Source organism: Lolium perenne, chromosome 4 (assembly GCF_019359855.2).
Source record: "Lolium perenne isolate Kyuss_39 chromosome 4, Kyuss_2.0, whole genome shotgun sequence".
Lineage (NCBI taxonomy): Eukaryota > Viridiplantae > Streptophyta > Magnoliopsida > Poales > Poaceae > Lolium > Lolium perenne.
The window spans coordinates 368,843,574-368,915,662 of NC_067247.2; the positions used below are offsets into that span (position 1 = coordinate 368,843,574).

At 43.3% G+C, this 72,089-nt stretch overlaps 2 protein-coding genes across 2 annotated transcripts; one reads left to right on the forward strand and one right to left on the reverse strand.

Moving 5' to 3' along the window:
• The first annotated feature begins 37,767 nt into the window (after positions 1-37,767).
• On the forward strand, positions 37,768-44,743 carry LOC127326872 (uncharacterized). Its single transcript, XM_051353651.2, has 2 exons — positions 37,768-40,531; positions 44,457-44,743. The coding sequence occupies exons 1-2, from the start codon at positions 37,768-37,770 to the stop codon at positions 44,498-44,500; spliced, it is 2,808 nt and encodes a 935-aa protein (XP_051209611.1). The 3' UTR covers positions 44,501-44,743.
• Positions 44,744-45,550: 807 nt separating this feature from the next.
• Positions 45,551-47,456, reverse strand: LOC127326896 (noroxomaritidine synthase-like). Its single transcript, XM_051353670.2, has one exon. The coding sequence runs from the start codon at positions 47,351-47,353 to the stop codon at positions 45,746-45,748; it is 1,608 nt and encodes a 535-aa protein (XP_051209630.1). The 5' UTR covers positions 47,354-47,456; the 3' UTR covers positions 45,551-45,745.
• Positions 47,457-72,089: the final 24,633 nt, after the last annotated feature.

The window sequence follows — 72,089 nt, forward strand, 5'->3', positions numbered from 1 at the left end:
CGAAACCTGGATAAAGTTTTGCAGAGATGTGAAGAAACTAACCTTGTTCTTAATTGGGAGAAATGCCACTTTATGGTTAATGAAGGAATTGTATTGGGACATAAAATTTCTGAGAGAGGTATTGAAGTTGATAGAGCTAAAGTTGAAGCAATTGAGAAGATGCCCTATCCGAGGGATGTTAAAGGTATTCGTAGTGTTCTTGGTCATGCTGGGTTTTATAGGAGATTTATTAAAGATTTCTCCAAGATTTCAAAGCCTCTTACTAATCTTCTTCAAAAAGACGTACCTTTTGTTTTTGATGATGATTGTAAGGAAGCTTTTGAAACTCTAAAGAAAGCCTTAACAACTGCTCCTGTAGTTGAACCTCCTGATTGGAATTTGCCTTTTGAAATTATGTGTGATGTTAGTGATTTTGCTGTAGGCGCTGTTCTTGGACAGCGAGTAGATAAAAAACTGAATGTTATTCATTATGCTAGTAAAACTCTTGATGCTGCTCAAAGAAATTATGCTACAACTGAAAAAGAATTATTAGCTGTAGTCTTTGCTTGTGTAAATTTAGATCTTATATTGTTGATTCAAAAGTTACGATTCATACTGATCATGCTGCAATTAGATACCTTATGACAAAGAAAGATGCTAAGCCGAGGCTTATTAGATGGGTACTTCTTTTGCAAGAATTTGATTTACATATTGTAGATAGGAAAGGTGCTGATAATCCTGTTGCTGATAATTTGTCTAGATTGGAAAATATTGCTTATGATCCTGTTCCTGTTAATGATAGTTTTCCAAATGAACAATTGGCTGTAATAAAGGTGAGCTCGCGAGACAGTCCTTGGTATGTGATGGCGTGTATTTCACACGTTCGTTGGGCAACCCCAAGAGGAAGGTATGATGCGCACAGCAGCAAGTTTTCCTTCAGAAAGAAACCAAGGTTTATCGAACCAGGAGGAGCCAAGAAGCACGTTGAAGGTTGATGGCGGCGGGATGTAGTGCGGCGCAACACCAGGGATTCCGGCGCCAACGTGGAACCTGCACAACACAACCAAAGTACTTTGCCCCAACGAAACAGTGAGGTTGTCAATCTCACCGGCTTGCTGTAACAAAGAGTTAACCGTATTGTGTGGAAGATGATTGTTTGCAGAAAACAGTAGAACAGTATTGCAGTAGATTGTATTTCAGTAAAGAGAATTGGACCGGGGTCCACAGTTCACTAGAGGTGTCTCTCCCATAAGACGAACAGCATGTTGGGTGAACAAATTACAGTTGGGCAATTGACAAATAAAGAGAGCATGACCATGCACATACATATCATGATGAGTATAGTGAGATTTAATTGGGCATTACGACAAAGTACATAGACCGTCATCCAACTGCATCTATGCCTAAAAAGTCCACCTTCAGGTTATCATCCGAACCCCCTCCAGTATTAAGTTGCTAACAACAGACAATTGCATTAAGTATGGTGCGTAATGTAACTAGTGACTACATCCTTGAACATAGCACTAATGTTTTATCCCTAGTGGCAACAGCACAACACAACCTTAGAACTTTCACACATCGTCCCGGTGTCAATGCAGGCATGAACCCACTATCGAGCATAAGTACTCCCTCTTGGAGTTACAAGCATCTACTTGGCCAGAGCATCTACTAGTAACGGAGAGCATGCAAGATCATAAACAACACATAGCATAACTTTGATAATCAACATAACAAGTATTCTCTATTCATCGGATCCCAACAAACGCAACATATAGAATTACAGATAGATGATCTTGATCATGTTAGGCAGCTCACAAGATCCGACAATGATAGCACAATGGGGAGAAGACAACCATCTAGCTACTGCTATGGACCCATAGTCCAGGGGTAGACTACTCACACATCACACCGGAGGCGACCATGGCGGCGTAGAGTCCTCCGGGGATGATTCCCCTCTCCGGCAGGGTGCCGGAGGCGATCTCTGGATCCCCCGAGATGGGATCGGCGGCGGCGGCGTCTCTGGAAGGTTTTCCGTATCGTGGCTCTCGGTGCGGGGGTTTCGTCACGGAGACTTTTTATAGGCGGAAGGGCAGGTCAAGAGGCGGCACGGGGCCCCACACTACAGGCCGGCGCGGCCAAGGGGGGCCGCGCCGCCTATGGTGTGGCCCCTCCGTGGCCCCTCTTCGTCTCTCCTTCGGACTTCTGGAAGCTTCGTGAGAAAATAGGCCCTGGGCTTTGATTTCGTCCAATTCCGAGAATATTTCCTTACTAGGATTTCTGAAACCAAAAACAGCAGAAAACAAAGAATCGGCACTTCGGCATCTTGTTAATAGGTTAGTTCCGAAAAAATGCACGAATATGACATAAAGTGTGCATAAAACATGTAGATAACATCAATAATGTGGCATGGAACATAAGAAATTATCGATACGTCGGAGACGTATCAGCATCCCCAAGCTTAGTTCTGCTCGTCCCGAGCAAGGTAAAACGATAACACAGATAATTTCTGGAGTGACATGCCATCATAATCTTGATCATACTATTTGTAAAGCATATGTAGTGAATGCAGCGATCGAAACAATGTATATGACATGAGTAAACAAGTGAATCATATAGCAAAGACTTTTCATGAATAGCACTTCAAGACAAGCATCAATAAGTCTTGCATAAGAGTTAACTCATAAAGCAATAATTCAAAGTAGAGATATTGAAGCAACACAAAAGAAGATTAAGTTTCAGCGGTTGCTTTCAACTTGTAACATGTATATCTCATGGATATTGTCAACATAGAGTAATATAATAAGTGCAATAAGCAAGTATGTAGGAATCAATGCACAGTTCACACAAGTGTTTGCTTCTTGAGGTGGAGAGAAATAGGTGAACTGACTCAACATTGAAAGTAAAAGAATGGTCCTCCATAGAGGAAAAGCATCGATTGCTATATTTGTGCTAGAGCTTTGATTTTGAAAACATGAAACAATTTTGTCAACGGTAGTAATAAAGCATATGCATCATGTAAATTATATCTTATAAGTTGCAAGCCTCATGCATAGTGTACTAATAGTGCCCGCACCTTGTCCTAATTAGCTTGGACTACCGGGTCATCACAATGCATTGTTTTTACCAAGTGTCACAAAGGGGTACCTCTATGCCGCTTTGTACAAAGGTCTAAGGAGAAAGCTCGCATTGGATTTCTCGCTATTGATTATTCTTCAACTTAGACATCCATACCGGGACAACATAGACAACAGATAATGGACTCCTCTTTTATGCATAAGCATATAACAACAATTAATAATTTTCTCATTTGAGATTTGAGGATTGTTGTCCAAAACTGAAACTTCCACCATGGATCATGGCTTTAGTTAGCGGCCCAATGTTCTTCTCTAACATATGCATGCTTAACCATATGGTGGTAGATCTCTCTTACTTCAGACAAGACGAACATGCATAGCAACTCACATGAAATTCAACAATGAAAAGTTGATGGCGTCCCCAGTGAACATGGTTATCGCACAACAAGCAACTTAATAAGAGATAAAGTGCATAATTACATATTCAATACCACAATAGTTTTTAAGCTATTTGTCCCATGAGCTATATATTGCAAAGGTGAATGATGGAATTTTAAAGGTAGCACTCAAGCAATTTACTTTGGAATGGCGGAAAATACCATGTAGTATAGGTAGGTATGGTGGACACAAATGGCATAGTGGTTGGCTCAAGTATTTTGGATGCATGAGAAGTATTCCCTCTCGATACAAGGTTTAGGCTAGCAAGGCTTATTTGAAACAAACACAAGGATGAACCGGTGCAGAAAAACTCACATAAAAGACATATTGAAAACATTATAAGACTCTACACCGTCTTCCTTGTTGTTCAAACTCAAAACTAGAAATTATCTAGACCTTAGAGAAACCAAATATGCAAACCAAATTTTAGCATGCTCTATGTATTTCTTCATTAATGGGTGCAAAGCATATGATGCAAGAGCTTAATCATGAGCACAACAATTGCCAAGTATCACATTACCCAAGACATTTATAGCAATTACTACATGTATCATTTTCCAATTCCAACCATATAACAATTTAACGAAGGAGAAACTTCGCCATGAATACTATGAGTAGAAACCAAGGACATACTTGTCCATATGCTACAGCGGAGCGTGTCTCTCTCCCATAAAGTGAATGCTAGGATCCATTTTATTCAAACACAAACAAAAACAAAAACAAACAGACGCTCCAAGTAAAGTACATAAGATGTGACCGAATAAAAATATAGTTTCAGGGGAGGAACCTGATAATGTTGTCGATGAAGAAGGGGATGCCTTGGGCATCCCCAAGCTTAGACGCTTGAGTCTTCTTGATATATGCAGGGGTGAACCACCGGGTGCATCCCCAAGCTTAGAGCTTTCACTCTCCTTGATCATGTTGCATCATACTCCTCTCTTGATCCTTGAAAACTTCCTCCACACCAAACTCGAAACAACTCATTAGAGGGTTAGTGCACAATATAAATTGACATATTCAGAGGTGACACAATCATTCTTAACACTTCTGGACATTGCATAATGCTACTGGACATTAATGGATCAAAGAAATTAATCCAACATAGCGAAAGAGGCAATGCGAAATAAAAGGCAGAATCTGTCAAAACAGAACAGTTCGTATTGACGAATTTTAAAATGGCACCATACTTGCTCAAATGAAAATGCTCAAATTGAATGAAAGTTGCGTACATATCTGAGGATCATGCACGTAAATTGGCTTAATTTTCTGAGCTACCTAAAGGGAGGTGGACCCAGATTCGTGACAGCAAAGAAATCTGGAACTGTGCAGTAATCCAAATCTAGTACTTACTTTTCTATCAAAGACTTTACTTGGCACAACAAAACACAAAACTAAGATAAGGAGAGGTTGCTACAGTAGTAAACAACTTCCAAGACACAAATATAAAACAAAGTACTGTAGCAAAATAACACATGGGTTATCTCCCAAGAAGTTCTTTCTTTATAGCCATTAAGATGGGCTCAGCAGTTTTAATGATGCACTCGCAAGAAATAGTATTTGAAGCAAAAGAGAGCATCAAGAGGCAAATACAAAACACATTTAAGTCTAACATGCTTCCTATGAAGAGGAATCTTGTAAATAAACAAGTTCATGAAGAGCAAAGTAACAAGCATAGGAAGATAAAACAAGCATAGCTTCAAAAATTTCAGCACATAGAGAGGTATTTTAGTAACATGAAAATTTCTACAACCATATTTTCCTCTCTCATAATAACTTTCAGTAGCAACATGAGCAAACTCAACAATATAACTATCACATAAAGCATTCTTATCATGAGTCTCATGCATAAAATTATTTCTCTCCACATAGGCATAATCAATTTTATTAGTTGTAGTGGGAGCAAATTCAACAAAGTAGCTATCATTATTATTCTCATCATCAAATATAGGAGGCATATTATAATCATAATCAAATTTATCCTCCATAACAGGTGGTACCAAAAGACTACTATCATTATAATCATCATAAATAGGAGGCAAAGTATCATCAAAGTAAATTTTCTCCTCCATGCCCGGGGGACTAAAAATATCATGCTCATCAAAGCCAGCTTCCCCAAGCTTAGAATTTTCCATATCATTAGCAACAATGGTGTTCAAAGCGTTCATACTAATATCATTGCTACTAGCATGCAAATAAGATTCCATGGGTTTTTTAATTTTCGCATTAAACCATTCATGTCTTGACTCAGGAAATAGAATAAAAAGCTCACAGATGTTGTCCATTATGCCTTACTAGTGTAAACAAGAAACAAAAAGATGCAATTGCAGGATCTAAAGGAAATAGCTTCGAGCACAAACACAATGGCTCCAGAAAATTACTTTACCTGGAACCGGAGTATGAGTGCCTTTTACCTTTCCTCCCCGGCAACGGCGCCAGAAAAGTGCTTGATGTCTACTTTCCCCCTCCTTTCCTGTAGACAGTGTTGGGCCTCCAAGAGTAGAGGTTTGTAGAACAGCAGCAAGTTTTCCCTTAAGTGGATACCCAAGGTTTATCGAACTCAGGGCGGAAGAGGTCAAAGATATCCCTCTCATGCAACCCTGCAACCACAAAGCAAGAAGTCTCTTGTGTCCCCAACACACCAAATAGGTGCACTAGTTCGGCGAAGAGATAGTGAAATACAGGTGGTATGAATATATATGAGCAGTAGCAACGGTGCCAGAAAATAGCTTGCTGGCGTGTAGTTGATGGTGGTAGTATTGCAGCAGTAGTAACACAGTAAAACAGTAAACAAGCAGTAGTAACGCAGCAGTATTTAGGAACAAGGCCTAGGGATTACACTTTCACTAGTGGACACTCTCAACATTGATCACATAACAGAACAGATAAATGCATACTCTACACTTTTGTTGGATGATGAACGCATTGCGTAGGATTACACGAACCCTCAATGCCGGAGTTAACAAGCTCCACAATTTGTTCATATTTAGTAACCTTATAGTGTAAGATAGATCAACAGACTAAACCAAGTACTAACATAGCATGCACACTGTCACCTTCATGCATATGTAGGAGGAATAGATCACATCAATATTATCATAGCAATAGTTAACTTCACAATCAACAAGAGATCATGATCATAGCATATACCAAGTACTAACACGGTGCACACACTGTCACCTTTACACACGTGCAGGAGGAATAGAACTACTTTAATAACTTTGCTAGAGTAGCACATAGATAGATTGTGATACAAACTCATATGAATCTCAATCATGTAAAGCAGCTCATGAGATCATTGTATTGAGGTACATGGGAGAGAGATGAACCACATAGCTACCGGTACAGCCCCGAGCCTCGATGGAGAACTACTCCCTCCTCATGGGAGCAGCAGCGGTGATGAAGATGGCGGTGGAGATGGTAGCGGTGTCGATGGAGAAGCCTTCCGGGGGCACTTCCCCGTTCCGGCAGCGTGCCGGAACAGAGACTCCTGTCCACCAGATCTTGGCCTCGCGATGGCGGCGGCTCTGGAAGGTTTCTGTGGTTTTCGTCGAACGCATCAGGGTTTTCGATCCAGGGGCTTTATATAGGCGAAGAGGCGGCGCAGGAGGGCTTCTGGGGGGCCCACACCATAGGGCGGCGCGGCCCCCCCTCTGGCCGCGCCAGGGTGTGGTGTGGGGCCCCCAGGGCTCCCCTCTGGCGGCTCTCGGGTGTTTTGGATGGTTCCGGGAAAAATAGGAACCTGGGCGTTGATTTCGTCCAATTCCGAGAATATTTCCTTACTAGGATTTCTGAAACCAAAAACAGCAGAAAACAGCAACTGGCACTTCGGCATCTTGTTAATAGGTTAGTTCCAGAAAATGCACGAATATGACATAAAGTGTGCATAAAACATGTAGATAACATCAATAATGTGGCATGGAACATAAGAAATTATCGATACGTCGGAGACGTATCAGTATGCTGATTATGCTAACTTTATTGTTTTCAAGTACTTGCCTCCAACCTTTTCAGCTTAGCAAAGGAGGAAATTCTTTTATGACTTGAGGCATTATTTTTGGGATGACCCACACTTATATAAAGAAGGAGTGGATGGTATTCTGCGAAGGTGTGTTCCCGAATATAAACAACAAGAGATATTGAGTAAATGTCATGGTAGTGCTTATGGAGGACATCACGCCGGAGAAAGAACCGCGCAAAAGGTTCTACAATCAGGTTTTTATTGGCCAACTCTCTTCAAGGATGCGAGGAAGTTTATTTTATCTTGTGATGAATGCCAAAGGGTTGGTAATATCTCTAGACGTAATGAAATGCCTATGAATTATACTCTTGTTATTGAACCATTTGATTGTTGGGGATTTGACTTCATGGGACCTTTTCCGTCTTCAGAAGGTAACACTCATATACTTGTTGCTGTTGATTATGTTACTAAATGGGTGGAAGCCATACCTACAAAAAGTGCTGATGGTGAGACCTCTTTAAGAATGCTTTTAGACATTATTTTTCCTAGATTTGGAGTGCCTAGATATATTATGACTGATGGAGGTTCTCATTTTATTCATGGAGGTTTTAGAAAAACTCTTGCTAGGTATGGTATTAATCATAGAATTGCTTCCGCTTATCACGCTCAAACTAGTGGTCAAGTAGAATTATCAAATAGAGAGATTAAATCTATTTTGGGAAAGACCGTTAATAAATCTAGAAAGAATTGGGCTAGTAAATTGAAGGATGCACTATGGGCTTATAGAACTGCTTATAACAATCCCATGGGAATGTCACCTTATAAAATGGTTTACGGAAAAGCTTGTCATTTACCTTTAGAACTAGAGCACAAAGCTTATTGGGCTGTTAGAGAACTAAATAAAGATCCTAAACTAGCTGGTGATAAGAGGTTGTTGCAATTAAGTTCTCTAGATGAATGGAGAAGTGAAGCTTATGAAAATGCTAAACTCTTTAAAGAGAAAGTTAAAAAATGGCATGATAGAAGGATTATCAAAAGAGAATTTAATATTGGGGATAAAGTCCTATTGTATCGGTCTCGTCTCAGATTCTTTGCAGGGAAATTACTCTCGAAATGGGAAGGACCGTATGTTGTTGAGGAGGTGTATCGTTCAGGAGCAATTAAAATTAGCTCTCTCCAAGGCAATGCCACGCAAGTGGTGAATGGACAAAGACTCAAGCATTATATCTCAGGTGATTCTTATAATGTTGATGTTGATATTATTCAAGTGGAAACGCCGGAGGCTTTCATCAAAGGACAAATTGACAGTCCGCCAGAACTCGACTTTGAATAGGTAACAGTACTGGTAATGAAAAGTACGCAATTTACTTTTCGAACAATATTTTTGCTGTTTTTGGAAAATATAGAAAATTACGAGATCAAAACGGAGTGGAAAAGACGCACGAGGGCGTGCCACCATAGGCCGGCGCGGCTTGGCCTGGGCCCGCGCCGCCCTATGGTCTGGCCGCCTCGTCGCCCCTTTCCGACTCTAGTTCGATCTGGTACTTTTCTTTTGTCGTGAAATTTTTTGCTATATAATCCCCCGGACCCCTGGAGGTCCGTATATCGTTTTCTCGACGTGTTTTGTTTCGAGCTGTTTCTGCCAGGATCTGTTTTCGGTCTAGAAGCACCATGGCCTCCAACAACAAGGGCAAGGGGCTTTCGGAGGAAGAAGTGAAGAGGGTGCCATCAAGACAAGAGCAGCAAGCCGTTGGGAGCAAGGAAATCTTGGTGGGATCTGTTGAACACTCGACGTTCTTTTTCTCATAACTTGCAGGGACCTTTACCACCCGCTCTTAGCCTCGACTCCTTCCCTGTGTTGGAAGAAGCTCTACGGACTACCGATGAGTTTTGTGATCAATATCGGGCTCTAAGAAGAGAAGTGGAGATACTCCAGGAGGATAATTGCCGTCTCCGAAGAATGCTGGAATACCACTCGATTCACATCACAAGGTCATCATCGCCAACTTCAGATAACAATGAATCTCTTCGAGTCTTAGTGCAGAATTGCCAAGCTGGCCGAAAGCGAGAAGGAGATCTGTAAGAAGCGCGGGAGGAGTTCATCACCATCATCGCCAAAGGAGTAATTCATCATCGGTATTGGCATCCCCTTGGTTTGTTCCAAGCTTGGGGGAGTGCCGCGGTATCACATCATCACTACCTTTTACTTTTTATTGTCAAGTAGTGTCATATCATGAGTAGGGAAGTTATCATATAAGATGGGTTGCAGTTTGGAAGTATCTCTCCTTTAGTTGGTTATCTATGTATCCCTTGGTGTGAGTTATCGTTATGGAATATTAATGAGAAGTTTTATCATTTACATATTGCACATCTTATTTTAGTTTGCAATCTCTATTATATGATTTACCTTGTTGTTAGTATTGGTATCACTTTGGGAGCATTGAATAAATCTATTTGGTTTTGGCAAACTTAGCATTGGTCAATAGCAACAACACTTTGAGGTTTAAGTAGAAAAGAGAAATACATGTAGATGTTTCATCGTCTTTCTTTCTTGTTAGCTCATAGCTTATTATTCTGAAGTTAAAATTGTTTATGCTTACAAGGAAGATGCATGATTGTTTCTATCACATGTATATTTGTTTGTTTCCCTCGACTCTTATGCTTGCTAATTAACCTTGCTAGCCAAAGACCTGTACTGAGAGGGAATACTTCTCGTGCGTCCAAACCTTAGCCCAAACCTATGTCATTTGTGTCCACCATACCTACCTACTACATGGTATTTTCTGCCATTCCAAGTAAATACTTCATGTGCTACCTTTAAACAATTCAAAACTTAGTATCTCTTATTTGTGTCAATGTTTATAGCTCATGGGAAGTATGTGGTGTTTTATCTTTCAATCTTGTTGGGCAACTTTCACCAATGGACTAGTGGCTTCATCCGCTTATCCAATAATTTTGCAAAAAGAGCTGGCAATGGGATTCCCAGTCCCAAACTAATTAAACTAATTAGACACTCCTCCACGTTATGTGATTGATGGACGGCACCCGAAGATTCGGTTAGCCATGGCTTGTGTAAGCAAAGGTTGGGGGGAGTGTCATCATAATAAAACTAAAATAAAAAGGCACTCCTTCATGGTATGAGATTGTTGGCAGGCACCCGAGGATTCGGTTAGCCATGGTTTGTGAAATAAAGGTTGGAAGGAGTACCACACAAAATAAAAATAAAATGGGAGCCGCTCTTTGAAGGTTGTCTGGCAAGGGGGTTAGAGTACCCGCTACCAGTCGTTGACAACAACAAACACCTCTCAAAATGTTACTTTCATTCTCTTTATATGATTTCAAAACTGAAAAAGCTCTAGCACATGATTTAATCCCTGCTTCCCTCTGCGAAGGGCCTGTCTTTTATTTTATGTTGAGTCAGTAAACCTATTTCCCTCCATCTCAAGCAAGCATTTGAGTGGTTGTGATCAAACCATTATATTGTGATTTGCTTTATCATGTCTTTTATTCTTCCTTGTTTAGTACAAGTCTTATCTGAATGAATATAGCTTTGCAAGTTATCAATGATCATGAGGAGGTTATTATGATTGAGTATGCAAGTTGTGCCATATAAACTTTAACATGAGATCGCTGCTCAATAGATAAGTATAATCTGCTAACTGTTCTTTGACCAAGAACGAAGTTTGCCATCACCAACTATGATTTCTTATGCACCTTTATTTGTGATTACCTTATACTAGTTTCAAGTTGAGTTATATGAGGAAGTTGTTTACTAGAATGTCTTGTGTGAATGAATATGATGCTTCTTGTCCGTATTTTATTTATCGACTCTTCACTCCATAAACATGTGGTCCTGGTTACTGAGTTCAGTTTCGCTTGGGGACAAGCAAAGTCTAAGCTTGGGGGGAGTTGATACGTCCAATTTGCATCACTATTTTGTATCATAATTTGCTGTTATTCATTGATATATTTCATATTTGGACACAATACTTATGTTATTTCATCTATTTTGCATGTTTCATCATTATTGGAGGATCAAGCACCGGAGCCAGGATTCTGCTGGAAAAAGCACCGTCAGAACGCAATATTTCGGAAGATCAACTGTGGAAGGAAATTATACCAAAAATCCTATTTTTCAAGATGACGAAGGAAGCCAGAAGGAGGAGCTGAGAAGGCCCAAGGTGGGGCCAGACCATAGGCCGGCGCAGCCCATGGCCTGGCCGCGCCACCTTGTGGTGTGGTGGCCCCACAACCCCTTTTGCCTCCTTTTCTTCGCGAAACCCTTCGTTCCGAAAACCTAAGCTCCAGAGGGTACGTCGCGAAGAGACACAGCCGCCTCTGCGGGGCGGAGAACACCAGAGAGAAAAGAGCTCTCCGGCGGGCAGGAATCCACCGGGGAAATTCCCTCCCGGAGGGGGAAATCGACGCCATCGTCACCGTCATCAAGCTGGACATCATCTCCATCACCATCATCATCATCTCCACCATCATCACCGCCGTCTCCACCGCTGGACACCGTCACCGCCGTAGCAATTTGGGTTTGATCTTGATTGTTTGATAGGGGAAACTCTCCCGGTATCGATTTCTACTTGTTGTTGATGCTATTGAGTGAAACCATTGAACTAAGGTTTATGTTCAGATTGTTATTCATCATCATATCACCTCTGATCATGTTCCATATGATGTCTCGTGAGTAGTTCGTTTAGTTCTTGAGGACATGGGTGAAGTCTAAATGTTAGTAGTGAATTATGGTTGAGTAATATTCAATGTTATGATATTTAAGTTGTGGTGTCATTCTTCTAGTGGTGTCGTGTGAACGTCGACTACACGACACTTCACCTTTATGGGCCTAGGGGAATGCATCTTGTACTCGTTTGCCGATTGCGGGGTTGCCGGAGTGACAGAAACCTAAACCCCCGTTGGTATATCGATGCAGGAGGGATAGCAGGATCTCAGAGTTTAAGGCTGTGGTTAGATTTATTCTTAATTACTTTCTTGTAGTTGCGGATGCTTGCAAGGGGTATAATCACAAGTATGTATTAGTCCTAGGAAGGGCGGTACATTAGCATAGGTTCACCCACACAACACTTATTATAATAATGAAGATTATTTAGCCGTATGTAGCGAAAGCACTAGACTAAAATCCCGTGTGTCCTCGAGAACGTTTGGTCATTATAAGTAAACAAACCAGCTTGTCCTTTGTGCTAAAAAGGATTGGGCCACTCGCTGCAATTGTTACTCTCACACTTTACTTACTCGTACTTTATTCACCTGTTACATCAAAACCCCCTGAATACTTGTCTTTGAGCATTTACAGTGAATCCTTCATCGAAACTGCTTGTCAACACCTTCTGCTCCTCGTTGGGATCGACATTCTTACTTATCGAAAATACTACGATACACCCCCTATACTTGTGGGTCATCACTCATCCACTACCTTTGCAATAGTAGTAGATTTTCCAAAGAGGAATTCAAGAGAAGACCCCTCCATAATGAATTATAGCAGCAGGCAGAAATAAAAATAGCACGTACAGTAAAGGTTTTCCATACCAATTCCACTTACCAATAGCGCTTCACTCCCCGGCAACGGCGCTAGAAAATAGTCTTGATGACCCACAAGTATAGGGGGTGTATCGCAGTACTTTCGATAAATAAGAGTGTCGAACCCAACGAGGAGCAGAAGGTGTTGACAAGCAGTTTTGATGAAGGATTCACTGTAAATGCTCACAGACAAGTATTCAGGGGGTTTTGATATAGCAGATAAATAAAGTACGAGTAAGTAAAATGCGAGAGAAATAATTGCAGCGAGTGGCCCAATCTTTTTTAGCAGAAAGGACAAGCCGGTTTGTTTACTTATAATGACCAAACGTTCTTGAGGACACACGGGAATTTAGTCTACTGCTTTCGCTTCATATAGCTGATTAATCTTCATTGTTTTGATAAGTGTTGTGTGGGTGAACCTATGCTAATGCACCACCCTTCCTAGGACTAATACATACTTGTGATTATACCCCTTGCAAGCATCCGCAAATACAAGAAAGTAATTAAGATAAATCTAACCACAGCCTTAAACTCTGAGATCCTGCTATCCCTCCTGCATCGATATACCAACGGGGGTTTAGGTTTCTGTCACTCCGGCAACCCCGCAATTAGCAACCGAATACAAGATGCACTCCCCTAGCCCATAAATGGTGAAGTATCATGTAGTCGACATTCACATGACACCACTAGAAGAATAACACCACAACTTAAATATCATAACATTGAATACTAACCAACATAATTCACTACTAACATTTAGACTTCACCCATGTCCTCAAGAACTAAACGAACTACTCACGAGACATCATATGGAACATGATCAGAGGTGATATGATGGTGAATAACAATCTGAACATAAACCTTGGTTCAATGGTTTCACTCAATAACATCAATAACAAGTAGAAATCAACACCTGGAGAGTTTCCCCTATCAAACAATCAAGATCAAACCCTAATTGTTACAGCGGTGACGAGGTGCAGCGGTGGAGATGGCGGTGATGATGATGAAGATGATGGAGATGATGATGGAGATGATGTCCAGCTCGATGACGATGACGATGGCGTCGATTTCCCCCTCCGGGAGGGAATTTCCCCGGCGGATTTCAGCCTACTGGAGAGCTCTTTTCTCTCTGGTGTTTTTCTGCCCCGCAGAGGCGGCTGTGACTCTTCGCGACTATCCTCTGGAGCTTAGGTTTTCGGGACGAAGAAGTACGCGAAGGAGAGGAGGCCAGAGGGGATCGTGGGCCCCCTCCCCACATGGCGGCGCGGCCAGGGCAGGGCCCGCGCCGGCCTATGAGGGGGGCCCATGGCGGCCTCCTCGGCTCCTCCTTTTGGCTAGCTCCGTCTTCTGGAAAAATAGGATTTTCAGTATAATTCCCGTCAATTGCTGATCTTCCGAAATATTGCATTCTGACGGCGCTTTTTCCAGCAGAATCCTGACTCCGGTGCGCGATCCTCCAATAATCATGAAATATGCAAAATAGATGAAATAACATAAGTATCATCTCCAAATATGAAATATATCAATGAATAATAGCAAATTATGATATAAAATAGTGATGCAAAATGGACGTATCAATGTCTATGTCCGGAACCCGAGGCCCCAGAGTGACAGCAACTGGGATAACTGGAGGGGATGGCTTAGATATGAGGATCACATGTTTTCATCAAGTGTTAATGCTTTGCTCCAGTGCTCTATTAAAAGGAGTACCTTAATTACCAGTAGATTCCCTTGAGGCCCGGCTGCCACCGGCTGGTAGGACAAAAGATGTTATGATAGTTTCTCATTGCGAGCACTGATGTGTGCAGTTAACACACGTCCGTTGGGAACCCCAAGAGGAAGGTGTGATGCGTACAGTAGCAAGTTTTCCCTCAGTATGAAACCAAGGTTATCGAACCAGTCGGAGTCAAGGATCACGTGAAGGTCGTTGGTGACGGAGTGTAGTGCGGCGCAACACCAGGGATTCCGGCGCCAACGTGGAACCTGCACAACACAATCAAAGTACTTTGCCCCAACGTAACAGTGAGGTTGTCAATCTCACCGGCTTGCTGTAGACAAAGGATTAACCGTATAGTGTGGAAGATGATGTTTTTTTGCGAAGAACAGTAAAGAACAAGTATTGCAGTAGATTGTATTTCAGATGTAAAGAATGGACCGGGGTCCACAGTTCACTAGTGGTGTCTCTCCCATAAGATAAATAGCATGTTGGGTGAAAAAATTACAGTTGGACAATTGACAAATAAAGAAGGCATAACAATGCACATACATATATCATGATGAGTACTATGAGATTTAATCAGGGCATTACGACAAAGTACATAGACCGCTATCCAGCATGCATCTATGCCTAAAAAGTCCACTTTCAGGTTATCATCCGAACCCCTTCCGGTATTAAGGTGCAAACAACAGACAATTGCATTAAGTATGGTGCGTAATGTAATCAACACAAATATCCTTAGACAAAGCATCGATGTTTTATCCCTAGTGGCAACAGCACATCCACAACCTTAGAACTTTCTGTCACTGTCCCAGATTCATTGGAGGCATGAACCCACTATCGAGCATAAATACTCCCTCTTGGAGTTACAAGTATCAACTTGGCCAGAGCCTCTACTAGCAACGGAGAGCATGCAAGAACATGAACAACATATATGATAGATATATAATCAACTTGACATAGTATTCAATATTCATCGGATCCCAACAAACACAACATGTAGCATTACAAATAGATGATCTTGATCATGATAGGCAGCTCACAAGATCTAACATGATAGCACAATGAGGAGAAGACAACCATCTAGCTACTGCTATGGACCCATAGTCCAGGGGTGAACTACTCACACATCGATCCGGAGGCGATCATGGCGATGAAGAGACCTCCGGGAGATGATTCCCCTCTCCGGCAGGGTGCCGGAGGCGATCTCCTGAATCCCCCGAGATGGGATTGGCGGCGGCGGCGTCTCTGGAAGGTTTTCCGTATCGTGGCTCTCGGTACAGAGGGTTTCGCGACGAAGGCTTTAAGTAGGCGGAAGGGCGGAGTCGGAGGAGTCACGGGGGGCCCACACGCTAGGGCCGCGCGGGCCCCCCTTAGGCCGCGCCGCCCTAGTGTGGCGGCGCCCCGTGGCCGCACTTCGTTTCTCCCTCGGTCTTATGGAAGCTTCGTGGAAAAATAAGCCCCTGGGCGTTGATTTCGTCCAATTCCGAGAATATTTCCTTACTAGGATTTCTGAAACCAAAAACAGCAGAAAATAGCAACTGGCTCTTCGGCATCTCGTCAATAGGTTAGTGCCGGAAAATGCATAATAATGACATATAATGTGTATAAAACATGTGAGTATCATCATAAAAGTAGCATGGAACATAAGAAATTATGGATACGTTTGAGACGTATCAAGCATCCTCAAGCTTAGTTCCTACTCGCCCTCGAGTAGGTAAACGATAACAAATATAATTTCTGAAGTGACATGCTATCATAATCTTGATCAATACTATTGTAAAGCACATGAGATGAATGCAGCGATTCGAAGCAATGATGAAGATAATGAGTAAACAACTGAATCATATAGCAAAGACTTTTCATGAATAATACTTTCAAGACAAGCATCAGTAAGACTTGCATAAGAGTTACTCATAAAGCAATAAATTCTTAGTAGAAAGCTTTGAAACAACACAAAGGAAGATATAAGTTTCAGCGGTTGCTTTCAACTTCAACATGTATATCTCATGGATAATTGTCAACACAAAGTAATATAACAAGTGCAATAGGTAAACATGTAGGAATCAATGCACACAGTTTACACAAGTGTTTGCTTCTAAGATAGAAAGAATAGGTAAACTGACTCAACAATAAAGTAGAAGAATGGCCCTTTGCAGAGGGAAGCATGGATTACTATTTTTGTGCTAGAGCTTTTCATTTTGAAAACATAGAAACAATTTTGTCAACGGTATTAATAAATCATATATGTTATGTATAAGACATCCTATAAGTTGCAAGCCTCATGCATATAATACTAATAGTGCCCGCACCTTGTCCTAATTAGCTTGGATTAACACGGATTATCATTGCATAACATATGTTTCAACTAATTAAGTGTCACAAAGGGGTACCTCTATGCCGCCTGTACAGAGGTCTAAGGAGAAAGTTCGCATTGGATTTCTCGCTTTTGATTATTCTCAACTTAGACATCCATACCGGGACAACATAGACAACAGATAATGGACTCCTCTTAAAAGCATAAGCATTTAACAACAGATAATATTCTCATAAGAGATTGAGGATTTGCGTCCAAACTGAAACTTCCACCATGATTCATGGCTTTAGTTAGCGGCCCAATGTTCTTCTCTAACAATATGCATACTCAAACCATTTGATCATGAAAATCGCCCTTACTTCAGACAAGACGAACATGCATAGCAACTCACATGATATTCAACAAAGGTATAAGTTGATGGCGTCCCCAAAAACATGGTTACCGCTCAACAAGCAACTTATTAAGAAATAAGATACATAAGTACATATTTTTCACCACAATAGTTTTTAAGGCTATTTTCCCATGAGCTATGTATTGTAAAGGCAAAGAATAGAAGTTTAAAGGTAGCACTCAAGTAATGTACTTTGGAATGGCAGAGAAATACCATGTAGTAGGTAGGTATGGTGGACACAAATGGCATAGTTTTTTGGCTCAAGGATTTGGATGCACGAGAAGAATCCCTCTCAATACAAGGCTAGGCTAGCAAGGTTGTTTGAAGCAAACTCAAGTATAAAATGGTACAACAAGACTCACATATGACCATATTGTAAGTATTATAAGACTTTACATCGTCTCCTTGTTGTTCAAACACCTCAACCAGAAAATATCTAGACTTAGAGAGACCAATCATGCAAACCAAATTTTAACAAGCTCTATGTAGTCCTTCATTAATAGGTGCAAAGTACATGATGCAAGAGCTTAAACATGATCTATATGAGCACAAAAATTGCCAAGTATCAAATTATTCAAGACATTATACCATTTACCACATGCAGCATATTCCGTTTCCAACCATATATCAATGAACGAAGTAGTTCAACCTTCGCAATGAACATTAAGAATAAAGCTAAGAACATATGTGTTCATACGAAACAGCGGAGCGTGTCTCTCTCCCATACAAAGAATGCTAGGATCCGATTTTATTCAAACAAAAATAAAAATAAAAGCAAACAGACGCTCCAAGCAAAGCACATAAGATGTGACTGAATAAAAATATAGTTTCACTAGAGGTGACCTGATAAGTTGTCGATGAAGAAGGGGATGCCTTGGGCATCCCCAAGTTTAGATGCTTGAGTCTTTTTAAAACATGCAGGGATGAACCACGGGGGCATCCCCAAGCTTAGACTTTTCACTCTTCTTGATCATATTGTATCATCCTCCTCTCTTGACCCTTGAAAACTTCCTCCACACCAAACTCAAAACAAACTCATTAGAGGGTTAGTGCATAATTCATATATTCAGAGGTGACATAATCATTCTTAACACTTCTGGACATTGCACAAAGCTACTGGAAGTTAATGGAACAAAAAAATCCATCAAACATAGCAAAACATGCAATGCGAAATAAAATGCAGAATCTGTCAAAACAGAACAGTCCGTAAAGACGAATTTTGCAGGGGCACTTAACTTGCTCAGATGAAAATGCTCAAATTTAATGAAAGTTGCGTACATATCTGAGGATCACGCACGTAAATTGGCAGATTTTTCTGAGTTACCTACAGAGAACCCTGCCCAAATTCGTGACAGCAAGAAATCTGTTTCTGCGCAGTAATCCAAATCTAGTATTGACTTTACTATCAAAGACTTTACTTGGCACAATAATGCAATAAAATAAAGATAAGGAGAGGTTGCTACAGTAGTAACAACTTCCACTGTGGCATCTTGTTAATAGGTTAGTTCCGGAAAACGCATAAAAACATTATAAAGTGTGAGCAAAACATGTAGGTATTGTCATAAAACAAGCATGGAACATCAGAAATTATAGATACGTTGGAGACGTATCAGCATCCCCAAGCTTAGTTCCTACTCGCCCTCGAGTAGGTAAACGATAAAAAGAATAATTTCTGTAGTGACATGCTACTTACATAATCTTGATCATACTATTGTAAAGCATATGAGATGAATGCAGTGACTCAAGGCAATGATCTATAGTTGCTAACAAATAGATAACACATAGCCAAACTTTTCATGAATAGTACTTTCAAGACAAGCATCAAAAGTCTTGCATAAGAGTTAAATCATAAAGCAATAAATTCAAAGTAAAAGCATCGAAGCAACACAGAGAAAGATGTAAGTTTCAGCAGTTGCCTTCAACTTTCAACATGCATATCTCATGGATAATTATCAACACAAGGTAATATGATGAATGCAAATAAGTAAGTATATAAGAATCAATGCACAGTTGACACAAGTGTTTGCTTCTAAGATGGAAGGGAGTAGGTAAACTGACTCAACATAAAGTAAAAAAAAGGCCCTTCGCAGAGGGAAGCAGGGATTAAATCATGTGCTAGAGCTTTTTAAGTTTTGAAATCATATAGAGAGTATAAAAGTAAAATTTTGAGAGGTGTTTGTTGTTGTCAACGAATGGTAGTGGGCACTCTAACTACCTCATCAACCAGACTCTCAAGAGCGGCTCCCATGAAGGACGTTATCTCTACCAGCAAGGTAGATCATCCCTCTTCTCTTTTGTTTACACATGTATTTTAGTTTTATTTATGGTTGACACTCCTCCCAACCTTTTGCTTTCACAAGCCATGGCTAACCGAATCCTCGGGTGCCTTCCAACATTCACATACCATGAAGGAGTGTCTATTTGCAAAATTAAGTTGCTTACTGATGAGTCAGGGCAAAGCATGTGAAGAGAATTATTAATGCAAGTTAATTAATTGGGGCTGGGAACCCCGTTGCTAGCTCTTTATGCAAAATTATTGGATAAGCGGATGAACCACTAGTCCATTGGTGAAAGTCTGTCCGGTGTAAATGACAAGATCGAAAGATAAAACACCACATACTTCCTCATGAGCTATAAAACATTGACACACATAAGAGATAATAGCTTTTGAATTGTTTAAAGGTAGCACATGAAGTATTTACTTGGAATGGCAGGAAATACCACATAGTAGGTAGATATGGTGGACACACATGACATAGGTTTTGGCTCAAGGTTTTGGATGCACGAGAAGCATTTCCTCTCAGTATAAGGCTTTGGCTAGCAAGGTTGTTTGAAACAAACACAAGTATGAACTGGTACAGCAAAACTTACATAAGAACATATTGCATGCATTATAAAACTATACACTGTCTTCCTTCTTGCTCAAACACTTTTACCAGAAAATATCTAGACCTTAGAGAGACCAATCACGCAAACCAAATTTCAACAAGCTCTACGGTAGTTCTCCACTAATAGGTTTAAACTACATGATGCAAGAGCTTAAACATGATCTACTTGAGAGCTCAAAACAATTGCCAAGTATCAAATTATTCAAGACAATATGAAACATTTTCTGTTTCCAACCAAATACCAATAAGTGCAGCGGTTTTCAACTCCGCCATGAACATTAAAATAAAGCTAAGAACACCAGTGTTCATATGAAAAAGCGGAGCTTGTCCCTCTCCCACACAAGGATTGCTAGGATCCAAATTTATTCAAACACAACAAAAATAAAAACAAACAGACGCTCCAAGTAAAGAACATATGATGTGACCGAATAAAAATATAGTTTCAATAGAAGAAACCTGATAAATTGTTGATGAAGAAGGGGATGCCTTGGGCATCCCCAAGCTTAGACGCTTGAGTCTTCTTGAAATATGCAGGGATGAACCACGGGGGCATCCCCAAGCTTAGACTTTTCACTCTTCTTAATCATATATCATCCTCCTCTCTGGACCCTTGAAAACTTCCTTCACACCAAACTTCTCATAAACTTCATTAGATGGGTTAGTACTAAAAAAAAACTTTAATCCACTTTAGTCCTGTAGTGACACATTGCAAGAACTCAATAAAACATTAGCTACAGCTCTCCACGTCTAGAAAGCCTCACTTAAAGTCCACAAGAGACAATGCAAAAAACAGAGACAAAATCTGTCAAAACAGAACAGCCAGTAAAGACGAATTTTTAAGAGGTACTTCCGTTGCTCAAATCAGAAAACTCAAAACTAATGAAAGTTGCGTACATATCTGAGGAACACTCACGTAAATTGGCAGATTTTTCTGAGTTACCTACAGAGAATCCTACCCAAATTCGTGACAGCAAGAAATCTGTTTCTGTGCAGTAATCCAAATCTAGTATCAACCTTCTATTAGAGACTTCACTTGGCACAACAATGCAATAAAATAAAGATAAGGAGAGGTTTCTACAGTAGTAACAACTTCCAAGACACAACAAAATAGTAGCAAAATAAAGACATGGGTTATCTCCCAAGAAGTGTTTTCTTTATAGCCATTAAGATGGGCTCAGTAATTTTAATGATGCTCACATAAGGATGAGAGTTGAAGCAAAAGAGAGCATCAAAAAGCAAGTTCAAAACACATTTAAGTCTAACCCACTTCCTATGCATAGGAATCTTGTACACAAATAAATTCATGAAGAACAAAGTGACAAGCATAGAAAGATAAAACAAGAGTAACTTCAAAAGTTTCAGCATATAGAGAGGTGTTTTAGTACCATGCAAATTTCTACAACCATATTTTCCTCTCTCATAATAAATTTCAGTTGCTTCATGAATAAACTCAACAATATAACCATCACATAAAGCATGCTTTTCATGATCCATAAACACATAATTTTTATCAAGCTCAAAAATAGTGGGATTAAAACTTTCTAAACCACTTTTGTCAATAATATAACAAGATGATTGATCAATCTCAAAAGATATGGGACTCCTAGATAAAGTCAATAACTCTCCAATCCCATTTTCATTAGTAGTACAATTAATATTATCAAGTAACATAGGACCATCATCTAGAGATTTATCATAAACATTTGCTAAGCAAAACTCTTTAGTACCATGCATCTCAACATCAGGCACAAACAAAGCATTATCATAAGATTTATCAAAATAGCATGGATTATCATAAATAACAGTAGCATAATTATTCTCACAAGTTTTACTCATATGGAATATTTCAAGAGAATCCACAGGAACATAACATTCATCCTCCTTTGGTAAGCATGGAGGACAATCAAATAGTGTAAGAGATAAAGAGTTACTCTCATTAGAAGGTTGGCATGGGTAGCTAATCCATTCTTCCTCCTTTTGTTCATCACTCTCCTCTTCTTTTTCATCCAATGAGCTTTCAGGTTCATCAATTTCCTCCTCTTTTTCATCCAATGAGCTTTCAGGTTCATCAATTTCTTCTTCCACTGGTTCCTGCAAATTGTGAGTGCATTCTTGTGCATTAATGAGTCTCTCTTTATAATCAATGATATAAGGATTATTGCTGTAACTTTCTATGCAAAAATTAAGGATAAAAGAGACATAATCTTTAAGGTCCTTACAAACATCACAAGTTTCATAATTTTTAGCCATGAAGGATTCTATCTCAGAAGCTCCCATAAACAAAACAAATTGTTCTACTTCTTCGAACCCAAAATGAATATAGCTATTCCAATTATAGTTCTTAATTAAAACTTCCTCACTAAAGCCACGTTGAAATTTAAGATGTTTAGTATCCTGTTTAGAGCAACAGTTTATATCATGGCGTATAAGCAAGATTTTAGCAATTGTATTCAATTTTTCTATCACAACACTCATAACTTTTCCCGTTCTTGATTCTCTATAATTATTATATAATTCTATAAGCTTGATACGTCCAATTTGCATCACTATTTTATATCATAATTTGCTGTTATTCATTGATATATTTCATATTGGGACACAATACTTATGTTATTTCATCTATTTTGCATGCTTCATCATTATTGGAGGATCGAACACCGGAGCCAGGATTCTGCTGGAAAAAGCACCGTCAGAACGCAATATTTCGGAAGATCAACTCTGGAAGGAAATTATACCAAAAATCCTATTTTTCAAGATGACGAAGGAAGCCAGAAGGAGGAGCCAGGAGGAGCCAGGGTGGGCCCACACCCTAGGGCGGCGCGGCCCAGGCCCTGGCCGCGCCGGCCTATGGTCTGGGGGGCCCACGACCCTTTTCGCCTCCTTTTCTTCGCCAAACCCTTCGTCCCGAAGACCTAAGCCACAGAGGGTACCTCGCGAAGAGTTACAGCCGCCTCTGCGGGGCGGAGAACACCAGAGAGAAAAGAGCTCTCCGGCGGGCAGGAATCCGCCGGGGAAATTCCCTCCGGGAGGGGGAAATCGACGCCATCGTCACCGTCATCGAGCTGGACATCATCGCCATCACCATCATCATCATCTCCACCATCATCACCGCCGTCATCACCGCTGGACACCGTCACCGCCGTAGCAATTTGGGTTTGATCTTGATTGTTTGATAGGGGAAACTCTCCCGGTATCGATTCCTACTTGTTGTTGATGCTATTGAGTGAAACCATTGAACCAAGTTTATGTTCAGATTGTTATTCATCATCATATCACCTCTGATCATGTTCCGTATGATGTCTCGTGAGTAGTTCGTTTAGTTCTTGAGGACATGGGTGAAGTCTAAATGTTAGTAGTGAATTATGGTTGAGTAATATTCAATGGTGTGATATTTAAGTTGTGGTGTTATTCTTCTAGTGGTGTCATGTGAACGTCGACTACATGACACTTCACCATTTATGGGCCTAGGGGAATGCATCTTGTACTCGTTTGCCAATTGCGGGGTTGCCGGAGTGACAGAAAACTAAACCCCCGTTGGTATATCGATGCTGGAGGGATCGCGAGGATCTCGTAGTTTAAGGCTGTGGTTAGATTTAATTCTTAATTACTTTCTTGTAGTTGCAGATGCTTGCAAGGGGTATAATCACAAGTATGTATTAGTCCTAGGAAGGGCGGTACATTAGCATAGGTTCACCCACACAACACTTATCACAACAATGAAGATTATTTAGCCGTATGTAGCGAAAGCACTAGACTAAAATCCCGTGTGTCCTCGAGAACGTTTGGTCATTATAAGTAAACAAACCGGCTTGTCCTTTGTGCTAAAAAGGATTGGGCCACTCGCTGCAATTATTACTCTCGCACTTTACATACTCGTACTTTATTCAAGCTGTTACATCAAACCCCACGAATACTTGTCTGTGAGCATTTACAGTGAATCCTTCATCGAAACTGCTTGTCAACACCTTCTGCTCCTCGTTGGGATCGACATTCTTACTTATCGAAGATACTACGATACACCCCCTATACTTGTGGGTCATCAAGACTTTTTTCTGGCGCCGTTGCCGGGGAGTGAAGCGCTATTGGTAAGTGGAATTGGTAAGGAAAACCTTTACAGTTGTGCTGATTTTATTTCTGCCTGCTGCTATAAGTCATTATGGAGAGATCTTCTCTTCAATTTCTATTTGGGAAATCTACTACTACTGCAACGGTAGTGGATGAGGCGCCAGGTGAGGAAGTAATACCATATAAAATACCTATGAAAATTATTGAACGTGTTATGGATAACCGCTATGAAGGGGATGGAACTGTCCATCCCGGTGATCATTTACTGTTTTTGCATGAATTATGCGGGTTATTCAAATGTGCAGGTATTGCTATGGATGAAGTGAGGAAGAAACTATTCTCTTTGTCGATGTCCGGTAAAGCGGCGCATTGGTATAAATTACTGGATAATGGGGATTCTCTTGAATGGAATGATATTGTGCCCCGGTTTTATTCTAAGTTCTATCCTCCAAGTGAAATTCATAAGGATCGGAATCACATATATAATTTTTGGCCTCATGATGGAGAGAGTATTGCCCAAGCTTGGGGGAGATTGAAGTCTTTAATGCTCAAATGCCCCATTCATGAGCTTCCTGGTAATGTTATTATTGATAATCTCTATGCAAGACTTTCTTTTCAAGACAAGACCTTGCTGGATACTTCTTGTTCTGGATCATTTACATGCAACAAAGAAGAGTTTAAAAGGGACCTTCTTGATCGGATCCAAGAAAATACTGAAGGATGGGAGAACGACAAGGATAGAGAATCAGGTATAATTTATGATTATAAATGCATTGAAGCTTTTATGGATACTGATAAATTTCGTAATATGAGTGCTATATATGGTCTTGATTCTCAAGTTGCTGTAAATCTTTATAAAGCTTTTGCCTCTCATTATGAATTGCCAAAGAAGAATTTTGATAAGTATCATGAACCGTATAAAGATAAAATTGATTCATCTATTAATAAATGCGTTGTAGTTGAAACTGCTGATCATGTTATTCCTGAAGTTTATATTGAAAAAACTCCTTTCCACTGCTAAAATGAAGGAGTACTCTGTTATAAATAGTGCGGTTCATAAAAGTGAAAAGAAACACTGTAGAACTGAAGAACAAATAAAAGTTGAACTCTTTGTTGCAATAGTTAAAGATCTTGTGACTGAAAATGTGGAGGATGGTCATATTATTTTCTGTGAAGATGCTTCTAATATTGTCTCACATCCTAATAAACCCAAACAAGCTAGTGTTCCTATGCTATCTGTTAAAATTGGTGATCATTGTTATTATGGATTATGTGATATTGGTGCAAGTGTTAGTGCTATTCCGTATGAGCTTTACACGGAGATTATGCACGAAATTGATTCTTGTGAACTTGAAGATATTGATGTGGTTATTCAGCTGGCTAATAGAGAAACTATTTCTCCAATTGGTATTGTTCGAGATGTGGAAGTTTTATGCGGTAAGATTAAATATCCGGTGACTTTTTGGTACTTGGTTCTGCTTTGCTAGTGATTATTGTCCTATTATTTTTGGTAGACCTTTTCTAAATACTTGTGGAGCTATTATAGATTGCAAGAAAGAGAAAATTTTGACTAAATTTGCTGGTGAATCTTATGAGTTTAACTTCTCTAAATTTACTAAAACTCCTTATAAAGCTGATTTGCCTAGTAATGATTTTAAAATGGAGCAATGTGCATCTATTGTTCTTGTTCCTAATAATCCTTTGCAGCAACATTTGGAGGATAGCGAGAGCGAAATTTTTAGGAAAGAAAGAGATGAGCTTGAGGAAATTTTTCTTCGCCAACCTATTCTCAAGCATGATTTACCGGTGGAAGATTTGGGTACAACACCGCCACCAAAGGAAGATCCTGTTTTTGATTTAAAGCCTTTACTGATAATCTTAAATATGCTCATATTGATGATAAGAAAATATATCCTGTTATTATTAGTTCTAAGCTTTCAGAGATTGAGGAAGAAAGGTTATTGGAAATATTGAAGAAGCATCGAGGCACTATTGGCTACACTCTTGATGATTTGAAGGGGATTTCTCCGTCTATATGCCAACATGCTATTAATATGGAAGATGATGCAAAGCCTGTTGTTGAACCTCAGCGTCGTCTAATTCCGAAGATGAAGGAAGTGGTAAGGAATGAGGTATTACGACTTCTTGAAGCTGGTATTATATATCCTATTGCTGATAGTAGATGGGTTAGTCCTGTGCATTGCGTTCCCAAGAAAGGAGGTATGACTGTTGTGCCTAATGATAATGATGAGCTCATTCCTCAAAGAGTAGTTGTAGGGTATAGAATGTGCATTGATTTTCGAAAAGTTAATAAAGTTACTAAGAAAGATCATTACCCTTTACCATTTATTGATCAAATGCTAGAAAGATTGTCTAAAAATACTCATTTTTGCTTTCTTGATGGTTATTACGGTTTTCACAAATTCTTGTTAAAGCTAAAGATCAAGAGAAAACCACCTTTACTTGTCCTTATGGAACTTATGCTTATAGACGCATGCCTTTTGGTTTATGTAATGCTCTGCTACTTTTCAAAGATGCATGTCTGCTATTTTTCATGGTTTTTGTGAAAGTATTGTAGAGGTATTCATGGATGATTTTTCCGTCTATGGGAATTCTTTTGATAGTTGCTTGCGAAACCTTGATAAAGTTTTGCGAGAGATGTGAAGAAACTAACCTTGTTCTTAATTGGGAGAAATGCCACTTTATGGTTAATGAAGGAATTGTATTGGGACATAAAATTTCTGAGAGAGGTATTGAAGTTGATAGAGCTAAAGTTGAAGCAATTGAGAAGATGCCCTATCCGAGGGATGTTAAAGGTATTCGTAGTGTTCTTGGTCATCTTTGGGTTTTATAGGAGATTTATTAAAGATTTCTCCAAGATTTCAAAGCCTCTTACTAATCTTCTTCAAAAAGATGTACCATTTGTTTTTGATGACGATTGTAAGGAAGCTTTTGAAACTCATAAGAAAGCCTTAACAAGCTGCTCCTATAGTTGAACCCCCGATGGGAACTTACCCTTTGAAATTATGTGTGATGCTAGTGATTTTCTTTGTAGGCGCTGTTCTTGGACAGCGAGTAGATAAAAAACTGAATGTTATTCATTATGCTAGTAAAACTCTTGATGCTGCTCAAAGAAATTATGCTACAACTGAAAAGGAATTATTAGCTGTAGTCTTTGCTTGTGATAAATTTAGATCTTATATTGTTGATTCAAAAGTTACTATTCATACTGATCATCTTTGCAATTAGATACCTAATGACAAAGAAAGATGCTAAGCCGAGGCTTATTAGATGGGTACTTCTTTTGCAAGAATTTGATTTAAATATTGTAGATAGGAAAGGTGCTTGATAATCCTGTTCTTGATAATTTGTCTAGATTGGAAAATATTGCTTATGATCCTGTTCCTGTTAATGATAGTTTTCCAAATGAACAATTGGCTGTAATAAAGGTGAGCTCGCGAGACAGGTCCTTGGTATGCTGATTATGCTAACTTTATTGTTTCCAAGTACTTGCCTCCAACCTTTTCAGCTCAGCAAAGGAGGAAATTCTTTTATGACTTGAGGCATTATTTACGGGATGACCCACACTTATATAAAGAAGGAGTGGATGGTATTATGCGAAGATGTGTTCCTGAGTATGAACAACAAGAAATATTGAGTAAATGTCATGGTAGTGCTTATGGAGGACATCACGCTGGAGAAAGAACCGCGCAAAAGGTTTTACAATCAGGTTTTTATTGGCCAACTCTCTTCAAGGATGTGAGAAAGTTTATTTTATCTTGTGATGAATGCCAAAGGGTTGGTAATATCTCCAGACGCAATGAAATGCCTATGAATTATACTCTTGTTATTGAACCGTTTGATTGTTGGGGATTTGACTTCATGGGACCTTTTCCGTCTTCGGAAGGTAACACTCATATACTTGTTGCTGTTGATTATGTTACTAAATGGGTGGAAGCTATACCTACAAAAAGTGCTGATGGTGAGACCTCTTTAAGAATGCTCTTAGATATTATTTTTCCTAGATTTGGAGTACCTAGATATATTATGACTGATGGAGGTTCTCATTTTATTCATGGAGGTTTTAGAAAAACTCTTGCTAAGTATGGTATTAATCATAGAATTGCTTCTGCTTATCATCCTCAAACTAGTGGTCAAGTAGAATTATCAAATAGAGAGATTAAATCTATTTTGGGAAAGACCGTTAATAAAACTAGAAAGAATTGGGCTAGTAAATTGAAGGATGCACTTTGGGCTTATAGAACTGCTTATAAAAATCCCATGGGAATGTCACCTTATAAAATGGTTTATGGGAAAGCTTGTCATTTACCTTTAGAACTAGAGCACAAAGCTTATTGGGCTGTTAGAGAATTAAATAAAGATCCTAAACTTGCCGGTGATAAGAGGTTGTTGCAATTGAGTTCTCTAGATGAATGGAGAAGTGAAGCATATGAAAATGCTAAACTCTTTAAAGAGAAAGTTAAAAAATGGCATGATAGGAGGATTATCAAAAGAGAATTTAATATTGGGGATAAAGTCCTATTGTATCGGTCTCGTCTCAGATTCTTTGCAGGGAAATTACTCTCGAAATGGGAAGGACCATATGTTGTCGAGGAGGTGTATCGTTCAGGAGCAATCAAAATTAGCTCTCTCCAAGGCAATGCTACGCAAGTGGTGAATGGACAAAGACTCAAGCATTATATCTCGGGTGATTCTTATAATGTTGATGTTGATATTATTCAAGTGGAAACACCGGAGGCCTACATCAAAGGGCAAATTGACAGTCCGCCAGAACTCGACTTCGAATAGGTAACAGTACTGGTAATGAAAAGTACGCAATTTACTTTCCGAACTATATTTTTACTGTTTTTGGAAAATATGAGAAATTACGAGTTCGAAACGGAGTGGAAAGGACGCACGAGGGGGTGCCACCATAGGGCGGCGCGGCCTGACCTGGGCCCGCGCCGGCCTATGGTTTGGCCGCCTCGTCGCCCCTTTCCGACTCTGGTTCGATCTGGTGCTTTCCTTTTGACGAGAAAATTTTTGCTATATAATCTCCCGGACCCCTGGAGGTCCGTATATCGTTTTCTCGACGTGTTTTGTTTCAAGCTGTTTCTGCCAGGATCTGTTTTCGGTTTAGAAGCACCATGGCCTCCAACAACAAGGGCAAGGGGCTTTTGGAGGAAGAGAAGGAGGTGCCATCAAGACAAGAGCAGCAAGCCGGAGGAAGCAAGCAAATCTTGGTGGGAGCTGTTGACACTCGACGTTCTTTTTCTCATAACCTGCAGGGACCTTTACCACCCGCTCTTAGCCTCGACTCTTTCCCCATGATGGAAGAAGTCATACGGATTACCGATGAGTTTTGTGATCAATATCGGGCTCTACGAAGAGAAGTGGAGATACTCCAGGAGGAGAATTGCCGTCTCCGAAGAATGATTGAATACCACTCGATTCGCGTCACAAGGTCGTCATCGCCAAATTCGGATAACAATGAATCTCTTCGAATCTTAGTGCAGAATTGTCAAGCTGAGAAACTGAAGACGAAGGAGCTTATTAAGAAGCTCGGGAGGAGTTCATCACCATCATCGCCAAAGGAGTAATTCATCATCGGTATTGGCATCCCCTTGGTTTGTTCCAAGCTTGGGGAGTGCCGCGGTATCACATTATCACTACCTTTTACTTTTATTGTCAAGTAGTATCATATCATGAGTAGGGAAGTTATCATATAAGATGGGTTGCGTTTGGAAGTATCTCTCCTTTATTTGGTTATCTATGTATCCCTTGGTGTGAGTTATCGTTATGGAATATTAATGAGAAGTCTTATCATTTACATATTGCACATCTTATTTTAGTTTGCAATCTCTATTATATGATTTACCTTGTTGTTAGTATTGGTATCACTTTGGGAGCATTGAATAAATCTATTTGGTTTTGGCAAACTTAGCATTGGTCAATAGCAACAACACTTTGAGGTTTAAATAGAAAAGAGAAATACATGTAGATGTTTCATTGTCTTTCTTGTTAGCTCATAGCTTATTATTCTGAAGTTAAAATTGTTTGTACTTACAAGGAAGATGCATGATTGTTTCTATCACATGTATATTTGTTTGTTTCCCTCGACTCTTATGCTTGCTAATTAACCTTGCTAGCCAAAGACCTGTACTGAGAGGGAATACTTCTCGTGCATCCAAACCTTAACCAAAACCTATGCCATTTGTGTCCACCATACCTACCTACTACATGGTATTTTCTGCCATTCCAAGTAAATACTTCATGTGCTACCTTTAAACAATTCAAAACTTAGTATCTCTTATTTGTGTCAATGTTTCATAGCTCATGAGGAAGTATGTGGTGTTTTATCTTTCAATCTTGTTGGGCAACTTCCACCAATGGACTAGTGGCTTCACCCGCTTATCCAATAATTTTGCAAAAAGAGCTGGCAATGGGATTCCCAGTCCCAAATTGATTAAACTAAATAGACACTCCTCCATGGTATGTGATTGATGGACGGCACCCGAAGGATTCGGTTAGCCATGGCTTGTGTAAGCAAAGGTTGGGGGGAGTGTCATCATCATAATAAAGCTAAAATAAAAAGGCACTCCTTCATGGTATGAGATTGTTGGCAGGCACCCGAGGATTCAGTTAGCCATGGTTTGTGAAAGAAAGGTTGGAAGGAGTGCCACACAAAATGAAAATAATATGGGAGCCGCTCTTAGGAGGTTATGCGGCAAGGGGGTTAGAGTACCCGCTACCGATCGTTGACAACAACAAACACCTCTCAAAATGTTACTTTTATTCTCTTTATATGATTGCAAAAATTGAAAAAGCTCTAGCACATGATTTAATCCCTGCTTCCCTCTGCGAAGGGCCTGTCTTTTACTTTATGTTGAGTCAGTAAACCTATTTCCCTCCATCTCAAGCAAGCATTTGAGTAGTTGTGATCAAACCATTATATTGTGATTTGCTACATCATGTCTTTTATTCTTCTTTGTTTAGTACAAGTTTTATCTGAATGAATATAGCTTTGCAAGTTATCAATGATCATGAGAAAACCATTATGATTGAGTATGCAAGTTGTGCCTTATAAACTTTAACATGGGAGCGCTGCTCAATGAGATATAATCTGTTAATTGTTCTCCGACCAAGAACGAAGTTTGCCATCACCAATTATGATTTCTTATGCACCTTTACTTGTGATTACCTTATACTTGTTTCAATATGAGTTATAAGAGATTGTTTACTATAATGTCTGTGTGAATGAATATGATGCTTCTTGTCCGTATTTTATTCATCGACTCTTCACTCCATAAACATGTGGTCATGTCTATCGAGCTCGGTTTCGCTTGGGGACAAGCGAAGTCTAAGCTTGGGGGGAGTTGATACGTCCAATTTGCATCACTATTTTATATCATAATTTGCTGTTATTCATTGATATATTTCATATTGGGACACAATACTTATGTTATTTCATCTATTTTGCATGCTTCATCATTATTGGAGGATCGAACACCGGAGACAGGATTCTGCTGGAAAAAGCACCGTCGAACGCAATATTTCGGAAGATCAACTACGGAAGGAAATTATACCAAAAATCCTATTTTTCAAGATGACGAAGGAAGCCGAGAAGGAGGAGCCGGGAGGAGCCAGGGTGGGCCCACACCCTAGGGCGGCGCGGCCCAGGCCCTGGCCGCGCCGGCCTATGGTGCAGGGGCCCACGACCCTTTTCGCCTCCTTTTCTTCGCCAAACCCTTCGTCCCGAAGACCTAAGCCACGGAGGGTACCTCGCGAAGAGTTACAGCCGCCTCTGCGGGGCGGAGAACACCGAGAGAGAAAAGAGCTCTCCGGCGGGCAGGAATCCGCCGGGGAAATTCCCTCCGGGAGGAAATCGACGCCATCGTCACCGTCATCGAGCTGGACATCATCGCCATCACCATCATCATCATCTCCACCATCATCACCGCCGTCATCACCGCTGGACACCGTCACCGCCGTAGCAATTTGGGTTTGATCTTGATTGTTTGATAGGGGAAACTCTCCCGGTATCGATTCCTACTTGTTGTTGATGCTATTGAGTGAAACCATTGAACCAAGTTTATGTTCAGATTGTTATTCATCATCATATCACCTCTGATCATGTTCCGTATGATGTCTCGTGAGTAGTTCGTTTAGTTCTTGAGGACATGGGTGAAGTCTAAATGTTAGTAGTGAATTATGGTTGAGTAATATTCAATGGTGTGATATTTAAGTTGTGGTGTTATTCTTCTAGTGGTGTCATGTGAACGTCGACTACATGACACTTCACCATTTATGGGCCTAGGGGAATGCATCTTGTACTCGTTTGCCAATTGCGGGGTTGCCGGAGTGACAGAAACCTAAACCCCCGTTGGTATATCGATGCAGGAGGGATCGCAGGATCTCAGAGTTTAAGGCTGTGGTTAGATTTAATTCTTAATTACTTTCTTGTAGTTGCGGATGCTTGCAAGGGGTATAATCACAAGTATGTATTAGTCCTAGGAAGGGCGGTACATTAGCATAGGTTCACCCACACAACACTTATCACAACAATGAAGATTATTTAGCCGTATGTAGCGAAAGCACTAGACTAAAATCCCGTGTGTCCTCGAGAACGTTTGGTCATTATAAGTAAACAAACCGGCTTGTCCTTTGTGCTAAAAAGGATTGGGCCACTCGCTGCAATTATTACTCTCGCACTTTACATACTCGTACTTTATTCAACTGTTACATCAAACCCCCCTGAATACTTGTCTGTGAGCATTTACAGTGAATCCTTCATCGAAACTGCTTGTCAACACCTTCTGCTCCTCGTTGGGATCGACATTCTTACTTATCGAAGATACTACGATACACCCCCTATACTTGTGGGTCATCAAAGCTCCAGATAGGTTGTGGGTTCTTCCATAACAACAGTTTTTAATTTTTCGGTTTTTCAAATTTTTATGGATTTTCGGGTATATAGGAGAAATAAAACAAGACAAAAACAAACTAAACAAAAGTAAACTAGGCAAAATAATACTAGAGATAAATAAACTAAGTAAAACAAAATAAAATAAAACAGAGAGAGAGGTGGAGTGTACTCCCCAGGTGAACTTATGAGTAGAGCTATGCCTCCCCGGCAACGACGCCAGAAAATAGTCTTGATAACCCACAAGTATAGGGGATCGCAACAGTCTTCGAGGGAAGTAAAACCCAAATTTATTGATTCGACACAAGGGGAGGTAAAGAATACTTATAAGCCTTAACAACTGAGTTGTCAATTCAGCTGCACCTGGAAAAGCACTAGTAACAGGGGTGATGTGAAAGCAACAATAATATGAGAGCAGTAGTAACAGTAACACAGCAGCAGTAGCAGTAATATGAGAGCAATGGCACCAGAAAATAGTTGATACTACTTCCAATGACATATAGAACGAGTATATGATGATGAGAGATGGACCGGGGTTCCCAGCTATCTACACTAGTGGTAACTCTCCAATAATAAGTGTTGGGTGAACAAATTACAGTTGGGCAATTGATAGGATTGAAATAGCATTAAGACAGAACATCAAGATTATTAATCATGTAGGCATGTTTTCCATATATAGTCATACGTGCTCGCAATGAGAAACTTGCATAACATCTTTTGTCCTACCAGCCGGTGGCAGCCGGGCCTCTAGGGAATCTACTGGAAATTAAGGTACTCCTTTTAATAGAGCACCGGAGCAAAGCATTAACACTCCGTGAAAACATGTGATCCTCATATCTAAGCCTTCCCCTCCAGTTATCCCAGTTGCTGTCACTCTGGGGCCTCGGGTTCCGGACATAGACATGTGCAAACAACTTGTAGATACAATCTAAGCAATAAGTATAGAGCTTAAATCTAAGATCATGCCACTCGGGCCCTAGTGACAAGCATTAAACACAACAAGATTGCAGCAACAATAACTTCACAAACTTATATAGATAGACTAATCATAATGTAACAATCCATCGGATCCCAACAAACACAACACCGATTACATCAGATGAATCTCAATCATGTAGGGCAGCTCATGAGATCATTGTATTGAAGTACATGGGGGAGAGAGTACCAACTAGCTACAGCTAGAACCCGTAGTCCATGGGGGAACTACTCACGGAGCATGATGGAGGCGGTGGCGTCGATGGAGATGGCTTCCGGGGGCACTTCCCCGTCCCGGCGGCGTGCCGGAACAGAGATTCTGTCCCCCGAAACGGAGTTTCACGATGGCGGCGGTGCCCCTGGAGTCTTTCTGGAGTTTCGTCAATTCGTATCGCGTTTTTAGGTCGAAAGGGCTCTTATAGGCGAAGAGGCAGAGTCAGAAGGGCGCCAGGGCTCCCTCCCCATAGGCCGGCGCGGCCAGGGTGGAGCCCGCGTGGCCCTATTGTGTGGGGCCCCCTGGCCCTTCTTCGTCTCCCCTTCGGTGTTCTGGAATCTTCCAGGAAAAATAAGATACTGGGTCTTTGTTTCGTCGAATTCCGAGAATATTGCCCGAACAGCCTTTCTGGAACCAAAAACAACAGAAAACAGGAACTGGCACGGTGGCATCTTGTTAATAGGTTAGTTCCGGAAAACGCATAAAAACATTATAAAGTGTGAGCAAAACATGTAGGTATTGTCATAAAACAAGCATGGAACATCAGAAATTATAGATACGTTGGAGACGTATCAGTCCGGCTCAAGAGTAGCCGTATGGAGCAAGCCGGATGAGGGCGCAACCGGCTGAACGAAAATTCTCAGTCGGCCCCTCGAGTGCTTCTCAAAAAAAGTCTACGGGATCAAAGACTAATGGTCAGGAAAACCTGACAGGTCCTTCTTTACGCAGGACCTTGCCAGCTTCAGGGGCTAATGTCCCGGGGAAGACCCCGGGTAGGGCAAAAGACTGAGAACAGCTGGCTCAAGGCCGGCTAGCCCGCGGCAAAGGCCGGCTGAGGAGCAGCCGGCTGGTTCAAAGTCCACGTTGGTCTGGCCATAGCCGTCTGCGCCATGGCTGGGCCGGCTTCGACTTGTCATATACGGCTTGGTATGTCTCTCCCCTGACCGGCTCGGAGCTGGTGAGCCTTGCAGAAGAAGGAACTGGAAAGGTGATTCGGCTCCTAAAGTCCACGATGATCTCATCCTCCGTAAAGTACGGGGCACTGTAGAGCAACAGTGCCTCCGCCGGACACGCCATCATGGCACACGCCGCGCCGTACGGCTACAGGCCATCGATGGCGACAGGGACACTTCGTCTCCATACCGCTGACTTCGGCAGGAGACAAGACAGGGCCTCAACGCCTCAATTACTCCTGACACCGGCGTCTCGGGAAGGAGCGGAAGCCGAAGCCGGCCAGCCGGCCACTAGGTCATAGGGACTTCTCTGTATATTGCAAGCGTCTATATAAGCTGAGCCACCCCTCTCGTGCAGGGGACGATCGATCCTTTCATTCATTCTAGTCTTAACGCTGCCCTGTGAGAGAGACCTTCGTCTACCTTAGCCTCCCAGGAGCAGCCGGATACAGCTCAAGGAGCACCTGTGTACTGTGATATAGCTTATACACTCATAGCAGGAGTAGAGGTGTTACCTCCGCAGGAGAGCCTCGAACCTGGGTACGTCGCCGTGTCGCTCGTGCCCATACCCGCATCCGGATACCGCCGTAAGACCATAGCATGAACCACTCTCATTAGTCACCCTATGGCATATGCCGTGATGATACCACGACATTCCTCACATTTTTGGGCGATAACACTTAGCAGATTTTCCAAAGCGCGGATTGCTCCGAAACCCTGATATATGTGGGGGGATGAACATGGAGAGTAATTTTGTATTGAATATTGTCTTAAGTAACACTAATAAATATTCATCAAAAAATAAAACTAATTAAAAAATAAATATAAGTATTAGATGAAATAAAATAGAAAGAAAAACAGAATGTCTGTTGGCGCACAACAAAGAAAGGAACACATGGCAAAGGAAACTTTGCCGTGCAACCTGTCTGCTCGCACGGCAAAGGGTGCGCCACGGCAACACCCGGAGCCTTCGCCGTGCAATATTTCTTTGCCGTGCGGCGTGTAGGGACTTTGCCGTCGAAGTTTCTTTGCCGTGCACTTTCTTGGGACTTTGCCGTGCAAGGATTCATTGCCATGCGCTACTTTCAGACCTTGCATGCGAAATTTCTTTGCCGTGCGTGCTGCTTGCTGCGCACGGTAAAGATGTCTTTGCCATGCAACGGCGCACAACAATGATAGGCTGCACGGCAATGCCGTTTTTTCCCGTAGTGTCTTGCTAAAGATCTTAGTTGCCACACGCAGCAGCATTTTTACTCCTCTGCGTTGCAAGCCTCGTCGACCTGGAATCTGCAGATTATTCCAAATATCTATCCAATAAGCCGTCTGAGCTATAACACTAGTAGGATCATACGAAAAGATACCATCAAAACACGCATCATTCCTAGTTTTCCACAAAGCCCACATGACCGAAGCCACCCCAGAAGTAACTAAACCTCTCATACTAGAAGGAAACCTCAAGACCCAATCAATAATATCTTTTTTTATGTCTAAAGCACATTGTACAACCCCCAGACATATTTCTCCATCGAGCATTGTACAAACAAATGATTTATACTTTCGTTTTCACTACAAGATAAACATTTACCACTACCTTCCCATCCTCTTTCTTCTAACACATCCCTAGTTAATATACTTTTTTCTAAACACTAACCACAAAAAACCTTAATTTTTAACGGTTCCTTCATAAACTAAAACTTCCTAAAGGGACATCTAGTTCGACTTCAACATCTTGTACAATGACTAAACCGTGAATTGACCTGTTTTTTCTAATAACCATTTACATTTGTCCCTATCATCATTTAACACTACCCTTCTACACATATCCTGTGACTCCGCCCACATGGCCGCCGTCTTGCCATTCAGAGTTCTCTCCTGAACCTCACAGAACTCCACCCCCCTGGCCACTCAAACACCCCTCCATATTCTTTTGAAATCGCGACGAGTGAATTATTGTTGTGTGCGTGGCGGTAACTGCTTTCACATGTAAAAGAAGTACTCTTATTAGAATATTCAGTCGGAATACTCATATGTTGGCCGATATTCATAGGCATTTACCTCATATGTTCATATTAGTATTAGAAAGCTAAGTTAACATGCTAAAACGAGTCTTATATTAGTAAATGAGGAGGTATAATCCTTCTGTACTTACAAAAATCTTAGTGTTCCTATCGCATGGTTCTTGTTGGCTCTGTCAGATGAGAAACTGTTTATGAAAACCGTCAATCCAGTAATACGACGAGGGGGACGTCCTCGTCATACTAACTGTGATATTCCGAGAAGAGCTTGTGATCAAAGAGGGAGAGACGCCATGGAAGCCGATCACGAGGAGCCCTGATGTGTCTAACTGCGAGGCGACTGACGGGCGACGACGCCCTGGCGGGCGACGGCGGCGCTGTCCGGCCGGGTCGAGGAGGAAGGGCCTCCTCCACCCTCCTCCGCCGACGCCGGCGACGGTCGCTGGCGCGGTGCGGGGTCGGTTTGGAGGTGCGGAACTCCTTTGAGGTGCTCGGCTCCGATGCGTCCGAGTCTGAGGAAGATCCAGGGTGGTTCTCCGGGCCGGAGGTGCGGCCGCGGGGGCAGCAGTTGGCGCAGCAGGTGGCGCTCGTGGGCGTGGTGCGGGAGGGGGACGAAGGGTCGTCCTCACCCACGCCGGCGGCGGCGCCAGATCTGGGGTCAACGGTGGACTTCCCTGCTCTGCCGTCGCAGATCTCTTCCCCGCCCGTCTCGGTGGTCCGCGACGGGCCCGGCGTCTTCAAGGTCGGTGAGGTCTCCGTCTCGTGGGGAGCGGTGCGGTGCTCCGGGGTGGCGACAAGGGCGACGACGGCGGCGGCGGCGGCGGCGGGCTCCGAGCTAGGGTTGGCTCTGGAAGCTGCGGTTGGGCCGGTGAGGGTGCAGCTGTCCAGTGGGCCAGGTGGGCCTCCTGGGCCGTCGGCCCAATCCGTTCTGGTCCAGTCAAGTGCTTCAAGGCCCTGTTTGGATGCGGGGCGGTCGGATGGTGGCCACGTGTCCCAGGGGCATGTTTCTGCGGCTCCGATGCAGTGCGGCGCGCGGAGTGGGGGGCTGGACGGTTCTACCCCTCCGAGATCGGTACTTAAGTGGTTCTGGCGCCCGGTCGGCTCTACTGTCCAAGGGTTAGGGTTTCCAGCCGCCAATCGGGATCTGAGACTTCTCAAACCTCCAGCCACCACTCTCCTCCCTTCTCCTTCCCTGCGTCCTCTCCCGCGGCGGCGTCGCATGGACAGAGAGCGGAGGATGAAGCGTCCCTTCGGGGAGACGGGGGATGGCCAGGGCGGCTGGCGGCGCGAAAGGGATCTCAGGCAGAAGCTTGATAGGGAGCAAGAAGAGCAGCGGCGACAGCAGCGTGAGCGTGATTGGGATGCTCAGCGACGGGAGGAAGACCACCGCGCCAGGGACAGGCAAGGCAGGGAGCTGCAGCGGCCCCCGGCCCCGAACCCACGAGGGCGTGGTACGGGAAGGGGGGAGGAGCGCGTGGACAAGCACAGCCGCCATGGATCTGGGTCGAGGGCGACCGAGTTGGGTGGCGGTGAGGCCACTCATATTACTTGCTACAACTGCGGGAAACTTGGACACGTCCAGGCCGCATGCACCGAAGAGCCCTTCTGCATCAAGTGCAACAAGGTAGGCCACCTGTCCGCCATGTGTGCCTTCTACAACAGGGCGGCTGAACCCTTCTGGGCTGGGTACGGCAGCAACGGGGTGGGCTTTGTCTGCTGTGAAGTATCAGAGGAAGAAATGCTACCGCCGGCACCCAATGCGGCAAGAATTTCGCTGGAGATTGGATCCCTTTCGGCGGAACAGTTGGAGGATGAGCTCAAGGACCTTGTCGACGAGGGATGGAACTGGAATGTGCAGCAGCTCAGCGAGTCAGACTTCGCAGCCTTCTTCCCCTCTAAGGAAAGCCTCCGCATGGCCATCCGCGGTGGAGGCCTCAACCTGCCAATGAGCAAGCTGCATGTGAACGTGGAGGCATCTGTCGGGGACCCGGCTGCGGCGGATCACCTCGAGGAGGTGTGGGTGAAGCTCTTCGACGTCCCCGCCCCCTACAAGCAACCGTCACGCATTTTGCTGGCCACTCGGGAGCTGGGGCGACCTGTGGGAGTGGATGAAGCGTCTCTTGATGCGCCTGACAGCCCGGTGAGACTCTTGGTGGGATGCAAGAGGCCAGTTGCCCTGCCCTCCTTCATTATGATGTATGTCAACTCCCAAGGGTTCAAGGTGAGAGTGCAGCTGGATAGTGAGAAGATGGCAGTTTCCTCGGCTCCCCCCCCTCCGCCTAAGCCGCTGGGAGACGACAAGGATGAGGACCTCGAGGAATCGGAAGGGGATGGTTGGGATGGGCGTCGCGGGAAGCATATCAGAAAGGGAACAGAGCCGGCCAACCCTCGCCCTGAGTCTAGGGGATTCAGCGGCGCTCCTAAGCATAAGTCTGTCGCCATGGACATTGGCACGGCGTCGCGGGATCCGTCTGAGGTCGTGATCCCCTCCTCCGCCCTCAGCCAATATGGATCCAATCTGCTTGGAAAAGGGGACATTTTTCCTATCTTGAAGAACCTCTTGACGTCGGATCAAGCACCCACTCAGCTGGAGGAACCAGAAGACTCTGACGAGGACCAGCCGCCCCTCTCCCCATCTCTGGTGACCGATTCTACAACGCCGGAGGGGCTGTCTACACCAAGAAGGGACCCAAGATCTCAGGGAAAAGCCATGCACCTTTCTGACCAAGACAGGGTGGAAGCTGGGATTAGCCCCTCGTGGGAGAGCGACCCAGATGCTATGCGCGCGAGGGAGCGCAGGAGCAAGAGCAACTTGGACCGCCCATCTCTGGTCAGAAACCTGGACGGGAAAGATATCGCCATTCAGCTGGTGTTTGAGGGAGACAATCAGGGTGCCAAGGAAGGGTTGGGCTCGAAGCCCATGGATGGTGAAGTGATCGGGGAGCTGGCGGCTTCGGTGGTGCGGGCGCCAAGAACCAAGTCTTCGGCGGGAGGCCCGTCGCGCTTCAGTCGCAGGGGTGCGACCGCGTCGGCTGAACCGATTCTCCAAAGAGCCATGGCACGCGCCGAGCAGAAAGCTACAGGTATATACTCCAAATCTCTTCATGATTTTGCTGCCCTTCCTAATTCTTCCGATGAACACTTGCTAGCTGTTGCAAAAGATAGTTGTATAGTTTTCCCTTCCGCGGCCGGTAACCCCGCCCCGCTCCTCTCCATCATCCGCGCTAAGGAACTGGCCCAAGCAGAACTGGCCCTTGCCCGGGACAAGCTGGCTGCGGAGAAGGCCAAAACAGAGGCTCTAAAGCAACCTGATACGGTGGAGGCAACTGGGGTTGCCTCCCAATCCCCGTCTCTGTCACTAGAAGGGTCTGGTGGGCAGAAGAAGCGGGCGGCGCTGGCTGTCAAGAGAAAGGCACACAAGAAACCAGCGGCAGTTCGTACAAGGATTCTAACCCGCCAAGCACGGGGTCGCAAAGCGGGTCCCCAATGAGGGCTCTCTTCTGGAATATTCGTGGTTTCGGGCGTAGGGGGCGTCGAACCATGCTTAAGGACTACCTCCGCATTCACAGAATCGACATTGTATGTCTGCAGGAGACGATTAAACAAGATTTCTCTGACCAGGAACTGCGTAGCCTCGAGGTGGGGGAGAAGTTCTTTTGGTGCTGGCTGCCCGCGAACGGCCAATCCGGGGGGATGCTGTTGGGCTTCAGGGACAGTGTTTTCGAGGTGGGAAGGGTTTCCCTCGGGAGATACTTCATCAGCGCGTCCATTCTCTCCCGCGCTGATCGCTTCAAGCTGGAGGTAATGGGAGTGTATGGCCCGGCGGATCATGCTTTCTCTCCGGTCTTCCTGCAAGAGATTTCTGACAAAGTGGCGGCTTCGGAGTTACCTATCCTCATGGGCGGAGACTTCAACCTGCTGCGGGATGCAGCGGATAAGAGCAATGACAGAGTGAACTGGGCTAGGATGGAGGCTTTCAACGAGAACATTGCTAACTGGGGCCTCCATGAGTTACCTCGCACGGGCGCAAGGTACACTTGGACTAATAAAAGGCTTAACCCGACCCGTTGTGTGCTGGACAGGGTGTTCATCGCACCAGAAATTGAGGCCCACTTCCCTCTTTGCTCCCTTTTTGCTGAGACTAGCCTGGGTTCTGATCATACCCCTTTGATCCTCGATTCTGGGGACGAGGTGATTTGTAGAAGCAACAGATTCTTTTTTGAAGCTGGCTGGTATGAGATTGAGAACTTTCCGGACACGCTTTCGGAGTTCTGGAGTGTGTTGTCTGCCAGGGTGAGGGGAAGAGATATTTTGGACTGGTGGAACTTTATGAGTGGGGGCCTGAGACAAAGACTCAAGGGATGGAGTGCGAACAAAACATCTGAGCTAAGGGCTAACAAACAAAACCTGCTGGAGCAGATCAAAGGGCTGGACGACAAAGCCGATTCGGTGGGACTTGACGGAGACGAATGGGCGTTCCGTTACCACCTGGAGGACCAAATCCTTTCCATCTTCAGGGCAGAGGAGGAATATTGGCGGCAACGGGGCAGAGTTCGTTGGTTGTTACAAGGGGACGCCAACACTGCATATTTCCACGCCGTAGCTAATGGCAGAAGAAGGAAGTGTAATATTCTGCGGCTGGTAACTAACCAGGGCCCTATCACTGAGAAAAGCCTCATTCAAGAGCATATTTACGACTTCTACCGCCAGCTGCTGGGCTCCACCGAGGCTAGGGTGTGCTCGCTGGACCCTAATGCTTGGGGTGAGGAGACAAGGGTCTCGTTGGATGAAAATGCAGAGGTGATGCGCACATACTCGGAGGCTGAACTCGACTGCCTGCTGCAAGATATGAAGACTGACACGGCCCCGGGCCCTGACGGCTTCCCGGTTAGCTTCTTCAAGAAGTTCTGGCCACTGGTCAAGATGGGGGTTTTGCATATCATCAATGATTTCCTCCTTGGCAGGATTGACATTGCTCGTCTCAACTTTGGGGTGCTTGCTCTGATACCAAAGGTCCCCGGGGCGGACCAGATCACTCAATTCCGTCCAATCGCTCTTATCAATGTGATTTTCAAATTTGTCTCTAAGGCGGTGGCTACTAAGCTGGACCCCATTGCGAACAGAGTCATTAGTCCCAACCAAACAGCGTTTATCAAGGGTCGCTTTATCCTTGATGGGGTGTTGGCCCTGCACGAACTGGTTCACGAAGTTAAGTCAAAGAAAGAGGCGTGTGTGCTGCTTAAGCTAGATTTCGAGAAAGCCTACGACAGGGTTAATTGGGATTTCCTCACGGAGGTGCTGCGTTGCAAAGGTTTTGATGCTGGGGTGGTTCACCGCATCTCCCAGCTGGTGGCGGGAGGCCAGACTGCGATCTCGATCAATGGGGAGATCGGGCCCTTCTTCCGGAACAAGCGGGGAGTGCGGCAGGGAGACCCACTCTCCCCGCTTCTTTTTAACTTCATGGCGGAGGCAAACGAAGCTGGGCACATTGCCGGGATCGCCCCTCACCTGATTCCTGGGGGAATCACGCATCTCCAATACGCCGATGATACTATCATCATGATCCAAGACGACGACGTGCAATTGGCTAACCTTAAGTTCATCTTGCTCTGCTTCGAAGACATGTCGGGACTCAAGATTAATTACCACAAATCCGAGGTGATAGTCATGGGGACTTCCCCGGAGCGCCAGCAGACTGTGGCAGATAAGCTGAATTGCAAGTTGGGTGAGTTCCCTTTTATCTACCTAGGGCTCCCGATTTCGGATAGGAGGCTGACGATGGAACAGTGGTTGTTCCTCGTTAGAAAGCTGGCGGCTAGAGTGGAACCCTGGTGGGGTAAGTTTATGTCGTCAGGGGGGCGTCTAATCTTATCCAACACCTGCTTAGACAACCTCCCCACGTTTGCCATGGGACTTTTTTTGCTCCAAGACGGTATTCACGCCAAATTCGACACTCATAGAGCCAAATTCTACTGGGAAGGGGTGGGCACCAAAAGGAAGTACCACCTTGTCAATTGGCCAGCTGTTTGCAGACCCAAGGCGGTCGGAGGCTTGGGGCTGGTCAACTCGAGACTCAAGAATATTGCCCTGATGCTCAAGTGGGTGTGGAAATTGTACCAAGGGGGCGATCAACTCTGGAAAAGGATCATCAACGCTAAGTACCTAAGATCGAACGATTTCTACGCCTCCACGGGAGTGAGGGGCTCCCAGTTCTGGCGTAGCTTACACAGAATCAAACATTTGTTCAAACTTGGGGCCAGACACTGCGTCCGTGATGGCACACGCACGAGCTTCTGGATGGACAGATGGGCGGGTGACAGGCCTCTGAAAGACAGGTTCCCAGCCCTGTTTAGTATCGCTCTAGATCAGATGGAGTCCGTTGCTCAGGTGTGTACCAGGTTGGAGCCGATGCGTTTCCGTAGACAACTGCCTCTGGAGCTCACGGGTGACCACGGCGAGCTTATTGCCTTGATTGGATCAACCACTCTCTCCCAGGGCCAGGATACGGTTTCGTGGCTCTTGGAGGAGAATGGGATTTACTCGGTGAAATCCATGTATGCCCGCTTGTCGCGCGGGGCGACGATTGCTCATTTCAAGGATGTTTGGGCCGCTAAGATTCCGCTAAAGATCCGCATCTTCTCCTGGCAGTTGGTGCTTGACCGCCTTCCTTCTAGCTCCAACATCCTATCCAGACATGGTCCGGGTAATGGAAAGTGCGCCCTGTGTGGAGAGATGGAGACTGCAGACCATATTTTCTTCGGGTGCTCTCTGGCGAGGTTCGCCTGGAGCGTCATTAGGGAGATCCTGGGTTGTAGCTGGTGCCCAGCCTCTTTTCCCCAATTCTTTGCGATTATCTCCAACTTTGCTGGTAGAGCTAGGCGGACGATCTGGTGCCTGTTCATTGCACAATCTTGGGCCTTATGGGTGATTAGAAATAAGCTTACTATGGAGTCTAAACTTATCCGACACCCAGCTGATGTTACCTTTAAAACTATGTTATTTATGCAGCACTGGCTCGGCGTGGCAAAGCCAGCGGACCGTCCCTGGCTTAGGTGGTTGATCGCGGCGCTAAGAAGCATCCATGCCCAGCTCATTCCTGCGGATCCGTGAAGCTCGAATCGTGATGCTGGTGCCGGACATCTACCCCTGTCTAGTCGTTTTGGGTTCTCGGTCTGTTAGGGGAGGCCGACCCCGTTATGTTCCTTCGTTGGCTAAGCTGTATGCCGCAGCATGTAATAACTATGTCTGAACCTTGCGGGGCTTTATTAATTTAAAGTCGGGCACCTAGTGCCTTTTATCTAAAACTGTGATATTCCTGCACGAATCATGATAGATGCGAAAGCGATTGAGCGCGGTCGGTGAGGATGGGCACGGAGGCAGCTCAATCAATAAGCTCCCTTGCACGTACAGCAAAACAGAAGGAACGAACATGCCATCGATCGACCATGCATGACAGCATGCATGAAAGAAGGGATGAAATTGAATGCCGATGCCAATGATCGAGTTAGAACACTATCAAGCAAAACATAAGATTCGCAAACCTAACAAGTACGTGCGTGCATTGGCCCAACGAACAGTCTTGGTTAGCTGGGATCACCGCATTTTGCTGCCTTGAAATCCCTGCATTATGAATGCCAGCGCACCCTGGTCGATTGATAGATTCTGTAAGTAGTTTCAGCAATATCTTCGTGTGTCACGTAGTTTCAGCAATGCAATGGCAAAAAAAAAAAAAATGGATGGTGGTATCAGGCCAACATGGCAAATTTGGGCTCGCTGTGCGACGCCCCCTCAGGCGTGCGACCTAGATCCAATGGTGGATGCATTTTCCAAAAAACAATTCTGTGAAATTTGTTGGAATTAGGCTGGTAACTTTTTATCTCGTCGCGCGGTAGGGCTCATGCGCGAATCCATCGATATATCTTCCCAAGAAATGTGTGTGTGTGCAAAAAACTAGTTCTAAGTTTCTTTTTACGAAAATTCTATCCAACTAATCATCTATAACAGTATACAGACCCACAAAGTAGTAAAGATTATAAATAGGTTCATAGATCACCTAGCTATGACTACAGCCCAAACATATACAAAGATGCAATGGAGCAAAATCTATACAAATTTATCTTCCAATTAATCAATATTTGATACAATTAATGCAGACCCATATGTATACAACATGATTTACACTTGTGTACGTACCCACTCTCTCCAACAAGTACTAAAACCACAGACACAACATAACATACATGGCGTACGTATAAAATGAAGGAATGACACTCACATCAGTACGTACAAGTAATAAATCACTGCTGCTTGCTCATCACCACCTCCGATCTTCTCTTCACCCTGACGAGGAGCCCGTTTTTCATGTGGAGCAGAATGGACAGCTTGGGCTCCACGACGTGGCCCGGCACCACCTCCACGGCGAAGTTCCATGCCACGGCCGCCACCGTCACCTTCATCTGCACCAGCACCATCTCCTTCCCGAGGCAAGTCCTTGGCCCGGAGTTGAAGGCGACGAACTTGTTGGACGGCACGTACCTCAGTTTCCCGTCGTCGGAGATCCACCGCTCCGGCTTGAACTCCCTGCAGTCGGGGCCCCACACCCGCTTCATTCTCCCCATGGAGTAGTTGAATACTAGGATCTTGTCCCCGGGCCTCACCTCGTGCCCGCTCGGCAGCACGTCGCGGGCCACCACCGCCTTGTGCTCCATCGGCAGCGACGGGTAGAGGCGCAGGCACTCGCACACCGCCGCGTGCAGGTACAGCAGGTTCTTCAGCTCGCCGGCCTCGAAGGCCACCATGGAGCCGATGCTAGTCTTCTTGTGGGCGGCGATGGGCGCCAGCTCCTCGAGGAGCTTCTGCTCCACGCGCGGGTTGGTGGCGAGGAGGTAGAAGAACCAGGACAGGGCGGAGCTGGTGGCGTCGCGGCCGGCTACCAGGAGGTTCAGCGTCATGTCCCGGATGTAAGCGTCGGCGTCGGGGTCGTCCGAGATCTCCTCGTCGCAGATGAAGGAGGAGAGTAGGTCAGCAGCCGACTTGTCGGCGCCTTGCTTCTGGTACGCGGCCCGGCGGCTGGCGATCGTGGCTGCCACGAAGCTATCGGCTGTGCGCTGCGCGGCGGCGTTCTTCCTCTCGTGCCCGACGTTCAGCCTCCGCATCGCCTTCCAGCACGTCATCGGGATGATGTGCCGGAGGAAGACGGTGCGCAGCGCGTCGTCCATGGCCCGCGCGAATGGCACCTCGGGGAGGCCGATGGACAGGCAGCCTGGGTCAACGCCGTAGACCAGGTTGGACGTCGTGTCGAAGGACCACCTCATGAACACGTCCTGCAGGTCGCAGCTGGCGCCGGCGGTGTCGGCGACGTGGGCGAGGAACGGGAGAACGCTCTTCTCCGCCTTCTCGAGGCTGGATCGTTCCACGAAGGCGCGGTACCGCGGGGTGGTCATGAGCATCTGGGCCTTGGTGCGCTGGCGGCGCCACCGCTCGCCGTCGGAGTTGAAGATGCCGCCACCGAGGATGTCGAACATCTGCGCGAACGCGTCGCCCTTGGGGTAGTTCTCGAAGTTGGAGGTGAAGATGTGGCGGACGTTGGCCGGGTCGCAGGTGATGAAGTAGCGGAAGCCGGCAAACCAGAAGCGGCACTGGTAGTTGAGGTCGGAGAGGGCCAGCAGGCCGGTGACGCCGTCGAAGATCCGGTGGATGTTGGACAAGATGGCCGGGACTACGCCGATGATCGGCCACTGGGTTAGCCCCAAGGGACGACGGCGTCGTTGCTTTGTCTTGTTGGTTTTCTGCAGGGCGCGGTAGCGGTGCAGGATGATCCCAAGGAGGCAGAGAGACGACATGAAAAACTGCAAGACGAAGAACCAATCCATCTCCATGGCGCACAGCGGTAGTACACTAGACATGCATGCAAGCAGGCGGACGTGGTGCAATGTAGACTGCAATGCACAAGGACGGCTATATATGCGTATAGCGGGGCACGCACGTCCCTGGCTAATCAATTCCGCCTCCCTTTCCCAACGGCTCCTAGGCCAAGCTATCAGTGAGATTGTAGTATGATCAGCCATGCATGCATGATATGACACGATCGATTGTGGTCACCAAAAGCAAATGAATGAATTAATAAAAAGATAGACATTAGTTAGCATATCTGGTATTGCACAGTGTTATTCGGTTGGCAGAGTGGCTAATTATGCTAGTATATACGGGGTATGGGTTTATGCCAGGGAATGTAGTAATGGGAGAAGGGGTTTATGCGCGGATGCAGCCGATCGATACGTGCACTTAAGAGTGCAATGATACGAGAACAATGTAGCCATGTTTGTTCCCTTTTTGACGTGTAGTATCATCATGGGCTTTCAAACGATTATTATTAGTTATGAGTTGCAATATGAGTTGCAACTGAGATTTAATGACATCATCTAACTGAGAACGGAGTTAGTTCCCAATCGACTGAAAAATAGTCACACCTTATTATTATGCTCCATATTATCAGTTTTGCCCTGCATTTTCATCAAAATGCCTCAAATTTAACAAAACCAAAACAACACAATTTTACACAAGACACTTGTAAATCGTCTTGTCGCCGGCTATGGTATTATAGGGTTAGGGTTATCCAATTCATGTGCAGGCGTCCGCCAAGGGCTGTTTAGCATAAATATTGCTACTACCATATTCGAAAGATTAGATATCTTTTGCCATAGTTGAACCCTTAGAAACAAAATTTGCACTCCAATTTCGAGTGATATAGGAACAAAGTAACATTAGCTTCTTACAAAAAGTTCAGTATACATTTTTTAACAATTGTTTAGTTGCTCACCACGTCTACCACATGGTAAAAGTTCAGTATACATGAGTGCGACATGTTTATTCATAAACATAGTTTCATTTTTATTCTTTACGGATTGTGCATGGCCCCGGGGAGAAACATATCTACTGCACTGGTTTTCGTTTAGCAATTACATATATCAAAACAAGAACTGAAACCAATAGAGTGTAGAAACAACTCGTACCCTAATAAATTTCAGTTCTAGATGCAAATCATAATTTGAGAAATAAAAAATAATATTTTTTTTGTGTCGGTAGTACTAAGGGACCAAATTTCACATAGATTCTTTTTTTGCAAAAAGGACCTAGCATTAAAAAGAAATATCAAACAGTACAAAACACTTCATCAAAAATGAAAATTACAACGAAATCCTTGAGATTCCCTTCATCTTCAACCTTCGGATAGTGTCGACGGCGCGCCGCTGCTGCCGATCCTCCCTGAGCCGGCCTGGGGTTGATGGTTGTGGACGAGAAAAGTTGCTGAACTGGTTCATAACTGCAAGAACACCGATCAATTGTAGCTAGTTCCGAAATAAGAGTATCGAACCACGAGGAGCTACTAGTTAGGGTCTTAATGCCCCTTGCTACTACCTATTAAAGATTACTTGTAAATTATTTTCTAATCTCAAATTTTTTAAGGGGATGGTTATAATTGGTTAAAATAAAGAGGTAAAAAGCGTTATAAGAAATGGGTTGAAACTTAATAAGACAAAGTGTTCTCAGAGATTATTGGATCCACCTCTAGCATTAGGATTTATGTTAATCAAGATGAAATATACTTTTAATCATATTGTGCCTAGAAAGTCATCGCTCATCGCATCTCTAAATAACCACAACAACTAGTCTTCTGCAAGTCACATATTGACTATTGCTATTAAGGGTTTATCCCGTGATTATCAATATGAGCTTGGTGAGTCCCTCTTTATCCCTCCTCATCCATGTGTTAAAGTGCTAATACAGTAATATCACTTCTCGCCGTTCACTTTACCACACTTCAAAGGGTAGTTTCCTCTCGAGACCATAAGGCAAATATTACATGGTGCAGAACACATAATATCAAGAGAGAGAACTAACACACATTAATACTTAAAACCATAAATCATCCTGAATTCATCTCATAGGGTTTCTCCATCTCCCCAAGAACGAAAGAAACTACTCACACATGGAAGCAATCAAGAACATCATCATAATCTCATGGAGGGGATGAAAGGAATGGAATGAATTCGAACACAAATCCACAATAGAAATCAAGATCACAACTATGGTTGGAGGTGAATGGTATTGGCAGCGGTTGATGATGAAGGGGATGATGCCTTGTCCTCCGAGAATTCACGTAGCAGCCCGAATGTTGTCTTCTCCAAAGTTCCTTTTCTAGATCTGATTTGGGACGATGTTTCTCTATTTTGCGGAGTTGTGTGTCTTCGATCTCCGTGCCATCTACGTGAGATGAAAGTATTTGACGAGGTGGTGCTCCTGACACACCGTACGGGTGAACGGTACTTGGCGGGCTCCCCCCGCACCGATGCCCGTTAAACTTACTTGAAGTTGTCCTCGCATCCTCCTTTCGCCCAGGTGCATAATTAAGTGTTAAAATGATTTCTATCACGTCAAAATACCAGAACATGACAATTTTAATTGATATTTCATCACCGCCTTATTATTCCAAGATCATTTGTAGACAAACATAAAAGGGTGCAGTAGAGCGTCGAAATACAAGAATCCTATTACTACTCAAGGATAACTTAACGAAATAAAGATGTAAAAGCATGCTAAAAATAAACTCATCAACTTCCCCAAGCTAGACTCTTGCTCGTCCCCGAGCAAGATAGAAGCTTAATGGACAGAGTCAACTCTGTCGTTAAAATAAATGAAGCATTTTCAAGAACAAGGATTACAACATTGGATGTAAAGCTAGATCATGAATAACACCATACCATTCTCATACTCAAAAACTTAGAGGCTTCCACACCTTTCAAGTTTGATAGTAAACAAGAAGACTATGTTCTTTGCATAACATAAGATCATGAAACTTAGCTTTTTCATGAGATCTTTGAGCAACTCTCTTTCTCTTTTTTTTTCTCTTTTCACAAGTAGCACAATATTTCTTTTGCAACATTGTCCTCTTTCTGAATTTTTTCTTTCTCATGATTATAATATGCGTGTAGATAACTTTGTTTTCATATTCTATCAAGACCTACTGGTGTGGAAGACCATAAAATCATTATCATGATGCAAGTATAATTATACTCATCCTAATTCATACATCTAATGCAATAATCATGATTCAATCAAACTTCAAATAGAATAACGACTCAAAGTTCATTGGATAAAAACCCTTCACTCTCCAAGGGAAATTAAACAAGCACTAATGCAATCCTTATCGAATTTTGAACTAAATTTATGCTAGAAAGTAAATATGCAAACTATAGGAGATAGATTACAAGGTGTTATAGATCTCCCCAAGATTGGAATCAAGCCAGGTGGGATCAAATAATCCTTGCGATTATTTAATACCGTTGTTGCTTCATGGTGGAGGGATGGCGTTGGAGACGGCTGCACGGAGATTCCTATTTGACTCATCCAGAGTAGATTTGCGACGGAGAGCTCTTTGCAATTCAGAGAGCGTGGAGTTCATTGCTCCAGTCATTACTTTCACCACCTCATTGAGTTCCTTCTTGTCCTCAAGTGGGATCATGATGAACGTTATTGCTCTCCTAATCTATTTTTTGAAGCAAGTAAACCATAAATTTAGTTTGAATACAAAATATTAGAGCTAGTTGTGTCATGATTTCTCTTTTGGTAGAAAATATAGATGGCTTACTCGAGAGTTCTTCTTGTTCATCAAGAAGGGTGTGTGACCTCTTCAAGTAGTGGTGTTGGGTCCCTGAAATGATTACTCAAATTACGTTATTATAGTGTGGTCTTATTTTCCATGAGGTTGGACATGCCAGTGTCCATAACTTTTTCAGGTTTTGGACCGACTTACGTGTTTCCATTTTACTGAAATCATGATGTGGGTGGCGTGCGGTGCTATACTCGAATGACGTACCCACAACGATGAGGAGTGCAATTTATACAAGGATATTTTTGATGGGTCGCATATCGTATTGTTTGACATCAATGTAACATCCCTATTTTGCTAAACACTAATTAGGAGTTGTTTGTGCATTCATGAGCATCATGTAAAATGCATTAGGAAAAATTTGCATTTTAAAAGTGAAGTGGAAACCTTAAATTCCAAAGTTCTACCTCTATTTGAAATGTTTCAAACATTCAAAATCTTATTATGTGGTATTTATGAATTGTTCAAAGAATGTCACATAATATTTGTACAAAGTTTGGAGGGTCTCTGGGTTTTCAAAATAGTTTAAAACAGCAAATATAAATGGTTTTAGCCCTGTTTTTATTTGTTTTCAATAAAATAGAAAAAAACCAGGGGGTTATGGGCAAAATGCCCTTGTCTTCTTCCACCACGCAGGCAGACACCTGCGTGTGGCTGCCCCTGCCGCGATCCCGCCGGCGGCTGGGATGCTCGCCGCCGCCCCCACCGCCCCTGGACGCTGATGTCTACGGGTGCTTCTATTCTTGTAGACAGTGTTGGGCCTCCAAGAGCAGAGGTTTGTAGAACAATAGCAAGTTTCCCTTAAGTGGATCACCCAAGGTTTATCGAACTCAGGGAGGAAGAGGTCAAAGATATCCCTCTCATGCAACCCTGCAACCACAAAGCAAGAAGTCTCTTGTGTCCCCAACACACCTAATAGGTGCACTAGTTCGGCGAAGAGATAGTGAAATACAAGTGGTATGAATGAATATGAGCAGTAGTACGGCGCCAGAAAAGTGCTTGCTGGCGTGTAGTTGATGGTAGTAATATTGCAGGCAGTAAAGATGCAGTAGAACAGTAAACAAGCAGCGATAGCAGTATTTAGGAACAAGGCCTAGGGATCATACTTTCACTAGTGGACACTCTCAACATTGATCACATAACAGAATAAATAAATAGATGCTAGACTCTACACCCTCTTGTTGGATGATGAACACCACTAACTGTGTAGGATTACACGAACCCTCAATGCCGGAGTTAACAAGCTCCACAATATTCAATGTTCATATTTAAATAACCTTAGAGTGCATAACAGATCAACATAACCAAACCAAGTAATAACATAGCATGCACACTGTCACCTTCACACTACGAAAGGAGGAATAGATCACATCAATACTATCATAGCAATAGTTAACTTCATAATCTACAAGATATCACAATCATAGCCTACGCCAAGTACTACACGATGCACACACTGTCACCATTACACCGTGCAGGAGGAATAAACTACTTTAATAACATCACTAGAGTAGCACATAGATAAATTGTGATACAAAACACATTGCAATCATAAAGAGATATAAATAAGCACTTCACTATGCCATTCATAACAGCGAATAAGTGATTCATGAAATATAGCCTAAGAGACCCACACGGTGCACACACTGTCACCTTTACACACGTGGGACAAGGAGTCTCCGGAGATCACATAAGTAAAATCCACTTGACTAGCATAATGACATCTAGATTACAAGCATCATCATATGAATCTCAATCATGTAAGGCAGCTCATGAGATTATTGTATTGAAGCACATAGGAGAGAGATTAACCACATAGCTACCGGTACAGCCCCGAGCCTCGATGGAGAACTACTCCCTCCTCATAGGAGACAGCAGCGTTGATGAAGATGGCGGTGGTGTCGATGGAGGAGCCTTCCGGGGGCACTTCCCCGTCCCGGCGGCGTGCCAGAACAGAGACTCATGTCCCCCAGATCTTGGCTTCGCGATGGCGGCGGCTCTGGAAGGTTTTCTCTGGTTTCGTCGAACGTCATAGGGTTTTCGCGACGGAGACCTTAAGTAGGCGGAAGGGCAAGGTCGGTGGAGTCCTGGTGGGGCCACACACTAGGCCGGCGCGGCCAGGGCTTGGGCCGCGCCGCCCTACTGTGTCCCCACCTCGTGGCCCCACTTCGTTTCCCCTTCGGACTTCTGGAAGCTTCGTGGAAAAATAGGACCCTGGGCGTTGATTTCGTCCGATTCCGAGAATATTTCCTTACTAGGATTTCTGAAACCAAAAACAGCAGAAAACAGCAACTGGCCCTTCGGCATCTCGTCAATAGGTTAGTTCCGGAAAACGCATAATAATGACATAAAGTATGCATAAAACATGTAGATATCATCAGTAATGTGGCATGGAACATAAGAAATTATCGATACGTCGGAGACGTATCAGCATCCCCAAGCTTAGTTCCTACTCGTCCCGAGCAGGTAAACGATAACAAAGATAATTTCTGAAGTGACATGCTATCATAATCTTGATCATACTATTGTAAGCATATGTAATGAATGCAGCGATCAAAACAATGGTAATGACATGAGTAAACAACTGAATCATAAAGCAAAGACTTTTCATGAATAGTACTTTCAAGACAAGCATCATTAAGTCTTGCATAAGAGTTAACTCATAAAGCAATAAATCAAAGTAAAGGTATTGAAGCAACACAAAGGAAGATTAAGTTTCAGCGGTTGCTTTCAACTTATAACATGTATATCTCATGGATAGTGTCAATGTAAAGTAATATAACAAGTGCAATATGCAAGTATGTAGGAATCAATGCACAGTTCACACAAGTGTTTGCTTCTTGAGGTGGAGAGAGATAGGTGAACTGACTCAACATAAAAGTAAAAGAAAGGTCCTTCAAAGAGGAAAGCATCGATTGCTATATTTGTGCTAGAGCTTTTATTTTGAAAACATGAAACAATTTTGTCAACGGTAGTAATAAAGCATATGTATCATGTAAATTATATCTTACAAGTTGCAAGCCTCATGCATAGTGTACTAATAGTGCCCGCACCTTGTCCTAATTAGCTTGGGTTAACATGGATTATCATTGCATGACATATGTTTCAACCAAGTGTCACAAAGGGGTACCTCTATGCCGCCTGTACAAGGGTCTAAGGAGAAAGTTCGCATTGGATTTTTCGCTTTTTATCATTCTTCAACTTACACACCCATACCGGGACAACATAGACAACAGATAATGGACTCCTCTTTTAATGCTTAAGCATTCAACAACAGATAATATTCTCATAAGAGATTGAGGTTTTATGTCCAAACTGAAACTTCCACCATGATTCATGGCTTTAGTTAGCGGCCCAATGTTCTTCTCTAACAGTATGCATACTCAAACCATTTGATTGTGAAAACCGCCCTTACTTCAGACAAGACGAACATGCATAGCAACTCACATGATATTCAACAAAGTGTTGATGGCGTCCCCAGGAGCATGGTTATTGCACAACAAGCAACTTAATAAGAGATAAAGTGCATAAGTACATATTCAATACCACAATAGTTTTTAAGGCTATTTTGTCCCATGAGCTATATATTGCAAAGGCGAATGATGGAAATTTAAAGGTAGCACTCAAGCAATTTACTTTGGAATGGCGGAGAAATACCATGTAGTAGGTAGGTATGGTGGACACAAATGGCATAGTGGTTGGCTCAAGGATTTTGGATGCATGAGAAGTATTCCCTCTCGATACAAGGTTTAGGCTAGCAAGGTTATTTGAAACAAACACAAGGATGAACCGGTGCAGCAAAACTCACATAAAAGACATATTGTAAACATTATAAGACTCTACACCGTCTTCCTTGTTGTTCAAACTCTTTACTAGAAATTATCTAGACCTTAGAGAGACCAATTATGCAAACCAAATTTTAGCAAGCTCTATGTATTTCTTCATTAATAGGTGCAAAGTATATGATGCAAGAGCTTAAACATGAGCACAACAATTGCCAAGTATCACATTATCCAAGACATTTTACCAATTACTACATGTAGCATTTTCCGTTTCCAACCATATAACCATGAACGAAGCAGTTTCAACCTTCGCCATGAACATTAAAAGCTAAGAACACATGTGTTCATACGAACCAGCGGAGCGTGTCTCTCTCCCACACAAGCATGCACTTATTCAAACATAAACAAAAACAAAAGCACACAGACGCTCCAAGTAAAGTACATAAGATGTGACTGAATAAAAATATAGTTTCAAGAAAAGAAACCTGATAAGTTGTCGATGAAGAAGGGGATGCCTTGGGCATCCCCAAGCTTAGATGCTTGAGTCTTCTTGAAATATGCAGGGATGAACCACCGGGGCATCCCCAAGCTTAGACTCATCACTCTTCTTGATCATAGTATATCATCCTCCTCTCTTGACCCTTGAAAACTTCCTCCACACCAAACTCGAAACAAACTCATTAGAGGGTTAGTGCACAATAAAAATTTACATGTTCAGAGGTGACATAATCATTCTTAACACTTCTGGACATTTCCCAAAGCTACTGGAAGGTAATGGAACAAAGAAATCCACCCAACACAACGAAAGAAGCAATGCGAAATAAAAGGCAGAATCTGTCAAAACAGAACAGTCCGTAAAGACGAATTTTAAAGTGGCAATAGACTTGCTCAGATGAAAATGCCCAAATTGAATGAAAGTTGCGTACATATCCGAGGCTCACGCACGTAAATTGGCAGATTTTTCTGAGTTACCTACAGAGAATTCTGCCCAGATTCGTGATAGACAGAAATCTGTTTCTGCGCAGTAATCCAAATCTAGTATCAACATTACTATCAAAGACTTTACTTGGCACAACAATGCAATAAAATAAAGATAAGGAGAGGTTTCTACAGTAGTAACAACTTGCAAGACACAAATATAAAACAAAGGTACTGTAGCAAAATAAACACATGGGTTATCTCCCAAGAAGTTCTTTCTTTATAGCCATTAAGATGGGCTCAGCAATTTTAATGATGCACTCGCAAGAAATAAGAGTTGAAGCAAAAGAGAGCATCAAAAAGCAAGTTCAAAACATATTTAAGTCTAACCCACTTCCTATGAAAAGGAATCTTGTAAATAAACAAGTTCATGAAGAGCAAAGTAACAAGCATAGGAAGATAGAACAAGTGTAGCTTCAAAAATTTCAGCACATAGAGAGGTGTTTTAGTAACATGAAAATTTCTACAACCATATTTTCCTCTCTCATAATAATATCCATTGGCATCATGAGCAAACTTAACAATATAACTATCACATAAAGCATTCTTATCATGAGTCTCATGCATAAAATTATTACTCTCCACATAGGCATAATCAATTTTATTAGTTGTAGTGGGAGCAAATTCAACAAAGTAGCTATCATTATTATTCTCATCATCAAATATAGGAGGCATATTGTAATCATAATCAAATTTATCCTCCATAATAGGCGGTACTAAAAGACCAATATCATTATAATCATCATAAATAGGAGGCAAAGTATCATCAAAGTAAATTTTCTCCTCAATGCTTGGGGGACTAAAAATATCATGCTCATCAAAGCCAACTTCCCCAAGCTTAAATTCTTCCATATCATTAGCAACAATGGTGTTCAAAGCGTTCATAGTAATATGTTCCATAGGTTTTTTAATTTTCGCATCAAACCATCCATGTCTTAAATCAGGAAATAGAATAAGAAGCTCATTGTTGTCCATTATGCCTAACTAGTGTAAACAAGAAACAAAAAGATGCAATTGCAGGATCTAAAGGAAATAGCTTCGAGCACACACACAACGGCAACAGAAAAGTACTTAGTTACCTGGGACCGGAGTATAAGTGCCTTTTACCTTTCCTCCCCGGCAACGGCGCCAGAAAAGTGCTTGATGTCTACGGGTGCTTCTATTCTTGTAGACAGTGTTGGGCCTCCAAGAGCAAAGGTTTGTAGAACAACATCAAGTTTCCCTTAAGTGGATCACCCAAGGTTTATCGAACTCAGGGAGGAAGAGGTCAAAGATATCCGTCTCATGCAACCCTGCAACCACAAAGCAAGAAGTCTCTTGTGTCCCCAACACACCTAATAGGTGCACTAGTTCGGCGAAGAGATAGTGAAATACAAGTGGTATGAATGAATATGAGCAGTAGTACGGCGCCAGAAAAGTGCTTGCTGGCATGCAGTTGATGGTAGTAATATTGCAGGCAGTAAAGATGCAGTAGAACAGTAAACAAGCAGCGATAGCAGTATTTAGGAACAAGGCCTAGGGATCATACTTTCACTAGTGGACACTCTCAACATTGATCACATAACAAAATAAATAAATAGATGCTAGACTCTACACCCTCTTGTTGGATGATGAACACCACTAACTGTGTAGGATTACACGAACCCTCAATGCCGGAGTTAACAAGCTCCACAATATTCAATGTTCATATTTAAATAACCTTAGAGTGCATAACAGATCAACATAACCAAACCAAGTAATAACATAGCATGCACACTGTCACCTTCACACTACGAAAGGAGGAATAGATCACATCAATACTATCATAGCAATAGTTAACTTCATAATCTACAAGAGATCACAATCATAGCCTACGCCAAGTACTACACGATGCACACACTGTCACCATTACACCGTGCAAGAGGAATAAACTACTTTAATAACATCACTAGAGTAGCACACAGATAAATTGTGATACAAAACACATTGCAATCATAAAGAGATATAAATAAGCACTTCACTATGCCATTCATAACAGCGAATAAGTATTCTGTGAAATATAGCCTAAGAGACCCACACGGTGCACACACTGTCACCTTTACACACGTGGGACAAGGAGTCTCCGGAGATCACATAAGTAAAATCCACTTGACTAGCATAATGACATCAAGATTACAAGCATCATCATATGAATCTCAATCATGTAAGGCAGCTCATGAGATTATTGTATTGAAGCACATAGGAGAGAGATTAACCACATAGCTACCGGTACAGCCCCGAGCCTCGATGGAGAACTACTCCCTCCTCATAGGAGACAGCAGCGTTGATGAAGATGGCGGTGGTGTCGATGGAGGAGCCTTCCGGGGGCACTTCCCCGTCCCGGCGGCGTGCCGGAACAGAGACTCCTGTCCCCCAGATCTTGGCTTCGCGATGGCGGCGGCTCTGGAAGGTTTTCTCTGGTTTCGTCGAACGTCATAGGGTTTTCGCGACGGAGACCTTAAGTAGGCGGAAGGGCAAGGTCGGTGGAGTCCTGGTGGGGCCACACACTAGGCCGGCGCGGCCAGGGCTTGGGCCGCGCCGCCCTACTGTGTCCCCACCTCGTGGCCCCACTTCATTTCCCCTTCGGACTTCTGGAAGCTTCGTGGAAAAATAGGACCCTGGGCGTTGATTTCGTCCGATTCCGAGAATATTTCCTTACTAGGATTTCTGAAACCAAAAACAGCAGAAAACAAGCGGCCCTTCGGCATCTCGTCAATAGGTTAGTTCCGGAAAACGCATAATAATGACATAAAGTATGCATAAAACATGTAGATATCATCAGTAATGTGGCATGGAACATAAGAAATTATCGATACGTCGGAGACGTATCAGACGCCTATTTAGCGCCGTGCCGCCGCCAGGAAAACCCTAGCACGCCCCTTTCTTCCCCCTCCTCTTCTCTGAGCCGCGCCCGACCCAAACCCTAGGCCCGACCGACGCACCTCGCCGCCGTTCCGAGCACCCCCGAGCCCAGCCGTCAACGCCGTTCGCTCCGCCGCGTCGCCTTCGACCTCCTCAGCCAAGCGCCGCAAGCGGAGGTGCCCGAAATCGACCGAATCGGCCGACCTTTGAGCCGCCGCTCGCCGGAGTTCCAGGGCCTCCTTTGCCTCGCCGTCGGCACCACAAGCTTCGGGGTGAGATTCCGAGTCTCCTGGTGCCCTTCCCCTCCCCGATAGCCTCCTACACCGGCCCCGCACCGTCTGGCCGCGTCTGCCGCCACGCGAGCTCGCCGCCGGCCATCTCCGGCGACCTTTGGCGGGCGGCGCTGCCACTAGATGGCTCGCCATGGACGTGCGCGTCGAACGCGCAAGGCCGCGTCGTCCCCCGCGCCCCCTATCGCCCAGGCGGTGCCTGACCTGGCCGGCCAGGCCATGGCTGATGCCATGCAGGCGTCATTATGACGTCAGCAGGCCTTTTTCTATTTTCTGTTTTACTATTTACCATTTTCAGAAATTGGTTAAATCTTGTTTAATTCATAACTAATTGATATTAATTCAGAAAAATATAAAATTATATATCAAAATGATCAGAAAAACATTTCCTAGCTGTTTATCCATGTTTCATACATGCTTGAACCAATTAAATGTGGAGCCTTAGTAGAAACCCTAATAAACACCTCTCATATGTCGGGGTCCGATGCCGGAACCCCTTTAATCTGATGATGCACCTAGGGTTTACTCAATTCCATTAATATGACATATCATTCATATTTGTATACGCATTGCATCGATGCCATGTGTTGATCGTTATTTCTCTCTTTATAGTATTTTGCTTCTTCGCGATCGATAGAGCACGTGCCTGAGACGATGAAGATCAACAACGATGCAGATCAATAATTGTCCATTAGCGAACAAGTCAAGCATGGGATCCTCGAAGATCCATATTGGTTTGTCAGGGACAAAGGCAAGCCCTAGCCTGGATCATATATGATTTCGAAATGTTTGTATCTCTGGTTTCTACATATTGCATACGATTCAACTGTCTTTTATCGATAGATAGAGTTATCCTATCTATTGCATGTTCCACCCTTGTAGCCTCAAATCCATGATACACTGCTCCTAGCATAACTAGGTTTGGCATGTGTGCAGCGTTAGAGCCATTATATCTTTATGCTTAGCCATGCTTAGTTTGTTACGCTATTACTCCGGTCTTCGGACTGGAGCCATACTATGAAATGAGTCTAGCATGATAGGTTGACGTGGTAAGTATAGAGATGTTGATAAACATGATTAAAGGCTCAGACGAGAGGCCACATTGGGATGTGGTGGGTTGTTTCGTTTCTGCCGACCCTAGGAACCGAGTTCTCGCCTCTTGAACCAAGACCGAGCGTACAACCACACGAGGCCGTATTATGGTACCCTCTCGACTCACTAATTTGCCTAGTAGATTCCATGAGTCACATAGTTTGCGCGTTATTTGGACATATGCATTGAAAATGTTTGTGAAAAGGTGCATAGCATACATGTGGCCGAGGTGGCTTGGGTTAGAGTCCCTGGTGAAACCCACCTCGCCTCACATCGTTAAGGACCGACTTCGGGACTTGACCCGTTACGGTGGAACAATCCTTAGCGCGTGACTCATGGTCTCGGCGACAACAAGGTAAAGGTCGTGGTCAACCACCCTCTGCCGGCTTTCCAAGGAAGAGAGCTCAAACGTTGGCACTAAGAGTCGGTTGGCGCGTGTGGGTAAAGTTGTGCACCCCTGCAGGGTTAAATCTTTTCGAAAAGCCGTGTCCACGGTTACGGACGACTTGGGAATGGATTCTGTGATCATAGACAACTTTAACCTGATCGTAAAACTTGGCAAACAATGTGTGTTTACGGATACCTTCTCCGGGTGTTGAGGGGGTGATCCGAGGATAGTGGTTCGAAATGATGAAGATTGGTGGATACAATATGATGATCAATAGAGATAGAGATATCGCTCTCTTATCCCCTTTCAAAGGTTCTAAGTAGTCGAGTTTCTCCTCTCTCTTGTCTTACAAAGAAAAATTGGCTTTACGCAAAAGAATATCTACAGAAAGCCCGCATACCCGCTTTGCTAAAAGGTTGTACTAAGTCTTGCTGAGTCCCTGTACTCAGCTTTGCATGCTTTTGTTTCAGACGAAGTTGCTCCGACAGATGGTGGTTTCTAGTCGACATCGACGAGTAGCTTGGGGTTCCCAGGTGGCAGCCTGGAATCTATGGGCTGGGACGTCGCCGTTATGCTCCTGGCCTCTTAGGCCTTTTGCTATCTTGCTATGTCTAATAGCATAACTTCGCTTCCGTTGATTGATGTATGTCAGGCCAGTGACCTCTGCTTGTAATACTTTGGTTCTTCGCTCAGTTATGAGCTTGTATTACTTCTTGAGTCGTAGAGTCACTGTTGTGTTACCGATTCTCTCACTGTAGTCTCTCAAGCTCTAGGTTAGGCTTATGTCAGACGAAGATCTGGTATTTGTCTAACCCTGATCCCGGGGGTGCCACAGGTTTTGGTATCAGAGCAGGACTGCCTGTAGGAAGCCCTTTCTACTGGCCGGTGTTGAGTCTAGTGTTTGTGAAAACTATTTGAAAGCTAAAAGTATTTGCGAAAATCTGGGTAGGATTCTTTTTACTCCTTATCTGGTATCGCTCTAATTCTAAGGTGCCTTACCTTGTGTTGATTTGAAAGTTTTTCTATCTCTTCTAGTCTTTCAAACTTAGGTGCCTCAAGGGCATGACATTTCTAACCAGTTGACCTAGTGCAGAGTTCTCTAGAGTCGTGTGTGTTCTTTGCTTCCTCTTTGTTTGTTTTGTTCAATAGAGAGATCTCCTTCCATCATGACCTTTCTATTTTGTGGGTTCCACAAAATTCTGTTCTAGGCTTCGAGGTTTCCTTTCGCCTTGTATGCCTCCTTTTTATTTTGTTGGGTACTTCGGAAGCTTTGCCTGGCTTCCAAATGCTACACCGTGATTAGTACATCGTAGTGTCCTTTGTGTCACTTGGTAAGTAGTTACTCCTTTCTCGGTTTTTAACCCTTGGACTTGAACCGAAGGTCCCCGATTGTGCTAGATTCTAGTATACGAATCTTTGTACATGAAGCTGGCCTTTAACCCAAGATCCGTTCCGTTGAACAGCGGTGTTAATGTTCAAACATTACATTGGGATGGCTAAATTCAAATCAAGCTAGCCCTCAAGCTTATGGTTATTGTCGTGTTGAACTACAACAATAAAGGTCTTTCCCTCCACTAGCTATTCCAGATGTTCTTTCGTCGAACCAAACGGATCACGACAAGAGTGCTCTTTGAGAGTCTCATATCTATGTAGGTGACTCCGCCACACCTCCCTTTTTAGCATGAATTTCACTAAAGTGTTATCTTGTGCATCTACATCTCAGGAATTCTGATCCTGATTGTGTTCTTCCTCTTTACTTGCTTTCCGACCTTTCTCTTGCTAGTTAGCAACCAAGTTGTAAATGTGCATTGGTGTTTCCAATGCATATTATTCTTGTGGTTCGTCAAGACATTCCACTTTGGTATGTCAGGAGAAACAAACTCCAGTACCTTGTCCATTTCTAGGACTTGGTCAAAGTTTTGTAATCCGCAGATTAGGAAGTCTTGTTAGCTTCTGTTCTGTTCTACCTTGGAGTATCACCCTCTTTTATATCAAGAGATCGTGTTGTATCATGTTCTTACTGATGAAGTGATGCTCTTCCATATCTTTACTCACCCTTTTCTCCGAGCTGTCTATGCTTGGGAATGTTGGGGTTTGCGTATTGATGTGGCCATATGAGATTCTTAGCAATTCTTATTGCTTTGAAATCAAAGGACGTTTGTGTCATTCTTAGCATGATTGGTTCGCCAATTACTAAGCGAAGTCTGATTGTGGTACCAATTCAGTTCGTTCAGGCACACATCTTTGGTCAAAGAGTTAGGTTTATGCCGAAGCTCTCCAGACCAAATCTGTTGCTTTGTAAAGCAAGATCCCCTCTTGAATTCAGTGATATACCGGTGGTTCGTGATATTCTGGATGTCTTTCTAGAAGTATCGCCATGTTGCCACATGACAGTTTTGTCGAGTTCATGAGTAAGTTAGTTCTGTGAACTACTCCTTTCTCCAAGAAACTGTACTGGATAACCCTAGACTAGTTGGTTGAGCTTAAACAACAATTTGGAGTGTTGAAAGACAAAAGTTCTATTCAACTTTGTTCCTCTTCAAAGGGATGTCTTGTTTTGTTCGTGTTGAAGTCAGGAAGTATCTCCTTTATGGATATGCTATCTTCCTCATATTTGATTTGAATTTGGGCTATCGTCAAATCAAACTCAGTTCGAAAGACTATCTTGTGATGTTTATACTCATGGTGTCTCGTCTGAGTATACCTTCATGTCCTTTGGTCTGACCAATATTTCTACCGAGTCTATATAGAATATGAGTCCCTCATTGGAGTATCTTGATAAGTTTGTTGTTGAGCCCATCGATGACATCCTTATCTTCTCCATGTTTAAAGAGTTTCATATTGGACAAGTGGCACTAATGTTGGAAACTTTTGGGAACCATCTTTGTTCATCATGAAGTATGTGTTCTGGATGTTGGAAGTGACCTTCTCTGGTTCACGTGCATTTGCTGAAAGATGTCGCCGTGGATCTGAGTAGGGTTCCCTTTGTTTTTCTCGGGAATCATCGCAAGTCAGTTATGCATGTGCAGAATATTCTTAAGATGTCAGGTTGTTACCTCCATTTGCTTGAAAATTTTCTTGTGCACACTAAGCCTCTGACTGATTTGTTCAAGAAAGAGAAGAAGCTTAAGAACTTCAAAATCTTCTTTGATGTCCCCATGAGGACTCACTTGTGTTACATTGCAAAATTCATGTGCACGCAAATGCCTTTGCAGTCGGAACCACATGTATTACGCAATCTAGCTCAATCTTTTTGGAGCTTGACATTGTGGTCCACATCTTGAGAATCTATCGACTTTACCTTGGTGGTAACTGTTGAAAATTTTCTAATTGGACATGCTAAGTCTGAAATATCTTTACACGTAACCTAAGCTGAATCTCAAGCAGCAATGATGGTTGGTGTTTCTCAAGGATTTTTGGGATAGATCTCTTTGTAAATCCGACAAGATTGATGTCATGGTTAACACAATCAGTCGGAAGACCTAATTCCAACATTCTTGAAGTAAAAAAGAATAACCACTCTCCATAAGGATCTTGTGTGACTTATTCTAGGAGTTGCCCTTATGATGCTTTTCAAATCCTGAAGTCTTGACCTCCGCTTGATGACCTATTGAAGGCTATTCAATAGCCTAATATTGATGTCTAGAACATCAAGGAGAACATCATAAGCAGTGTTGATAAATGTCTCTCGGTCAATCCTTCGAAATCATTTCCCTGGTGACAACAACTTTGTCCGGAGAAATTTCACTCCCCGGTGATCTTTGCTACGTCGATCGATAATGCTTTTCCCCTTCCTTTGGCTTATACTTGAAGTTCTCTTTAATTCACACGTTGTGTGAATTCGTCAGTCATCTAGGCCCCAACCTTTTGAGTAGACTTCAATCGTTTCATGTAGCCATGCCAGAAAAGTGACTAGGATTCATAATAATTTGTGCTTCTACAAATCACCCTCTCTAAGAGTGCCTCGTTATGTTATCAAAGGCAGTTTAACTCTTCGCTACCTTGTCTCTTCGTATTCTTGCAAAGCGTGGAGCAATTGCCTACCAAAATTTGAAACTTCTTTCATCTCCTCCTTTACCTTGACGTGTTTCATATTTGTTAGCTCAAGAGTTGTTTTTAAACACTCCTTCCATGAGTTGACCATGAGATACTCGATCTTCTAGAGATCATTCATTCTAGAGTTATTCCCTCTTTCCTTTAGGTGCTGTTGAGAAACAACCTCGAAGGAAGAAAAATGAAGCACTTCATTCATGGATTTGTGGGTCAACTTCATTCATGGTGTCATGGATCAACTTCTTCAACAAAGAAGATCGTCGTGGTATCGACAAGCTCGTTGAAGACCGGTGTAGTCCTTGTTACTTTCTCTTTTCTTACCTTAGGATTCTCGGGGACGAGATTCTTGTAAGGGGGATAGAGTTGTAACATCCCTGTTTTGCTAAACACTAATTAGGAGTTGTTTGTGCATTCATGAGCATCATGTAAAATGCATTAGGAAAAAATTGCATTTTAAAAGTGAAGTGGAAACCTTAAATTCCAAAGTTCTACCTCTATTTGAAATGTTTCAAACATTCAAAATCTTATTATGTGGTATTTATGAATTGTTCAAAGAATGCCACATAATATTTGTACAAATTTTGGAGGGTCTCTGGGTTTTCAAAATAGTTTAAAACAGCAAATATAAATGGTTTTAGCCCTGTTTTTATTTGTTTTGAATAAAAATAGAAAAAAACCAGGGGGTTATGGAAAAAATGCCCTTGTCTTCTTCCACCACGCAGGCAGACACCTGCGTGTGGATGCCCTGCCGTCGATCCCGCCGGCGGCTGGGATGCTCGCCGCTGCCCCCGCCGCCCCTGGACGCCTATTTAGCGCCGTGCCGCCGCCAGGAAAACCCTAGCACGCCCCTTTCTCCCCCCTCCTCTTCTCTGAGCCGCGCCCGACCCAAACCCTAGGCCCGGCCGATGCACCTCGCCGCTGTTCCGAGTACCCCCGAGCCCAGCCGTCACCACCGTTCGCTCCGCCGCGTCGCCTTCGACCTCGTCAGCCAAGCGCCGCAAGCAGAGGTGCCCGAAATCGACCGAATCGGCCGCCTCTGAGCCGCCGGCCTCCACCGCTCGCCGGAGTTCCAGGGCCTCCCTCGCCTCGCCGTCGGCACCACAAGCTTCGGGGTGAGATTCCGAGTCTCCTGGTGCCCTTCCCCTCCCCGATAGCCTCCTCCACCGGCCCCGCACCGTCTGGCCGAGTCTGTCGCCATGCGAGCTCACCGCCGGCCAGCTCCGGCGACCTTTGGCGGGCGGCGCTGCCACCAGATGGCTCGCCGTGGACGTGCTCGTCGAACGCGCAAGGCCGCGTCGTCCCCCGCGCCCCTATCGCCCAGGCCGTGCCCGACCTGGCCGGCCAGGCCATGGCTGACGCCATGCTGGCGTCATTATGACATCAGCAGGCCTTTTTCTATTTTCTGTTTTACTATTTACCATTTTTAGAAATTGGTTAAATCTTGTTTAATTCATAACTAATTGATATTAATTCAGAAAAATATAAAATTATATATCAAAATGATCAGAAAAACATTTCCTAGCTGTTTATCCATGTTTCATACATGCTTGAACCAATTAAATGTGGAGCCTTAGTAGAAACCCTAATAAACACCTCTCATATGTCGGGGTCCGATGCCGGAACCCCTTTAATCTGATGATGCACCTAGGGTTTACTCAATTCCATTAATATGACATATCATTCATATTTGTATGCGCATTGCATCGATGCCATGTGTTGATCGTTATTTCTCTCTTTATAGTATTTTGCTTCTTCGCGATCGATAGAGCACGTGCCCGAGACGATGAAGATCAACAATGACGCAGATCAATAATTGTCCATCAGCGAACAAGTCAAGCATGGGATCCTCGAAGATCCATATTGGTTTGTCAGGGACAAAGGCAAGCCCTAGCCTGGTTCATATATGATTTCGAAATGTTTTTATCTCTGGTTCCTACATATTGCAGACGATTCAACTGTCTTTTATCGATAGATAGAGTTATCCTATCTATTGCATGTTCCACCCTTGTAGCCTCAAATCCATGATCCACTGCTCCTAGCATAACTAGGTTTGGCATGTGTGCTGCGTTAGAGCCTTTATATCTTTATGCTTAACCATGCTTAGTTTGTTACGCTATTACTCCGGTCTTCGGACTGGAGCCATACTATGAAATGAGTCTAGCATGACAGGTTGACGTGGTAAGTATAGAGATGTTGATAAACATGATTAAAGGCTCAGACGAGAGGCCACATTGGGATGTGGTGGGTTGTTTCGTTTCTGCCGACCCTAGGAACCGAGTTCTCGCCTCTTGAACCAAGACCGAGCGTACAACCACACGAGGCCCTATTATGGTACCCTCTCGACTCACTAATTTTCCTAGTAGATTCCATGAGTCACATAGTTTGCGCGTTATTTGGACATATGCATTGAAAATGTTTGTGAAAAGGTGCATAGCATACAGGTAGGTAAGCATGGCCGAGGTGGCTTGGGTTAGAGTCCCTGGTGAAACCCACCTTGCCTCACATCGTTAAGGACCGACTTCGGGACTTGACCCATTACGGCGGAACAATCCTTAGCGCGTGATTCATGGTCTCGGCGACAGCAAGGTAAAGGTCGTGGTCAACCACCCTCTGCCGGCTTTCCAAGGAAGAGAGCTCAAACGTTGGCACTAAGAGTCGGTTGGCGCGTGTGGGTAAAGTTGTGCACCCCTGCAGGGTTAAATCTTTTCGAAAAGCCGTGTCCATGGTTACGGACGATTTGGGAATGGATTCTGTGATCATAGACAACTTTAACCTGATCGTAAAACTTGGCAAACAATGTGTGTTTACGAATACCTTCTCCGGGTTTTGAGGGGGTGATCCGAGGATAGTGGTTCGAGATGATGAAGATTGGTGGATACAATATGATGATCAATAGAGATAGAGATATCGCTCTCTTATCCCCTTTCAAAGGTTCTAAGTAGTTGAGTTTCTCCTCTCTCTTGTCTTACAAAGGAAAATTGGCTTTACGCAAAAGAAGATCTACAGAAAGCCCGCATACCCGCTTTGCTAAAAGGTTGTACTAAGTCTTGCTGAGTCCCTGTACTCACCTTTGCATGCTTTTGTTTCAGACGAAGTTGCTCCGACAGATGGTGGTTTCTAGTCGACATCGACGAGTAGCTTGGGGTTCCCAGGTGGCAGCCTGGAATCTATGGGCTGGGACGTCGCAGTTATGCTCCTGGCCTCTTAGGCCTTTTGCTATCTTGCTATGTCTAATAGCATAACTTCGCTTCCGTTGATTGATGTATATTAGGTCAGTGACCTCTGCTTGTAATACTTTGGTTCTTCGCTCAGTTATGAGCTTGTATTACTTCTTGAGTCGTAGAGTCACTGTTGTGTTACCGATTCTCTCACTGTAGTTGATACGTCTCCAACGTATCGATTTTCTTATGTTCCATGCCACATTATTGATGTTATCTACATGTTTTATGCACACTTTATGTCATATTCGTGCATTTTCTGGAACTAACCTATTAACAAGATGCCGAAGTGCCAGTTCCTGTTTTCTGCTGTTTTTGGTTTCAGAAATCCTAGTAACGAAATATTCTCGGAATTGGAGGAAATCAACGCCCAGGTTCCTATTTTCACCGGAAGCATCCAGAACACACGAGAAGGACCAGAGGGGGGGCACTGGGCCCCCAGACCATAGGCCGGCGCGGCCCAGGCCCTGGCCGCGCCGCCATATGGTGTGGCCACCCCTTCAGCCCTCCTGCGCCGCCTCTTCGCCTATATAAAGCCTCCGTCGCGAAAACCCTGATGCGTTCGACGAAACCCACAGAAACCTTCCAGAGCCGCCGCCATCGCGAAGCCAAGATCTGGGGGATAGGAGTCTCTGTTCCGGCACGCCGCCGGAACGGGGAAGTGCCCCCGGAAGGCTTCTCCATCGACACCGCTACCATCTCCACCGCCATCTTCATCACCGCTGCTGCTCCCATGAGGAGGGAGTAGTTCTCCATCGAGGCTCGGGGCTGTACCGGTAGCTATGTGGTTCATCTCTCTCCTATGTACCTCAATACAATAATCTCATGAGCTGCTTTATATGATTGAGATTCATATGAGTTTGTATCACAATTTATCTATGTGCTACTCTAGCAATGTTATTAAAGTAGTTCTATTCCTCCTGCACGTGTGTAAAGGTGACAGTGTGTGCACCGTGTTAGTACTTGGTTTATGCTATGATCATGATCTCTTGTAGATTGCGAAGTTAACTATTGCTATGATAATATTGATGTGATCTATTCCTCCTACATATGCATGAAGGTGACAGTGTGCATGCTATGTTAGTACTTGGTTTAGTCTTTTGATCTATCTTACACTAAAGGTTACTAAAATATGAGCATTATTGTGGAGCTTGTTAACTCCGGCATTGAGGGTTCGTGTAATCCTACGCAATGCGTTCATCATCCAACAAAAGTGTAGACTATGCATTTATATGTTCTGTTATGTGATCAATGTTGAGAGTGTCCACTAGTGAAAGTGTAATCCCTAGGCCTTGTTCCTAAATACTGCTATCGCTGCTTGTTTACTGTTTTACTGCGTTACTACTGCTGCAATACTACCACCATCAACTGCACGCCAGCAAGCTATTTTCTGGCACCGTTGCTACTGCTCATATATATTCATACCACCTGTATTTCACTATCTCTTCGCCGAACTAGTGCACCTATTTGGTGTGTTGGGGACACAAGAGACTTCTTGCTTTGTGGTTGCAGGGTTGCATGAGAGGGATATCTTTGACCTCTTCCTCCCTGAGTTCGATAAACCTTGGGTGATCCACTTAAGGGAAAACTTGCTGCTGTTCTACAAACCTCTGCTCTTGGAGGCCCAACACTGTCTACAGGAAAGGAGGGGGAACGTAGACATCAAGCTAATTTTCTGGCGCCGTTGCCGGGGAGGAAAGGTAAAAGGTACTCACACTCCGGACCTCGGCTACCAAGCTATTTTCCGGCGCATTGTAAGTACTCGAAGCTATTTCCTTTAGATCCTGCAATTGCATCTTTTTGTTTCTTGTTTACACTAGTTAGGCATAATGGAAAACAACAAAAATATGAGAGATCTTTATGAACTTTATCTTGAATTAGGACATGATGTGTTTGAAGAGAGAATTAAAAAACCCATGGAACTTTATATGCATGCTAATGGGAATGTTATTAATATGAATGCTTTGAACACTATTGTTGCTAATGCTATGGAAAATTCTAAGCTTGGGGAAGCTGGTTTTGATGAGCATGATCTTTTTAATCCCCCAAGAATTGAGGAGGAAATTTACTTTGATGATTCTTTACCTCCTATTTATGATGATTATAATGATAGTAGTCTTTTGTTACCACCTGTTATGGAGGATAAATTTGATTATGATTACAATATGCCTCCTATATTTGATGATGAGAATAATAATGATAGCTACTTTGTTGAATTTGCTCCCACTACAACTAATAAAATTGACTATGCTTATGTGGAGAGTAATAATTTTATGTATGAGACTCATGATAAGAATGCTTTATGTGATAGTTATATTGTTGAGTTTGCTCATGACACTACTGAAAGTTATTATGAGAGAGGAAAATATGGTTGTAGAAATTTTCATGTTACTAAAATACCTCTCTATGTGCTGAAATTTTTGAAGCTACACTTGTTTTGTCTTCCTATGCTTGTTACTTTGCTTTTCATGAACTTGTTTATTTACAAGATTCCTATGCATAGGAAGCATGTTAGACTTAAATGTGTTTTGAATTTGCCTCTGGATGCTCTCTTTTGCTTCAAATACTTTTTCTTGCGAGTGCATCATTAAAACTGCCGAGCCCATCTTAATGGCTATAAAGAAAAGAACTTCTTGGGAGATAACCCATGTGTTATTTTGCTACAGTACTTTGTTTTATATTTGTGTCTTGGAAGTTGTTTACTATTGTAGCAACCTCTCCTTATCTTAGTTTTGTGTTTTGTTGTGCCAAGTAAAGTCTTTGATAGTAAAGTCAATACTAGATTTGGATTACTGCGCAGAAACTGTTTTCTTGCTGTCACGAATCTGGGCCTAATTCTCTGTAGGTAACTCAGAAAATTATGCCAATTTACATGAGTGATCCTCAGATATGTACGCAACTTTCATTCAATTTGAGCATTTTCAGCTGAGCAAGTCTGGTGCCATTTTAAAATTCGTCTTTATGGACTGTTCTGTTTTGACAGATTCTGCCTTTTATTTCGCATTGCTTCTTTCGCTGTGTTGGGTGGATTTCTTTATTCCATTACCTTCCAGTAGCTTTGAGCAATGTCCAGAAGTGTTAAGAATGATTGTGTCACCTCTGAACATGTGAGTTTTTGATTATGCACTAACCCTCTAATGAGTTTGTTTCGAGTTTGGTGTGGAGGAAGTTTTCAAGGGTCAAGAGAGGAGGATGATATACTATGATCAAGAAGAGTGAAAAGTCTAAGCTTGGGGATGCCCCGGTGGTTCATCCCTGCATATATCAAGAAGATTCAAGCGTCTAAGCTTGGGGATGCCCAAGGCATCCCCTTCTTCATCGACAACATTATCAGGTTCCTCCCCTGAAACTATATTTTTATTCCATCACATCTTATGTGCTTTGCTTGGAGCGTCGGTTTTTTTTTTGTTTTTGTTTTTGTTTGAATAAATGGATCCTAGCATTCATTGTATGGGAGAGAGACACGCTCCGCTGTAGCATATGGACAAGTATGTCCTTAGTTTCTACTCATAGTATTCATGGCGAAGTTTCTTCTTCGTTAATTTGTTATATGGTTGGAATTGGAAAATGATACATGTAGTAATTGCTATAAATGTCTTGAATAACTTGATACTTGGCAATTGTTGTGCTCTTGTTTAAGCTCTTGCATCATATACCTTGCACCCATTAGTGAAGAAATACATAGAGCTTGTTAAAATTTGGTTTGCATGAGTGGTTTCTCTAGAGTCTAGATATTTTCTAGTGAGGTGTTTGAACAACAAGGAAGACGATGTATAGTTTTATAATGCTTGTAATATGTCTTTTATGTGAGTTTTGCTGCACCGGTTCATCCTTGTGTTTGTTTCAAATAAGCCTTGCTAGCCTAAACCTTGTATCGAGAGGGAATACTTCTCATGCATCCAAAATACTTGAGCCAACCACTATGCCATTTGTGTCCACCATACCTACCTACTACATGGTATTTCTCCGCCATTCCAAAGTAAATTGCTTGAGTGCTACCTTTAAAATTCCATCATTCACCTTTGCAATATATAGCTCATGGGACAAATAGCCTAAAAACTATCGTGGTATTGAATATGTAATTATGCACTTTATCTCTTATTAAGTTGCTTGTTGTGCGATAACCATGTTTTCTGGGGACGCCATCAACTATTCATTGTTGAATTTCATGTGAGTTGCTATGCATGTCCGTCTTGTCTGAAGTAAGAGAGATCTACCACCTTATGGTTAAGCATGCATATTGTTAGAGAAGAGCATTGGGCCGCTAACTAAAGCCATGATTCATGGTGGA

Excerpts from the sequence above, each read along its gene's own strand:
- LOC127326872 (XM_051353651.2), top strand. The coding sequence starts at position 37,768 with ATGTGTCTAACTGCGAGGCGACTGACGGGCGACGACGCCCTGGCGGGC. Across the intron at positions 40,532-44,456 it reads CGCCGAGCAGAAAGCTACAG|CACTGGCTCGGCGTGGCAAA; the intron begins GTATATACTCCA and ends TTATTTATGCAG.
- LOC127326896 (XM_051353670.2), bottom strand. The coding sequence starts at position 47,353 with ATGTCTAGTGTACTACCGCTGTGCGCCATGGAGATGGATTGGTTCTTC.